The 66,155-nt window shown below is 55.2% G+C and overlaps 3 protein-coding genes across 4 annotated transcripts; 1 reads left to right on the top strand and 2 right to left on the bottom strand.

Annotated features, from left to right (window-relative positions):
• Window positions 1–723: 723 nt before the first annotated feature.
• CALML6 (calmodulin like 6) lies at window positions 724–1,914 on the top strand. Its single transcript, XM_088022866.1, has 5 exons — window positions 724–759; window positions 1,184–1,358; window positions 1,467–1,611; window positions 1,688–1,788; window positions 1,868–1,914. The coding sequence occupies exons 1-5, from the start codon at window positions 724–726 to the stop codon at window positions 1,912–1,914; spliced, it is 504 nt and encodes a 167-aa protein (XP_087878992.1).
• Window positions 1,915–2,297: 383 nt separating this feature from the next.
• On the bottom strand, window positions 2,298–4,159 carry TMEM52 (transmembrane protein 52). The gene is made up of 5 exons (XM_028108169.2): window positions 4,091–4,159; window positions 3,962–4,005; window positions 3,808–3,849; window positions 3,038–3,216; window positions 2,298–2,931 (listed from the first exon to the last, which is right to left on the bottom strand). The coding sequence occupies exons 1-5, from the start codon at window positions 4,154–4,156 to the stop codon at window positions 2,756–2,758; spliced, it is 507 nt and encodes a 168-aa protein (XP_027963970.1). The 5' UTR covers window positions 4,157–4,159; the 3' UTR covers window positions 2,298–2,755.
• A 3,036-nt stretch (window positions 4,160–7,195) lies between these two features.
• Window positions 7,196–63,947, bottom strand: CFAP74 (cilia and flagella associated protein 74). 2 transcript variants are annotated; one of them, XM_088022649.1, is made up of 38 exons: window positions 63,881–63,947; window positions 58,473–58,557; window positions 58,218–58,364; window positions 56,213–56,311; window positions 54,395–54,502; window positions 51,018–51,179; window positions 50,324–50,434; window positions 49,830–49,932; window positions 48,842–48,999; window positions 47,499–47,682; window positions 46,003–46,188; window positions 44,735–44,908; window positions 44,101–44,219; window positions 41,501–41,567; window positions 41,019–41,108; window positions 32,481–32,645; window positions 31,154–31,316; window positions 22,780–22,856; window positions 22,206–22,328; window positions 20,849–20,970; window positions 19,217–19,345; window positions 19,041–19,128; window positions 18,400–18,573; window positions 17,586–17,719; window positions 14,571–14,847; window positions 13,269–13,367; window positions 11,989–12,125; window positions 11,202–11,336; window positions 10,922–11,031; window positions 10,731–10,786; window positions 10,505–10,624; window positions 10,121–10,276; window positions 9,103–9,232; window positions 8,747–8,901; window positions 8,412–8,544; window positions 8,042–8,172; window positions 7,687–7,899; window positions 7,196–7,489 (listed from the first exon to the last, which is right to left on the bottom strand). In XM_088022649.1, exons 1-38 carry the CDS (start codon window positions 63,945–63,947, stop codon window positions 7,388–7,390), a joined length of 4,989 nt encoding a protein of 1,662 aa, XP_087878775.1. In that variant the 3' UTR covers window positions 7,196–7,387. The 2 variants fall into 2 exon arrangements, with proteins under 2 accessions (XP_087878775.1, XP_087878776.1); XM_088022650.1 differs by having other exon boundaries at window positions 7,687–7,821; window positions 22,780–22,850; window positions 46,003–46,161; window positions 47,478–47,682; window positions 54,395–54,499.
• Between the last annotated feature and the right edge of the window lie 2,208 nt (window positions 63,948–66,155).

Genomic DNA, 66,155 nt, shown 5'->3' with positions numbered 1-66,155 from the left:
AGGGCAGCCGCTGCCGAGAAGGGGATTGGAGGAGGCCGACCCGGTGAAGAGGAGGCAGCAAAGGGAGAAGGCGTGTCCGAGCACGCCGGGCCTCCCGGGCCACCCGGCAGCCCCTTTCCCACCCTTGGCCCTCAGCCCATGGTGTCTGTCTGTGCTCTGGCTCCGGAGGCCTGAGGCTGGGGTGGGGCCTTCGCCGGGACCTAGGCTCCGAAAGGGAGCTTCGGGGTGAGGGGATGCTCATGCCAAGGAGGGCCAGAAAGGGGCCGAGTGTGGGGAAGGGCCAAGCCTGTCCCGAAATAGGGCCGCAGGATCTCCTAGCCATACAAGGACCGTGGAATCTGGACTCTGGGGACCCCAGGCAGCTGGACCCAGCTAAAATGCGGCTGACACCCCTCTGCCCCTAGTCACCGGTGCCACTGTGCAGTGCTCTCCCAGCCGGCCGCAGACATGGTAAGCCTGCTCCCGGCACCCGGCACCGCCCCTGGTGGGCTGGCTGGGTGGTGGAGTGGGCGCTGGGAGCAGTGCCCGGGGGTGGGGGGGGGGACACAGAGAACGGGACAGGGCCTCCAAGCACAGGCACAGGCTGGGGCCTTACCCACGGGTGCGAGTGCCTCTCTGGGAACCGAGGGAGAAGTTCAGCAAGGCTGGAGGGAGAGGGCGGAGTGCGGTGGCCATGGCTGAGCCCTGCTGGCTGCTGATGCCACCCTCGCTCTGGTGGCCGGGATGGGGGAGCCCTTTCTGAAAGCTGCCATGGCAGTGGTAGGCCACCCCCAGAAACGCCAGAACAGGCTGGGGTCCTTCGCTCTCACCCGGGTCATGCTCCCCCATGGCGTCCTTCACCTGGTCTCACCTGGTGTCCACTGCCTCCGCCCCAGAGCCTGGGCCCACCTGACCCTCCCTCATGTGACTGGCCTGAGCCTTGGTGCCTCACACCTGGCCTCTGCCTCGTGTGTCCTTCCCCTGAAGCTGCCTGACAGAGTCCCACGCAGCCCTCGAGACCCATCCCTTGTGCCACCTTATCCGGAAGCTGCTCTGGGCTGGGGGCCTCCTTCTTTAACCACAGGCCCTGAAGGGTTGCCAAGTGGATGTACGGGGTGGGGTGTCGTGTGTGCTGGGGCCTCCACCCTCCCTCAGACTGAGGGGCAGAGGAGGCCCCGGTGAGGCTGGGCCGGCGTCCCTGCAGACGGAGCGCCTGACAGCCGAGCAGATCAAGGAGTACAAGGGGGTCTTTGAGATGTTCGACGAGGAGGGCAACGGGGAGGTGAAGACTGGAGAGCTGGAGCGGCTCATGAGCCTGCTGGGCATCAATCCCACCAAGAGTGAGCTGGCCTCCATGGCCAAGGACGTGGACAGAGACAGTGAGGCCGGGCGGGGGGGCAGTCCTGGGGGGGGGGTCACCTGTGTGAGCGGGGAGGGCCGCACCAGCTCACCCTCATGCGGCCCGCCCTGCTGCTTGCTCCCTGCAGACAAAGGATTCTTCAACTGTGACAGCTTCCTGGCCCTGATGGGGATTTACTGGGAGAAGGCCCAGAACCAGGAGGGCGAGCTGAGGGCGGCGTTCCGTGTCTTCGACAAGGAGGGCAAGGGTTACATCGACTGGGACGCGCTCAAGTAGGGCCTGGGGCCGCGGAGGGGTGGGCGAGGGCCAGAACCCTAGGCGCCGCCACTCAGCGCGGGGGCCCCGCAGGTACGTGCTCACGAACGCAGGTGAGCCCCTCAGTGAGGCCGAGGCCGAGCAGATGATGAAGGAGGCTGACAAGGACGGGGATGGGACCATTGACTACGAGGGTGAGTGAGGAGCGGGCCTGGGGGCGGGGGGGCGGGGGGCGGGGCCAGGCTGGTGGCTGACCTGTCCTCCGGCTCCTAGAGTTTGTGGCCATGATGACCGGAGAGTCCTTCAAGCTGGTCCAGTAGGAGCAGGTGCTGTGGCCATGGGAGGCCTGCCCGAAGAAGGCCACTGCTGGCTGCCGCCCACCCCATCCGGCCCCACCTCTGGCCAATAAACACTCCCGCCAGACTGCTGTGTGCTTCGCTGTTCCTACCTAGCCCAGAAAGGCTCGCAAGGATCTGGGACTGGAGAAAAGAGAGGGTTTTCCTAGGGCAGCCATGGCACATGGCCCGTCACTCCTGCTGTGACATCTGACACCACCCACTGCTCAGCTCTGGGCTCTGGACACCAACCTGAAAGCCAGATTGGGGGCAGGTCGAAGACTACCACTTGCCCTTCTGCCCGCACTGGGGGCGGGGTGGCTACCCACAGGCCCCTCCCAGAGCCTTTTCCTACAGATGGAGATCACTTAGGTACAAACTTTATTCTCTCTCCAAAAAGCTGGGGGTGTCACAGCCAGCCCCGAGCCCTGAGGCTTAGGCCTGTGGGGTCAGGGCTGAATGTAGCAGCCTATGTGTGCATGCTCTGGTGTGTGTGGGTGCATGTGTGTGGCCAACACAGGGCCAGCTGGCTGGGCTGCCTGGCGTTACAAAGCAACAAGGCCAGGGCTGCAGCAATGTGCTGGACGGGCTGGCCTTCCCTGGGGAAGGATGGCAGGGATGTGCTGGGGGGTCCCTGGCTGCAAGGGTCCTTGCACCGGTCCCCTCTGAGCATAGGGTAGCTGGCAGAATTGGGAGGTTCAAGAGAGTTTTCCTCTGCCTTTGAGGGGTACCAGGGCTATAGCCAGGGATGTTGGGCATTGGCGCCTGGCTCCTGAAGCCCTGCCGATGTCTCTAGGCCTCAGGCCCCAGGGAGAGGACTGGGTTACTAAGAGGGGGGTGGCTCTTCCTGGCTGGGTTTGGCCATCTTGACAGCCTCTTCATAGGAGGGTGGCAGCTCAGGGGCATACAGGCTGTAGGCAGGAGGGGTCATGGAGTCGAGGTCCAGCTCCCCAAAGGGAAGGGGCAGCCGCATGCCCAGTGGGTACTGCACAGAGCTGTAAGCTGCAGGGAACCAGAGTGGGTTTGTGGGGATGAGTCTGCTCTCACCTGCCCCCCACTCGCCCCCTGCAGGCAGGCAAGCCAACAGGTGAGGTCTGCAGGCACTCACAAGTCACCGTGCTGTGCACTGGGCTGTCACTATCCATAGGGCTGACCGTCAGGTCACAAGGCTGAGGTGTTGGTGGCAGGTGTGGCTGGCTGTGTACCCGTTTCCGGAGGCAGCAGAACCGGACACAGCTGGCTGTGACCCCACACAGCAGCAGCAGAAGGACAGCGAGTAAGATAAGCCTGTGCAGGGAGGAGCAAGACCCTACCACTGGACTGACCCTTGGCCACTGGGCACCACCCAAGACAGGACAATGGGCAGGATAAAAGAAAACCAGAGAATGTCTCTCCAGGCCGGAGACCTCCTTCCAGGCCAGAGCTGGGCCTGAGGAGCCCGCCGTCCTGGCATCCTGCTGCCGGGTCTGTCCTGGCTCTCTCCAGGGCTGGCCACAAGTGCCTTGGGCTCATTCCCAGGACACACCGTCCCAGGCCATCCACACAATCCTGTGCCCAGACCAATGACCATGTTCACAGGGGCCTCCTGCAGGGGTGAGGAAGGAGGGGGTGGGAAGTGGGAAAGCGGGCTATGAAGGGAAGTCCTGCCAAGGGCCTGCGTGCCCAGAGCAGTCCCGGGCTGGCGCAGGGCCCACAAGAGAGGCCGCCCTGGTGCTGAGGGCAGGAAGCAGGGGCCAGCCTGGGAGGCTGCTGAGGGCCCCAGCGCCTTCCTATCAGCGCCCGGAAGGGGACAGTGCTGGCGACTCCTCATCCGTGGAGCCAGGAGGGGTGGGGGTCTGGTGGGCCTGGCCGGGGGAGAACGCCGCGGCCTGCACTTACCCCACGTGCCACAGGCTGCTCCAGCGGGCCTGCGGCGGGCACCTGCGGGGACGGCGACACCTGGAGCAGGCGGGGCACCAGCCGGGCCGACGGCCCCGCCCGAGCCTCCCCCACAGGGCGGGGCCAGGCCCCGGCTCCCACCCCCCTGACTTACAAGTCCGAGGGGTCGCAGCTGCCGTCCGCGAAGCCCAGCGCCACCTGTGGGGACAGGGGTGAGCCCGGGCCGGGGCGCGCCGAGCGCAGACCCGCCCCGCGGTCCCCGAGCCGAGCGCCGGCCACCCACCTGCGGCAGCGGCAGGAGCGACGGCAGCAGTAGGAGCGCCCGGGAGGCCGGCGCCCCCACCACCATGCTCGGCGCCGACCCGGAGCGCGGGCCCGCCGGCCGCGCCGCTTTATGGAGGCCCCGCCCCGCGCAGGCCCCGCCCCCGAGACGCGTAGCCACGCCCCAGGGTCCCCGCCCGCCGGAGGCCTGTCCCGCGGCCACATCCCGGATCCCCTGGCCCCAAGCCCCGCCCGCCAGAGGCACCGCCTCTCGAAGCCACGCCCAATTCGGGCCCCGCCTCACGGCCCCGCCCGCCACGCTGGTCCCCGGCGCCTGCGAGCCTGGGGTGTCGGGGCGGAGGGAGGGGGGTCTTGCCCTCCGCCCGGGCGCAGAACTCCCATCCCGGCTGGGCCAGGCCTGTCCTGCAGTCAGGCTCGGTGCGGGCCGGGCGACCCCTTTTGTGGCCGCGGCTGCACAGGGTGTGGCCCCGGAGGGGGCGGCCAGGACAAATGTGACGACTTTCGCACACAGCGCGGCGCTCAAGGTAAAGGGTTGCAAGAGCCAAGATTCTGGGGCGTTCCCAGCGTGTTGTTCAAGGACGTTTATTTTGCTCGCACGCTGCGGGCGCTCACTGCCTGGGGCTGGCCGTCGGCAGGCCCACCGGGAGTCTGAGCGTCGCCCCAGGCCCCTGCGGCGTCCCGGGAGCTAACCACGTTTCCAGAGCACTTCGCCTTGAAAGACATGCCCAACCTAGGGCGTGTGGCCTCTGTGGTCTCCGGGGCTGGGGGTCACAGAATGCCTGCTGTGCGTTCTGCCAGGAAAGACTGGGGGCCATTTCTTCCATCTGGCTGCTCTTCTCACCAGGCTAGTGGTACTGTTAGGTTCCCTCCGGCCTCTACTCCACCATCTGGTGGTCAGGCTAAGGGAGGTGGTCCGCCCTGCAAGGGGCAGGGTGATCAGGCTTGTCTGGGGAGTGGGAGGAGCAGCTACCCTTGACCTGTCTTTTCTTTCTTTTTTTAAAGATTTATTCATGTATTTTAGAGAGAGAGAGAGTGAGCATGAGCAGGGGGTGGGCCAGAGGGAGAGGGAGAGAAACCGACTCCCTGTGAGCTTGGAGCCTGAGGCAGGGCTCAGTCCCACGACCCTGAGATCATGACCTGAGCAGAAATCAGAGTCAGTGTCTTAACCGACTGAGCTACCCAGGCTCCCCTGACCTGTCTTCCTTCCTCCCCCTTTCCTTCCACCCCCCCTTCCTTCCTTCCTCTCTTTCTCTCTCTCTTTTTAAGATTTTATTTATTTGAGAGAGAGAGGGCAGGAGCAAGAGAGCACATGCGGGGGGAAGAGGAGGGGCAGAGGGAGAGGGAGAAACAGACTCCCAGCTGAGCAGGGAGCCCAGCTTGGGACTTGATCCCAGGACCCTGGAATCATGACCTGAGCTGAAATCAGAGAGTCGGTCACTTAACCAACTGACCCACCCTAGGTGCCCTGACCTGTCTTTCTTAATTGCATTCAGGATATACTCTCCATGAGTCCCCCCCACTGGAAGGACCTCCTGGGCTTGGCTCTCCTGCCTGGATGGGCCAGGCACCTGCTTTTTGATCTCACTTGATCTTGTCCCGGGCTTTGCCCTGAAGCTGTTCTGCACCTCCAGGCTGTGCCATGGCACCCCAGGGCCCCTCCTGCCCACCTTGCTCCAGCCAGGCTGGCTGAGCTTGGCTGCTGGCCATCCTTCCTCCTCCTCCCTCCTGCCCTTCACTGGATGGGAGGGAGGGGGATGGACAGAAGTCCAGCCAGTGCACAGGAGTTCAGGCAGGGCCTTGGCCAGTGAGCACCAGGGCCTGTTAGCAGGAGATTGAGGCCAGGGTTTAGAAGAGTGGCCTGCCCCTCTTGCCCACCAGCCAGAAGAGGAGGCAGGGACCATGCCCTTCAGGGAGCACCTCCTCCTGGGGCCTGGGTTTGGCCTGGGCTGCTGGAGCCTGCCTTCTCCTCTCATCTGGTGAGAAAGTGGCTTGGGCTATGGCTGGTCAGCTCCAGGAGGGCACAGACAGAAGTCCTGCAAAACTCCACTGTAGAGTCACCGTCACTGGCCTCAGGTTAGGGAGATGACAGGCTTCCAGCCATGAAGGGCACCAAGGAACTGGGGTTAGGATAGGTGGTTCCAGGCTGGTGTCCTGAAGCCTGTGCCCAGGAAAGTCTCCAGATGCATCACACCCTCCATTCTTGCTAGGGAAAGTTGCATGTGCTCTCCTGTTGGCAGGCATGGGACTAGGGTTGGGGGGTTGGGTATGCTGTGTACAGAGGGGCCAGACTGGATGGGCTCTGTGGGGACAATGTCCAGCCAGCACTCTCCAGAAGGCAGGGGCTGGGGCAAGGGCACATTTTGAGCTCCAAGGAGTGTTGTATGGCCTGTGGGGGCTTCTACCTCGAAGGTAGAGCCGTTGGAGCCCAGAAGGCTGAGCCTGGACTCTGTCCAGAAAAATGGAAAACAAAACTTATGCTCTGGGCCTCACCCTGGACCCCCAGCTAGACACTGAGGGAGGCCCTAAGCATGAGTCCCCCACATTTGTTCCCTCCTTCCTTGGGGTCATCAGGGATCCTGAAACTTTGGAGGGGCAGAGAATCCTAAAGGGTCCCCCTGGCTTTGGAGCCTCCTGTACCCTTCTTCATCTTTGCAGGGCCTCACTGGGTCTGGGCCTGTCTCAACTTCAGCCTGTATTCCCAGCACCCTGCCTTGCTAGCGGTTACCCCAATGATCTAGGCACCCACCCTCCAGAGAGGCAGAGTTCATTGTTTATGGACTGACTTTTGTGTGTGGGTGTGGGGGGTTAGAAGGCAGGGTGATGTCTCCCCCCAGGGCTCTGTGTCCATCTCTGATTTGGGGCACATCCCACACTAAAGGCCTGTATGAAGAAGCCCAGAGGTTTATTGACAGACCTGTGGGGGCAGCTCTTCCCCCCACTAGGACTTATAAAGTCTGGGCAGGTGGGTACTGGTGGGGCTGGGGGTTCTGAGGCGCTCAGAGTAAGAGTAGGTTGTGGGTAGGACTAGCCTTATTGCTGGTTCTGAGTGGGGCCAGGGAGGGGGTGCTCTCGGGCCTCCGGACTCACTGGGTCCGGGGCAGCAGGAAGTGGCCATGCCTGTGGGGCTGGGGTGCCCTGGCCCTGGGGCAACACAGAGGTCTGCACATTTGAACCTGCCCAGCAGGGGATGCCCAGGTCCCAGGCCTGTGGGTGGTTTGGCCTGGTTTACAGACCAGGGGAGGGCTTCAAGGGTGAACAGGAGGGTTTGAGGGGGTTCTGTGGAGAGACTCCTGTGGCCTCAGGGGCCGGTCACCACCTGGGCCACAAAGAGGACCTTGTAAGTCTCCTTCACGTCCCCCTTGAGCTGCAGCAGGGCTGACACCATGAGTGGATGATCTGGCTGGAATGGGAGGGGGAGGAAAGAAGGAGACCCTCAGCCAACTGGCCTACCAGACACATGGGTTGTCTTCCGGCCCACTGCCTGCCTCACCTGCCCAGGGCCCACCCAGCAGCCCCTTCCCTGGGTGGGGCAGGGTTGTCATCCCGCCAAGCCTTTGGCTTTTGCAGGGCTTCCTGGCCAGAGTCTGTGGCACCTACATCAAAATCGGCAGGTGGCATCCAGGAGATGCTGATGGTCTTGGTCTGGCCACGCTCCACGGAGCCCCTGGAGGGCTCGATGGTGAAGCCCTTGTGCTGCAGAGCCGTGCTGCTGTCCAGGCTGAACTCGACAGTCTGCGGGACACTGGAGCTGCTGACCCTGGCGGGCCAGGCACAGCTCCCAGGAAGCAGTGGGACTGGGGTCAAGGGGGGCTGACTCCACCTGCCCTCTCAGCCCTGACCAGCAGGCTGCCCACCCCATATCAATCAAGGGGCAAGGCCGGGAGGGGCCCAGGCTGTCCAGGCAGGGGTTGCTGGAGAGGGGCTGGGTGGGCCTGGGCAGTGCTGTGGTCACCTTCTTTGGGGACAGCTGGGTGGTCCGGATGCAGCCCACCTGCAGCTCTCGGGTGGCAGGTGGGGCTGGCGTGTCTGTGTCTAACTGGATGTAATCCAGGGTCACCAGGATGGGCTTTAGCTCCTCTGCTTCTGAAGAGAGAGGACCTGGCTGGGGCCAATGGGGTGGGGTCGGGCTGCCACCCAGAGAGTGAGGGAGCTGCCTAGGGTCAGGTGGTGCTCAGGAAATCTCTCTTTAGCATGGCCCCACCCTTTGGGCCAGGAATGAGCACCCTACCCTTCCGGCTTCCTAGGGCTAAGGGTGCAGGTGGGCAGTAGGAGTGGTCCTCTTACTGCACCGAGCCCGCCCCCGCCCCCGCCCCAGGGCTCACCCTCTCTGCGCTCAGGGTCGTAGGTGGGGATCACAGTCAGGGACTCCACAGGCACGTCCAGGGGGTCTCCGCCCTCCACGAACATCATGTGCTCACGGGCCGCGCCCTTCAGAAGGATCTGGTGGGAGAGTTTCTGGGGACAAGGAGCATAGCAGCATTGTCCTGCGACCCGTGACCGGGGCCCCAGGAGGGTGCGGGCCCATGGGACCTGGGACGGTGGCCTCTCCACCTGACGACACCCCTGGCGCGGAGCCCCCAGTTGGGCGGGCCGGGAAGGCTGGGAGGGCCCCGGACACGAGGGAAGAGGGGTCGAGGCTGGGCTGGTGGAGCCACACCTTCTCGAAGAGCACGATCTGCAGCCTGTCGGAAAAGTACAGGCTCTCGTGGTCTGGGCTAAAGGTCACGGTGAAGTCCTGCGCCTTGCCCGGGTCCATGATGCCCTTGACCGGGATCACGCTGAACACGCTCTGGCCACTGTTGTTCTGAGTGCCTGTGGGCCGGGCGGCGTCCCTGCTCAGCTGGAGCTCCTGGACCCCCACCAATCCACTGCCGGCACCCCTGCCCCGGGCCCCACCCCTGCCCACCGCCCACGGCTCAGCTCCCCCCTCCCGCAGCTCAGCTCCCACGTCCCTCGGCCTTGCCCCAACGGCCCTCCCCAGCAGTGGTCCCCCGCCCCCGTGCGCCAGCTCACCCACTACTTCAGTCCTCTGGGCCCGAGAGGCCAGGAACTGCGGCAGCCGCTGCTGGTCTTCGCTCTTGGAGCGGGAGAGGCTGTCCAGCCGCAGGGAGAACTTGATGGGCAGCGTGGAGCAGTTCTGCAGCTGTGAGGACAGGCGACCCTCAGCAGGCTACCATCCCGCCACCCATGTGCAGGCTGCTGCAAAGGGGGTCTCAGCTCGCTCTCCCCCCGGGGGAGTCACGCCTCGCTGGGTGTCCAGTTGCTCTCCTGTTCACTCATTTTCACCTTGCGCTCACTGCACTTTATTGAGCTGTTGGTTCATCTCGTCCCTCCTCACGTTACCCCCCTTTCCAGGCTGGTATACCTAGCTGAATCCACTGTGCCTCAAGGTGGGGCAGCTCCCCGGTGCCCTCTGTCCTCCAGAGCTCCCTCTGTTGTCAGGCTCAGGCTAGCCTTCAGCTGAACCAGCATCTTTGCTCCAGGCTCTCCCCTGCCCTCACCCCCTTCTCCTGAGAGTGCCCCCTCCTCAGTGAGACACTTCAGGGAATCCCTGTTCTGGGTTAAGTGCCAGGTCCCGACCTAAGCCAGTGGACGAAGCAGGTGTCCTGTTGGTTGCTTGATCCCAAGGCTGGTGAGTCCCTTAGACATTGGAGAAGCATGGGGAGCTAGGCCTGCCCTCCGCAGGCAGTGAGAGGCCACAGGGCAGTGTGACCTTGCTGGACCCATCTGTGACCACGCCCCCACCCCCCACAGCAGTGCCTGAGCTGAGCTCCTCCTCATCCCAGATGGGATGGCTCCTGCAAAGGCCCTGAGCAGGAAGACAGGGAGCACTGAGCCAGAGCAGGCGAGGAGTGGAGGGAGGGGTGCTGGACAGGGCAGTGGAGATGGCAGCTGCTGGAGGGTGGGGTGGTTCAGGTGGGGGTGGCCTGCACCTCCCCTGGCTCCTCTACCAAGGCCTGGATCCTTACCCAGGTGGAGCCCCCTCCCAGGAGACCAGGGCAGGCACCAGGCCCCCCGTGATGTGCTTCACCTTGAAGCTTGAGGACACAGACTCTCTGGCAATCACATAACCCATGTCGAGAGTGTTCCCTTCAATGGAGCACGTGATCATGGATGCCACGCCGGTGCCCAGGAGGGTCAGGGAGAGTGTGCCTCTCTTGGTGATGATGTCCAGTGTCTCTTGGGCCTATGGACAGAGACCACGTCCATTAGCATGGGGCAGACGTCTGCCAGGGGCATGTGCTGGGGCTCTGCTGGGAGCAAGTGGGTCGGGGCAGGCTGGAGCCGACACTGCTCTGAGCTCCGTGGCCTCTTCCTGCCCGCCCACCAGAGGTGACGGCCTAGGGGGACTGGCCGCCCCCGGGGGCCCGAGCACACGGGCTGCAGCATGGCATAAAGTGGGCCTGGGACTCACCAGGACGCTCTCATGGGGAGAGAAGGACAGTGTCAGGACGTGGGTCTCGCCAGCAAGCAGCTTGCTGATGGCGTTCAGCAGGACGAAGGGGCCATTGGGGTTTAGCATGGAGAACTCCACCTGAGGGCCCAGTGTCAAGGAAAGGTGGCCAGGGCAGGACTGCAGCCCCCCACCAGCTCCTGTCCCGTCCATGTAGGCTGCCTGGGCTGGGTGCGGACAGGGATACAGCCAGATCCTCTGCGGAGATGTTCTGGATGGAGACTTTTTTTATGCCGTGGTGTCCTGAAATGGGAAGGTGGAATCAGGTTATAGCCCTAGGCCCAGGAGTGGGGTGTGGGAACCCAGGCGGTCACTGTGGGGGGGCTGGACCTCTGGGGTGGGGATGTGCGTGGGGGGCTGGGCCCAGTCAAGGCTCACCTACAGCGATGTCACCGAAGTTGGAGATGGTTTTGCCTCTGTTGGAGGTCACCACGATAGATGGTGCCACTGCCGGACACCACAGCTCCAGGTACAGGGTATTGTGAGGACTGGGAGGGGGGAGCGTGTGCTGATGGCGCTATGCCCCACCTCCCCGCCCTTGTCCTGCCCACTCCAGCCACTGTGCCCTTCCCTTCGGGGCCCCAGATCTGGGATGGTAGCACAGGAGGGACGGTGACTTTCTGGAAGACACCCCCTCCCTCCTGCCAGAGCACCGCACCTGAAGCTCAGGGGTTCTGTCCCCTTCCTGTCTTTGGTGTCACCACTGGCAACGACACAGGGAACCACAAACTTGTCAAACTTCCCCTGGAAAGATCTGGCCAGGGTGGCCTGGGCAGCCTGGTACTCGTCGGAACTGGAATGACGCAGCAGCATGCACTCACACTCCTGTGCCCATGCTGCGCGCGCCCCAGCAGATGGGAGGCCCGGCCATGCTCTCCTGGGGCAGTGGGGAGGGGGGCCCAAGGCCACACCTGCTCCCCAGGGCCCTGGACCAGAGTGGGAAGGGGCCCCAGGCTGTGGCTGTCCTACCCTTTCCTGGTTCCTGTGGGGCCTCCTCCTACCCCGGGGTCCTGGTCAGGCACCTAACAAGAGGGCTGTGTTCCTGGGGCCTCAGGCAAGGGTCTAGGACGGGCAAGTGACACAAGCCCCTCAGAGCTCTCCTGGCCTCCTTTTGTACCTGGGGAGGCTGGGGTTGCTGAGCTGGGAATACGGGAGTCAGGGGCAGCAGGGTCTCCCCAGTCCATGGTGTGAGGCTGTGCATAGGGACATGAGGCCCATGGGAATGGGGTGGGCAGATGCCCAGGAAGTCAGAGCTGAAGAGCCCTCAAGGCAGCTCCTGGATTCAACTGTGCCTGAAGCCAGCACAGCCCTGGACTTCCAGTCACATAGCTCAAAACAGCTCTGTCCCAGGCAGCCTGTGGGGGAAAGTCTCTGTGGGGGTCAGGACAGGGTCTCGTCACATGGGTGCAGAGGGAGGTGGCAGGGCGGTCTTCTCTTGGGCCTACCTGAACTTGAAGTCCTGCTCACACAGCTCTGCAATTGGGGTGGTCGAGGTCCGGTGCAGTCGGTCTTGGTTCTGCAGCCGCGGTGTGGAGGACTGTCTCCTTAGGTCCTTCCTCTGGGTGGCTGTGTCCTTGCGGAGCTGGGGTGCAGAGAGGCCAGCTCTGCTCAGCCCCGTGGGCACCGTGGCCGTCCCTCGCCGCCTGCTGTCCGCCAGCACAGGCCTGGGCAGGCTGCCCTGTGCAGGGGCCCCAGACGCGTGGGCTTGGAGCGGACGGGGACCCAAGCAGCAAGCGGCTTCCTCCAGAAGACTGACCGAAGGTGCAACAGGCAGCTAAGTGCCCAGAGACCCCCATGGGCCTGTGCACCGACCCCAGCGTTTGCCTTCACCAGTGGGGAAACAGGCAACAGAGGGGGGGATTCGCCCGGGACCAGGGTCCCCCTTCCTGATGCCCCCCCCACGCCTCACTGCAGGAGGACAAGGGCTTCCCTGTGTGGGCCAGACGCTGGACAAGTGTGCTTCGCGTCCCTCTGTGTCCCCAGGGCAGCAGTGGGCGGCTGTCACTCTAGGCCGTGGGGCTGCACAGCTCCGTGTGGGTCCGTGGGACTCCCTCTCCCTGCAGGAGCCCACGGGCGGCCGCCTCTGTGGCTGGCAGGGGCAGCGGGCCTGACGCTTGCTGGGCTTTATCCCTGGGCTGACGCTTCCCTTCTTTCTTTTTAAGAAATGTTTTTATTTTATTTATTTACTTATTTATTAAGATTTTATTTATTTGAGATAGAGCACACGAGAGAGAACGGGGGGTGGTTCAGAGGGAGAAGGAGAAGCAGACTCCACGCTAAGCAAGGAGCCCGATGCGGGACTTGATCCCAGGACCCTGGGATCAGGGCCTGAGCCGAAGGCAGACGCTCAACCATCTGAGCCACCCAGGCGCCCCTCCCTTCTTTCAAGTTTACATTTATGAGGCCTTTTTCACGGGCTTTACAGTTGTAAGAAGCCACACTTGCGGAGGGTCATGGTCCCCTTTGCCATTTTATCTGCTCTCCTTCCGCTAAAGCTCCACCTGCTTCTCAGGGGAACGCCCCCCGGGGACCTAGGCTGCCTGGTGATGCTGCCTGGAGGAGGAGACGCTCTGAAAGCTGACACACATCATGCTCCACAAAGTCCACCCAGCACTTCTGATGGCACTCGGCCTGGCCCCCTGGAGCCTGGGGCGGGGTGGGATGCAGGAAGCCACAGCGCTTGCTCTGTGCCCCCACGCCCCTCCTCTTGGGAGTCCCCATGCACCAATTTTACCTCCACTGGTTTGGTCAGGGCCTGGGAGGCTTCCTGGTGGATCAGCTTGCTGGGCAGCACGGGCCGGAACACCACCTGGATCAGGCACCTCTGCAAGGAGAGCAGCCCAGAGGGCAGAGCTGGCCCCTGCTGGTGCCTTGTCCTCCTCAGCACCCACTGAGGTCCCCCCGTCCACCCTCCCCTGCATGTCCCCAGGTCATGCTCTCTGACACTCCTGGCAGGACACCTCTGTCACTTCGTGAAGGCCCTTTCCAGGGAGATGCTCCCTGACCACTGCCCCTGCGGGCTAAGTAGGTTACCGTGCACAATTATCAAGTCCACTCTTACCATGTAGGGCAGGGGGCCTGTGACGGAGATCCTGATGAACCAGGACCCCACCCACAGCTCACATTAGGCATGCCATGCGTGGGAAAGGAAACTTTGCATTCGGCTGTCAAGATTTGGGGGTGAATTCTTCACCCCAACTTGTCCTGTGACTGGCACAGCCTGCAGGGAGGTTCTGGGCCCCACCGAGGGCTCACTCCCAAGTGTCCCCAGTGCTCAGGACAGCAGAGGTGCCCATATGATGGGGGGGCAGAGCAGATGGCATGGGGGGGGAATAAAGGAGAGGGAGGGAGCAGAGAGAGGGAGAGAACGCAGAAGCCAACCACAATACCCCCTTTGGGGACTGGTACTTACACAGTATTTGCTAAGTTGAATAAAATGCATTTTAAATGATCACACAAATTGAAATGCTGCCAGGGCCCAGGTGTGCCCAGCCCCTCACGTGCTCCTCCTCACTTTGTCCTGGCAGGAGCCGCCCGAGCTTTTGAAGGGAAAGATCTAAGCTCCAGGAGGCTGGGACGGCCCTGGCCCGGGCTGAGAGGAAGCCCTGTTACCAGGCCCGGTTCTTTCTGCTCAATCAGGCAGAGCAGGGGTGGGGAGCCCTTGCTTAGCTGAGTGGACACGCACCCTGCACTTCTGGTGACCAGACCCTCTGTGCCCATCTGCTGTGAGATCCAGGGCTCTGCACGTCCTCCCCTAGTCCACACTGCCAGAGCTCCCGGGCAGATGTTTGTGGGGTCAGCCACCTGTGGGTGCCCCTGCCTCTGGGGCTTGGGCTGGGCCGGGCCTCTTCCCCCCGCCCAAGCTCACGGGCCATGGAGGCCTCCTTGGCCCTGCCTGGGTCTGACGAGGGGCGGAGCTCACCCCGCCTCTGCTGTCTAGGCTGCATCGCTGTGGCGAAGGGTGGACAGAGCCAGGCACCCCCAGAGGAGCTCCGCCCCCCAGCCTACCTGCGGGGCCCACACTTGCCTTTCCTGGCAGCACGGTCCCCACCGAGGGCGAGATGGTAATGGGTGAGTCCGGGGGCGGCAGGAACTCAAACGATGTGGGCCCCACGGGAGAGGCGTCCTCCGAGCCGATGCGGGGCACGGAGTGGGTCAGTGAGTTCATGCTCACGTGAGAGTTGATGACGTACAGGGTGGCCACGGACATGTCATACAGGGAGGTGGCTGCAAACTTGACCTGGTAGTGGGACAGCTCCAGGGGCGGGTGGACGCCCACAGCCCGGCACGCCAGCTTGAAGCACCTGGAAGGGCCGGTGTGGGTGGTTCAGCACGGGCGCAGCCCATGGGGTCCCTCTGTGCTGTGGAAGGTGGCCCCTGAGGGAGACGGTGGCCTGTATGGGCACAGTGCCTGGGACCACGATGGCAGTTGTCACAGATTTTGCTCACTACCTCGTTAGTGAATTTTACTGTCTTTTGAAGATACTGCAGACTGCTGCGTGCATTTAAAGTGGATAGCTAAAAATTTCATCCTAAGTTGCTGAGGAGGTGATTTCTGGCTTATTTTGTTAAATATTCATCGACTTTTAAAAATAAAACCGATAAATTGCTCTTTAAATATGAGCACAGGAATCTATAAACCCTAGTGAGTTAATTTCTGCCATTATCCTTTAAAGAAAACGAAGAGATGTGGGAGGGCGGGCTTCCCCTCCTGCTGCGTCCGTCCCTGTCCTGGTGGAGGGTTCCCGGCGCTGCTGAGCCTCAGAGCCTCCTCCGCTGGTGCATCTTGGCCCCTGGCCAGGTGGTGCCGGTGCCTGTGACCCCTGCTGAGGCCCTACGGCTCTTCAGAGCTGGGACAAAGTAGTCAAGGTGCTCCGGCTGGCAGCTCCCAGCAGCTCACAGGAAAGGAAGCTCTGCCCATGGGTTTGGTGGCCACGGAGGTGTGGGCGTGGCTTTACGTCAGTGAGGCCACAGGCAAGCATGGCACCACGGGCTACGACGTTTGAAGATTAATCTTTAACTTTGGTTTATGTTTAGTGTGTTATTTGAGTGTTTTTGGACCATGTGTGATCAGCCTGGTATTTGAATTAAGATAATGTATCAAAAAAAAAAAAGAACAGATATTTGGTATTTTAACCACTGGAATATTTCCATTCCACATCTTCTTCGGACCCAGATTTCTACTGCTCTCTCTGTGCCGAATTTCATCCTAATTACATACATTTTAACACTTTGGTGTTGATTGGCTACGGTAACCCAGCTGTGATGTTGCTCATACATTGAAGTACTGAAATATATATTTTTATGTCTTGTGACCACAGGCTCTAAATGTGGAACAAAAATCCTTCTGTGTGGCGATATCATTGAGGTTATTGTTAGTATGCGATTAATTGAAAAACCATAAATGTATGAAATGGGATAATCATGACGTACAGAAAATGAGATTTCACTGGACGTGTTTTGGGATGGTGGATGGAGCTGCTGTTCCCCAGCTGGTTCCAGCATCAGGAGGGGCGAGACCGGGGGTGGGGGCGCCGCCTGGCTTCCCTGCAGGGCTCTGGGGATGGGCGTGGAGGGAGCTTTGCTCCCCAGCATCACTCAACCCTATGAGCCTCTCATTCCGCAACCACATCACAGCACCACATGTCTTCCCCGGTGTTACTTTGGATAGTTCCCCTCTGGCAACTCACTTAGGCCCTCCTTCATTTTGTTGCAAAGAAAGAACCAGAAACCCCCTACCTGTCAGGGGCAGCATCACCAAGGCTCAACTGAGACTTGCCAGATGCTGTTGTTCTGATGACTGGGAGGCAGTTGGCTTTACCCAAGAGCCTGATGGGGAATGTGGCCGGGGGGGGGGGTAGTCAGGGCTCTTGATTTTCCTTGTGGGTTCTAACTCTGCACTTCACTCCCTAAGCTATTACCACCCGTGGAGTTATTCCTGCTCACCCACAAGCCTGTCAGATCCCAGGCAACCAATGGTCCTGCCCATGGCTACATGCCTGGGGCCAGAAGAGGGACCCAGGTCTGCCCAGGTCCCCAGACAGGGCCAAACAGCAACACAGGCCGGAATGCAGGTAGGAACAGGAGAAGAAAGGAAGGGAAACAGGAGGGCAGGAGGTGGTCAGTAGGGCTCAGTGCCCAGCTGGACACCTGCACAGGATGCTCCGGAACATTCCTCACTAGGGCTGATAATCTTAGGCAGCAACAAGAACAGGCCCTTATCCCGGACCACCCCCTCTGCACCCTGTTTGATTTCTCTCTTCCTACCATCTCCTCCATCCCATCTGTCAGGGTGGAAATGGGAAGCTCAGGGAAGTCCAGGGACTATCCCCATGACACAGTGCATTAGAGCAAGTGGGGCTCATGTCCAGGTCCTCTTGGGTGTAGAGGGACACTCTGCATACCACACGCACACTCACACACAGACACATGCTCACACATGCATGTTCATATGTGCACAGACATGCACACCAACATGTCCACACATGCACATTCACATGCACACACATCCACCCATGCATGCTCACATACATTCATGCTCACCACACGCATGCTCACATGCATGTTTACATGCACACCCACAGTGCATGCTCACACACATTCATGCGCACCCCTCATGGTCACATGCACACATGTCCACACGTGCATGCTCACATGCACACACCACACATGTCCATCCGTGCATGCTCACACACATTCATGCACATCCCCCACGCTCACATGCACACATGCATCTACACACACATCCACAGGTACACGCTCACATGCATGCACACACTTATACTGCTCCTGTGCTCATGCTATCATACACATGTACACACACACACACACACACACACACACACAGGGGCGAGCTGGCCCAGCAAGCAAGGTCCCGGATCCCAGGAGCCTGTACCTGGGTCTGAGGTCCTGGCAAGTCAGTCGTGTCTCAGCCCAGCCCCATGTTCTACCCAGCCGCCAGTGCTTGAGGATGGGGCAGGGGCTGCCACCCCTGAGCCAGCTGCCCCCGGCCCTCCACGCGCTCCTTGTCTGCCAGGCTTACCGGTTGATCTCGGACTTGCAGACGAGCTCGAAGTTGTACTCCTTAGCCTTGGTGGGTTGGAAGATCACGTCAAGATGCAGCATTTCTAGCGGCAGGATTGTCCCAAACCCGTCATTGGGCTGAATGTCCACAAACTGGCAAATGGAAAACCACTGATGCCAAAGTGAAAACACAGTGGCGTTTGTGTATGAGCGAGTGTATGTGAGTATTTGGATGTGCGTGTGTTTGTATGTATGTGAGTGTCAGCATTTTTGTGAGAATGTCTGTCTGTGATCACATGTGCATACGTGAGTTGTCTATGTGTTGATGTGTTTGTATGTATACAATGTGTCTCTGTGTCTGCATGCATGTGAGCACATGCATGTATGTGCACAGTATGTCAGTGTGTTTACACACGTGTCTGCATATATATAGTGGATGGCAGGGTTGGCAGCAGAGCGCCCCAGAGAGAGTTGAGGGCAGCCTGGTCTGAGCCTCATCTTGGCTGCCCTGCAGGGCCAGGTAGGCAAGAGTTCTGGAAGGAAAGGAGGGAGAGGAGTCTGGAGTCCTGCCGGGGTGTGGGCCAAAGAGGGAGAGAAAGGCTGCGACAGAGAGCAGCAAGGCAAGGTGGGGACATGGGCAGTGGGGGTGAGGAGGGGGACAGGGAGGGAGAGAGCCCAGGCGGAGGGGCCTGGAGGTGGGTGTGGGGTCCGGAGAGGGGTGAGGCCACCTGGTGCTGGGCATCTGGACCCTGGGGCAGCACCACCTTGGCCCATCCCCAGAGCTTCCCGACTCTGCCCCCACGCCCGTGCCCCTCCCTGACTGAGCAAGGTACCTTGGGGAGCCCGACGAACCCAAACCCCTGGGGCAGGAGGGAGTGGTTGTAGAGGCTGACTTGTGTCCTGATGGCCTCGTAGATGGTGCAGTAGCCGAAGTCCACGGCTGAGGGGCTGAGCTCCAGGTCCGAGGTGGTGACCACAGCATGCACGGTAAACCCCACCGGCTTGATCTGAATCGTACGGGGTGAGTGCACCCTGGTTACTTGCAATGTCTCCACACATAAGAAAGGCAGAAGCATTGCTTCGACCTGGTGGCCAGACACAAGACTCTCTTTGAAAAAGCCGCTTCCCTGTAGTTCCTGACTTGGGAGGACAGGAAAGCAGGTGCCAGAGAAGAGGGGAGGAGCCTCGGGTGGACGTGGTGGTGGGGGGTGCGTGAGTGCACATGCGCATGCACACACATGCACACACTGTGAGTGTGCACGTGGGCACGTGTGGGTTCCGGTGCTGGGGGGGACACCCTGCCGGCCCTGCACAGCCCTCAGAGGTCTCTCCCCGATCCACAGACACCCTGTCTCATCGCACTGTGCAGGGACTGCTGGGGTGGGAGACAGATCTGCTGGTCAGGCCATGGGAACCCGCCAGGGCCCTGCCTCCCCACAGTGCCCGGCGTTCCCGGGGAGTGTCCCACGCAGACCTGGTCAGCCACCCGGATTGTCATTGGGGCCTCTAGGACTCTGCTTTCCTTGTCGAAATACTTCCCTGCATCTTCTGGGAGGGAGTGTCTGAAAGAGAGGATGCACTTAGCTTGGAAGAGGACCCTAAAACTGACCTGCAAGTGGGGCTACACAGCGTGCTCCCCAGGGCGCTCACCGTGGCAGGAACTTGAGCTGCACGGCGTAGGAGGACTGGGCCTGGATGTAGCCTGTCTCCGGCAGGAGCTCCATATGCTCCCTCAGCTCCTTGCATACTTCGAACTTCAGACGCAGGGCCACTTTCGACCTGCAGGACACCCAGGGATACCAGACAGCGACACTGTGCACCTGCGCCCACAGGACTGACACACTTCGCACAACCCAGGCCCCATGGGTGCTCCGCGTAGCGCGTGTTCAGGGAGCGTTCACAGCCTGGCTTGCTAAGGGGTGGCTTTCCTGAGGAGTTCCTACAAACAGAAACCCTGCCATGGAAATACGGCCCCAGTCAATTCTCAGAAACCTGAGTGTTTTCTGGGAAGACTTTTGTGGAGTCAGGCACCGCCCAGTGGGAGGACCTAGAGGGGTGTGGGCACGGGGCGGGGGGGGGGGGGGGCTCTGCCCTACTCCTGTCCAGGCCAAGGTCTGCCCCAACAGGCCTGGGGCCGCTTCGCTTCGTTTTGTCCCCTCCTCCAACTCTGGGGCAGCCTGAGGAGGCAGCGTAGGCCCCCCCACCAACCACGTGGGGCGCCTGCTTCTAGTTAGTGCCTCAGGCTCCCAGGCCCCCATCTGGGCTCACCTGGAACCTTCCCTTTTTCTACCACGAAGTTCCCCCACTCCCCTGCCTGCCTTTGAGTCTCCACCAAACCAAGTGTCCTGGCCGACTGTCACAAACACACGCCCTGAGTTTACCCCACAGGCCGAGTGCTGCCCCCCGCCCCCCCCCAGAAAGTGGCTGCCCCAGGCATCCTGGGATAAACTGGCAGAGGCCGGTAGCCCTAGTTTCCCAAACAAATCCACGGGAGCCCCTCCCGAGTCCCCTGACGTTTATGGTCCTGGAGCCGAGACAGGCAAGTCCCCCACAGATGCAGGGTCACAGGGGAAGTCTGCGGGACTTCCACACCTACCAGCTGGTTCTGACCTGGAGGAGGGCCCGTGAAACCCGGGGGCCTGGCATCAACAGGTGCTGGGACCAGGCCTGTTTGGGGAACGAGAGCCCCCTGCACGCTAACCGCGGCATTTGCCTATTTTTCTCCAGCTAAGTTGTAGTTCAGTAAAAAGCTTTTAGAAATTACTGCTCTGGTATCTGGGAGCCTTTGCAAAACCCTGTAGAGAGAAACTCGCTTCTTTCCTCCGGGCTCCATCCACTTTTCCTCTCATAGCTGTGCTCGGGTTTTCCTGTCTGTGTCCACGAGGTGCCAAGGACCTGGGCGCGGAGGGGGTAGTGTCGCCTTGTTGCTGGAGCTGCTCACCACAGACCCAGGGGTTGGAACAACACAGACTTATCCTCCTAGAGTTCTGGAGGTCAGAACCAGACACGGGTCCCACTGGCTAAGGTCCAGCTGTGCGCGGGGCTGCTTCCTTCTGAGGCTCCAGGGAGAATCCCTTTCCTGGCCCCTCCCCGGGTCTAGAGGCACTGCATCCCTGGCCGTGGCCCTGCCTCTGCCTTCCCATGCGATTCCCTCTGTGCCCGACTCTGGCCCTGCCACGCCTCCCATGACGATGACCATGAGGTTGACCCCCACGGGAGGTCCTCGGCTGACTTGCACACGTGGGTCCCCTGGGCCCGGGCTCCGCTGCCTGCCGGGCTCACCGTGTGTGCACAAGGACGGAGTCCTGGTACAGCCGGTCGTACATACACATCTTCAGATCTACGTTGGGCTTTGGCACCCAGACTGGCACATCGATAGCAACACCCACGACTCTGAAATACAACTGAGTTTGAAGGTGCAAAGTGAGCGACACACACTTCTGTCGGCAAAGCAGGGGATGCCAGTCAGTGCTAACACGGCCCAGCCATGGGGGTCTTGTAACTCTTAACAAGTATCCGAAGGTGAATCATTAAACCAGCCATGTTTTGGAGTTCTGTGGCAGTTTTCATGTCATATAATTTAAACAACCCTTTTTATTATCAAAATGTTTAAATATAAAAAGATACATTAGTATAATAGATTGTCATGTACCCATCCCATAGCCTCACGATGATCAACATTTTTAGCTGTTTAAAAAAACCCTTTCATTACAGAATAATGCATCTCACAGAGAGACGTACCCTTTATAAAAACTCTCCCAGCTAATACAGATGGGGGCTCAGAGGTCTCCAAGGGACCAGGGACAGAGGGAACCACTTTTTCCCCTCTGCAGCTGCTGGCTCCTCCCAGCCAAACCCTGAGTCCTAGCCCTCAGGAGGTTTGGGGGTCTGTGGGGGTCCTGCAGGGACAGCCTGTGCCCGCCCGGCAGCCCTCTCGGGCTGGGCAGGGGCCTGGCACGGGAGGCACTGTCCTGGGGTGAAGATGGTGAACCGAGGACTCCACACACCTTTGTCCAGGACCCCCAGCCTGGGAAGGGGGCCACCGGCCCACAGGACGGGACTCATGACACTTAGAACACCCCAGCCGGCAGACCCTAGGCCCCAGGGTCTCTGGGGCAGAGACAAGAAGATTGCAGGATAAAGACAGAACATGTCAGTGGTCTGAGTGCTGGGGAAGGCGCGGAGGGCATGAATAATGTGAACCACCCAGCCCAGGGATTTGCTTACAGCCTTATACACACGTGCACACGTCACGTCGATAAACTCAGTTTTGCCTTTGGTCACAACAAATATGTCAACAAATGAAAAAAACAGAGTTTGCAGATCATGTTCTCTGAGCAAAATTTGATAAACCTATAAGTAAATAAATTGATAACAAAAAGTAAAGAGTAAAAATGGCTACAACTTGGAAATGAGGAGAGGCATTTCTAGTGATTGAGAGCAGGGGCTGCGTGTGTGTGTGCACGGACGTGTGTGCACGGACGTGTGTGTTGGCTATGGAGGCTACCATCTGTGTGCCAACTGGCTGCCAGGCGTGGGCAGCGCGGGCAGCTTCCTCACAGGGTTGTGGTGGGGCGAGCGCAGAGCGGTGGGTACCCCAGGGCCCAGGGCCCAGCCCATGCCATGGGGCGGTACTCACTGTCGGGCACTGCTGATTCTTGAACACAACCTTGAACTTGGTTTGGACCTCTCCTGGGACGATCGGCGTGAAGATGACCGGCACTTTGATGGAGCTGAAGGGGCCAATCTCACCCTCTGTCACCTGCGTGGGAAGAGAAATGCCACATGTCAGTCAGGCTTCACGTTTCTATCAAGGCACTTCCCCCGTCCTCACCGCGGGCCACGTCACCACCACCCCTCGGAGGACTTACTGCCCAGCATCACAGCGGAACCCCAGCTGTGTGTGTACTTGCTCTCTTGATGACCCGGGGCCCCTGCACATGCACGCGCACACACACACATCCCCCATGCTCCAGGGGGGAAGGCCCCATCCGTGTCTCCTCGGAGTGGACCCAGGGCCACTCTGCTGTTCCAGTCCTGCTGGCTTGGGATGGGGGTGGCCGCAGGCTGTCTGGCAGTGCAAGCTGCCCAGAGGCTGTGAGTCCAGACAAGCCTCGTCTGGCCCAAGTGGAAGGGCCACTCTGGGGGGGGGCAGCAGGTCAGGAGGGCACGGCAGGAGGGAGGTGGCCGGTGAGGCAGCGGGCCTTGCTAACCTCTCCCAGCGAGATCTCTGTCTGTTCCTCTTTGGGAGGTATGGTCACGACAGTGGTCACGGTCACTCCCTCTGATTCTGGAAGAGAAGGAGGTCCAGATGAGAGGGCTGGCTGGGGTCCCAGGGGGATCTGGCCCCTCCTGCGCCGGGACCACCAGCTCCCAGCCAGCTCCCTCCCTCTGGCCCTGCTCTGCAAAGAGGAACGATCCAGTGGCACAGGAGGGGCAGAGTGGGGAGGGGCTTCTCAGGTGGACACGGACAGTGGCACCACGGCCTCAGGAGCTAGAGACTGGGGGCGGGAGAGGGGATCAGAGTTGCCGAGGCCCCAGCTAGGGGAGGTGAGGTCGGTGAGGGGAGCTGGCTGTGTGTGGCCAGGGGGTGCAGTGGCCTGAGGGCCAGAGCCAGAGAAGATGGAATGACCCAGCCCTTTGGGGGCCAGGGGACTGGAGAGTGGGCTCAGAGGGGTTTTCTATTCAGAGGAGGAAGCCAGCAGAGAGGAGGGCTGATGCAGAAGGAGGGGAGAGGTGCCAGGGGATGGCCTGGGGGTGGGAGGCGTTCCTTGTGGCCAGTGGAGCAGAGCGACCAAGGACTGAAAGTTTACAGCAATATCGCCTTCCAAATGTCAGGTCCCCGTTACTTAGTGTGGCCTGTGTGTGTGCCACTGGCGTGTTCCCTGCTTGGTGGGCTGTGCATGCTGACCCACCCCGTGGCTACCTGTCGGGAAGGCCCCTGAAAGCAGATGCTGATTCCTCTTGTCTGAGAAGGTCTTTCCGTGGGCTTTGCTCGTGAAGACACAGTTTGACCAGAGAGGTGAAGGTCAGTGCCCTTCCGAGTCCCACGCCTGGGCTGCCTGGCCCGGCCAGCACGGAGATGCCAGGTGCCCTCCGGTGGCCTGCCCCAGGCCCGCCCCTGACACCAAGTGTGCCGGGCATGGCTGAACGATTCCCCTACAGGGTAGTGTGCACCGTTTCTGGGGCCTGGGGTTGGTCTGGGCCCCTCCAACTTGGCAGACCTGTCACCCCCCTCAGCAGCCACAACTGTCACCTGGGTGGGGGAGGGGCCAGTCGGCTGCCACCACCTTGACGTTTAAGTCCTTGTCTGCTTCAGGAGTAAGCACTATGACAGCCCGGGCCTGAGCCAGGGCAGACGCTGGGGTCACTGTTTCTTTCTGCGTGGTTGGTGGCTGGGGTCTCCTGGTGTCCCAGTGTGGAACTGTGCTGATCTGTTCGCTAAGATCATGGCGAACTTTCATCAGTTCTAGAATCGGGCTCGTTAATGATTGCGAAAGCTTCCTTTAATCACGTGTCCAGTGTTGTTCCCGGCGATCAGTCACGGGATATTTACTCACTTCCGGGATACGAGTTTAGATGTGTTTCAACATTTTAGAAAGTTCTCAGCAAGTATGTCATTAAATACGACCGTTTTCTGACTCGAGGAGACAGATGAGACTTCCTCCCTCTGTCCTCCATGGCTTGTACCATGCTTTCATGTCTCCACGAAATTAGTCTGTCTGCAATTAGAAAGTTCCCTGGGTCTCTCCTTAGCAATGTCGCTCTACAGTTTATCCCATCGATTGGGGTTCCCCTTTCAACGATCACATTCTTACTTCTAGAAATTTTATTGGGTTCATTTTCCAACGTGCTTCATCTCCTTCTTCGTGATGGTTTTCCATGTATTTAGTGAGCACGCTTACTTAATGTTCAATGTCTGACAATATCAGTATCCGAGACCTGCAAGATCACAACTCTCTGCTGTTCACATGAGTTGAATGATTTTTCACCTCTTTTTATGAAGGAATCATTTACATGCAGTAAAATCCACCCATTTCAGTGTAACCTTCTGCAAGTTTTGACAAATGCATACAGTGTGCACCCACCACCACAGTCGAGACACGGAACAGGTCCATCACCCCCACGCCCCTGTGCGCCCCTTTGTCGCCAACCCCTCCCCCATCCCTGGGAGCCACTCATTTGTATAGTCTCGCCTTTCCCAGAATGCCATGCAAATGGACTCACGATTTGCGGTTTTTGAGCCTGATCTTTCGCTGACCATGGATGCTTCTGAGATTTGCGCATGTGGTGTGCATCACTAGCTCAGTCCCTGGCGGCAGGGGTGCGCCAGAGTGCTCACCTGTCAGCAGACATTGGGGGGGCTGGTTTGTGGCAGTTACAAATAAACCCTCTGGAAACGTTCACATACAGTTTTCCCTTCGAATACACGTTTTCCTTTCTCTTGGTCAATACCTGGCGGTGGGGCGTCTGGGTTGTATGATGTTTGCTCAACTTGGTAAGAAAGTGTTAAACTCTTCCGAGTGGCCACACACCAGCAGCTCGGATGGGGTCACAGCTGCTCCTCACCAGCACTTGGTGTTGCCAGCTTTTTGCCTTGTTTTTGGTTTGGATCTAGCCGTCCTAACAGGTGTGTAGTGGAATTCCACTGTGGTTTTAATTTGTGGTTCTTTCACGGCTAATGATGCTGTGCTGAAATGGTGTCCACAAATCTTCTTTGGTAAGATGTCTAAGTTTTTTGCTCATTTTTAAAAAAAGCTTTTATTTTTATTTATTTATTTGAGAGAGAGAGCAGGGGAGGGGCAAAGGGAGAGGGAGAAAGAGAGAATGCCAAGCAAACTCCCTGCTGAACACAGAGCCCAATGTGGGGCTCGATCCCATGACCCTGAGATCATGACCTGAGCCAAAACCAAGAGTACGCCTAACTGGCTGAGCCACCCATGCACCCTTTCTGCCCATTTTTAAACTGGGTTGTTTGTTTTCTAATTGAGTTTTGAAAGTTCTTTACATATTTTGGGCATGTTCTTTATCAGACATGTAATTTGCTAATATTTTCTACCAATCTGTGGCTTACCTTTTCATTCTCTTAGCATTATCTTTAGAAGAGCAGATGTTTTTAGTTTTGATGAAGTCCAGGTTATAACTTTCATTTTTATTTTATTATTTATTTAATTTTTTTCATCATAAGAAGTGGATTCCTTCAGCCCCACCCCCTACTTCCCCCATCCCCTCACCTCCCCCTCTCTGGTGACCGTCAGTGTGTTCTCTGTAATTAAGAGTCTGTTTGTTGGTTTGCCTCTCTATTTTTCCCTTTGCTCATTTTTTTCTTAAATTTCACATGAGTGAGATTGTATGGTATTTGTCTTTCTTCGACTTATTTTGCTTAGCATAATACTCTCTAGATCCATCCATGTTGTTGCTAATGGCAAGATTTCATTCTATTTTATAACTGAGTGATATTCCATTATATATATATACACCCCATTTCTTTATCTATCTATTGGTGGGCACTTTGGCTGCTTCCATAGTTCGGCTATTGGAGACGAGGCTGCTATAAACATAGGGCTGCATGTATCCTTTTGAATGACTATTTTTGTATTCTTTGATAAATACCTAGTACTAAAATTGCTGAATCGTAGGGTAGCTCTATTTTCAACTTTTTGAGGAACCTCCATACTGTTTTCCAGAGTGGTTGCACCAGCTTGCATTCCCACCAACAGTGTAGGAGGGTTCCCCTTTCCCTGCATCCTCGCCAACATCTGTCATTTCTTGACTTGTTAATTTTAGCCATTCTGACTGGTGTGAAGTGGGATCTCATTGTGGTTTTGATTTGTATTTCCCTGATGATGAGTGATGTTGAGCATCTTTTCATGTGTCTGTTGGCCATTTGTATGTCTTTTTTGGAGAAATTTCTGTTTGTGTCTTCTGCCCATTTTTTGAATTAGATTATTTGTCTTTTGGGTGTTGAGTGGTATCAGTTTCTTAATATATTTTAGATACTAACCCTTTATCAGATATGTCATTTGCAAATATCTTCTCCCATTTGGTAGACTATCTTTTAGTTTTACAGTTGTTTCTTTTGCTGTGCAGAAACTTTTTATTTTTGTGTAGTCCCAAAAGTTTATTTTTACTTTTGTTTCCCTTGCCTCAGGAGACAATATGTAGAAAAATGTTGCTACGGTGGATGTCAAAGAGGTTACTGCCTGTGCTCTCTTCTAGGATTTTGATGGTTCCACGTCTCACATTTAGGTCCTTAATCCATTTTGCGTTTATTTTTATGGTGTAAGAAAGTGGTCCAGTTTCCTTCTTCTGCATGTGGCTGTCCCATTTTCCCAGCACCATTTGTTGAAGAGACTGTCTTTTCCCCATTGGGTATTCTTTCTGCCTTTGTTGAAGATTGACCATATAATTGTGGGTTCATTTTTGGACTTTCTATCCTGTTCTACTGATCTATGTGTCTATTTTTGTGCCAATACCATACTGTTTTGATCACTATACCTTTGTAATATAACTTGAAATCTGGAAGTACGATACCTTCAGTTTTGTTTTTCTTTTTCAAGATTGCTTTGGCTATTCAGGGTCTTTTGTGGTTCCACACAAATTTTAGGATTATTTGTTCTAGCTCTGTGAAAAATGCTGATGGTATTTTGATAGGGATTACATTAAATATGTAGATTGTGGGATACCTGGGTGGCTCAGCCGGTTAAGGGGCTGCCTTCAGCCCAGGTCATGATCCCAGGGTCCTGGGATTGAGCCCCACATCGGGCTCCCTGCTCAGTGGGAAGTCTGCTTCCTCCTCTCCCTCTGCTTCTCCCCCTGCTTGTGCTCTCTCGTTCGTGTGTGCTCTCTCTCAAATAAATAATAAATAAATAAATAAATAAATAATAAATAAAATCTTTTAAAAAAAAGTACAAAAAAATCTGTAGATTGCTTTGGGTAGTGTAGACATTTTAACAATATTTGTTCTTCCAATCCATGAACATGGAATGTCTTTCCATTTCTTTTTGTCATCTTGAATTTCTTTCATCAGTGTTTTATAGTTTTCAGAGTACAGGTCTTTCCACCTCTTAGGTTAAATTTATTCCTAGACATTTTATTGGTTTTGGTGCAATTATATGTGGGATTGTTTTCTTAATTTCTCTTTCTACTACTTCATTATTAGTGTATAGGAATGCACCAGATTTCTGTACAATGAGTTTGTAACCTGCAAACTTACTGAATCCCTTTGGCAGTTCTAGTAGTTTTTTGGTGGAGTCTTTAGGGTTTTCTATATATAGTAGTATCATGCCATCTGCAAATAGGAAAGTTTTACTTTTTTGTTACCAGTTTGGGTGCTTTTTCTTTTTTTCTTGTTTGATTGCTGTGGCTAGGACTTCCAGTGCTAAGTTGAAGAAAAGTGGTGAGAGTGGACATCCTTGTCCTGTTCCTTATCTTAGGGAAAAAGCTCTCAGTTTTCTACCATTGAATATGATGTTGGCTGTGGATTTTTCAAATAAAGCCTTTATCATGTTGAGGTATATTCCCTCTAACCCTCCTTTGCAGAGGGTTTTTATCATGAATGGATGTTCTACTTTGTCAAATGCTTTTTCTGCATCTATTGAAATGAACATATGGTTATTAGCCTTTCTCTTATTGATGTGACATATTATATTGATTGTTTTGTGAATACCAAACCACACTTGCATCCCTGGAATAAATCCTACTTGATTATGGTGAATGATTCTTTTAATGCATTGTTGGATTCGGTTTGCTAATATTTTGTTGAGGATTTTTGCATCTATGTTCATCAGGGATATTGGCCTGTTGTAGTTCTTTTTCTTTCTGGTGTCTTTATCTGGTTTTAGTATCAGGGTAATCCTGGCCTCATAGAATGGATTAGGGAGTTTTCCTTCCTTTTCTATTTTTTGGAATAGTTTAAGAAGAATAGGTATTAACTCTTCTTTTTTTTTTTTAAGATTTTGTTTATTTATTTGACAGAGAGAGACACAGCGAGAGAGGGAACACAAGCAGGGGGAGTGGGAGAGGGAGAAGCAGGCTTCCCACTGAGCAGGGAGCCCGATGTGGGGCTCGATCCCAGGACCCTGGGATCATGACCTGAGCCGAAGGCAGACACTTAATGATGGAGCCACCCAGGTGCCCTGATATTAACTCTTCTTTTAATGTTTGGTAGAAATCCACCTGTGAAGGGGCACTTGGGTGGCTCAGTCGGTTAAATGTCTGCCTTCAGCTCGGGCCATGATCTCAGGGTCCTAGGATCAAGCCCCTTGTTGGGCTCTCTGCTCAGTGGAGAGCCTGCTTCTCCTTCTCCCTCTACTCCTTCCCTCCTGCTTGTGCTCATTCTCTCAAATAAAAAAATATGAAAAAAATAAAGGAATCACCTGTGAAGCCATCTGGTCCTGGACTTTTGTTTGTTGGGAGATTTTTGACCACAGATTCAATTTCATTGCTGGTAATTTGTTCAAATTTTCTATTTTTTCCTGCTTTAGTTTTGGAAGGTATGTGTTTCTAGGAATTTATCCATTTCCCCAGGTTGTCCAATCTATTGGCATATAGGTTTTCTTTTTCTTTTCTTTTCTTTTCTTTTTAAATTTTATTTATTAATTTATTTGAGAGAGAGAGAGAACACAGTAAAGAAGAGGGGCAGAGGGAGAGGGAGAAGCAGACTCCCCACCGAGCGGGGAGACTGATGTGGGGCTTGATCCCAGGACCCTGAGACTATGACCTGAGCTGAAGGCAGATGCTTAACTGACTGAGCCCCCCAGATGCCCCAGCATTTGGTTTTCATAATATTCTGTGAAATTGTTTGAATTTCTGTGGTGTTGGCTGTTATTTCTCCTATTTCATTAGTGATTTTATTTATTTCTCTCTCTGGTCTCTTGTCTGGCTAGAGTTTTTCTCAGTTTTGTTGATCTTTTCAAAGAGCAAACTCCTGGTTTCATTGATCTGTTCTACTGTTGTTTTTTTTTTTTTAAGTTTCTATATCATTTATTTCTGTTTTAATCTTTATTATTTTCTTCCTTTTCCTGGGTTTGGGCTTCATTTGTTCTTCTTTTTCTAGCTCCTTTAGGTGTAAGTTTAGGTTGTTTGGGACTTTTCTTGCTTCTGGAGGTAGGCCTATAGTGCTCTAAACTTCCTTCTTAGAAATTCTCTTGCTGCATCCCAAAACAGGTGATAATTTTTTTAAAAAATGGATCACACTTTTAATGTCATATCTAAAAAATCTTTGCCCAACATGATTACACAGATTTTCTCCTATGTTTTGTTTTAGAAGTTTTATGTTTTACATTTAGGTCTATGATTTATTTTGAGTAGTTTTTGTTTGCAGCGTGAGGAATGGATGGAGGTTCATTCTTTGGGGGCATATGTTTATCTAATTAAGGTCCCATTTGTTGAAAAGACTGTGTTTTTTTTTCTCCAAGGAGTTAGCTTTGCATCTCTAGTGAAGATGGATTGGCCATATTTGTGCAGGCCTATTTTTGGACTCTGTTCTGTCCCATTGCGTCTGTGTCTCCTTATGCCACCACCACACTCTTGTCACTGTGGCTTTAGAGCAAGTCCTGAAATCAGGTAGTCCGAGTCTTCCAACTTTGTTCTTCTTTTTCACAATTGTTTTGGATATTTTAGGTCCTTTGGGTATCCATATGAATTTTAGAATCAGCTGTCGATTTCCGCAGATGTGGCTGGTGGCAGCTGTGTGGGGTAGCTCGGTCCCAGGCTGCTGGCCGGAGTCTGAATTGGCACCAATGTGCTGAAAAAGAACTTAACATGAGCGAACGAGAGAGGCAGCAAGAATGCAGCGGGTGGGCCCTGCAGACAGACACTCAGGCCGGAAGGGTTGTGCGGGGGGCATGCTGGCACACACCCCGGAACCCCTACTTGTGACTGGGGGGCAGCAGGTCTGTGACTCCAGGTGTGTGCATGAAAGCGGACGCCACACAGCGGCGGAAACAGGAAGAACAGCTCACACAGCGGCGCAAGCAACAGGACTCCTAGGAGAAATCTGCTCCTTCTGGATGTGAGTGGAAGGGATTCTGTCTAGGGAGGCAGGGAGGTGATGGGAACGGTGCCAACAGGCGAGGCTGGGCCACGGGGAATGCTCTTCCTTCTCCCGCCGGGGGCTTGGGGATGCTGGGGGGGAGCCGCCTGTTTCTTGCCTCTTCTGTAAACTGTCCTCACATGTTACATGCTGCTCTGTACTGGGGGTGGCCCTAGACGGCCCAGTGCCCCATGACCCTGTCAGCGGAGCTTCTGGGTCTCCCTCCCTCCTCTCCCCCTCCCTCCATCCAGCTGCTGCACCCCTGGGGCAGGGCTCCTCAACTGTCCCAACAAGGACCCCCAAGCCTCCGGCGGCCAGCCTGGTGGTCCAGAGCTGGGAGTCCCTTTAAATATTCTGCTAGCTTAACTGTGACTGCAAATTTCAGTTCACTCCACAGCCAGTATTTATTTGAATGTATATATTTCCTTATTTACTGTCACTTAACATCAAAGTCCTAGAAAAACCCGGTGTAGTCCAGCCCTCTGGCACCACACGGCTGGTCAGAGCCTCCCGGGAGGCAGCAGGTGTCTGCCCCCCAGTGCCCAGCTCACCTGTGGGGCGCCCCTCTTCCTGTTCCTTGCTGTCCCGCTTCCCAGACTCCTTCTGGCTTGGCATGTCTGTGGGAAAGGACTCGTTGCCCTCGATCTGTTGCTCAGAAATGCTGGTGATGATTCTATCGTACAGGCTTTTATCTTCATCTGTGAACACACTGCTCTAAAAGGGAACATGATACTCTTCCCGGCAGCTTTCCATTTGCCTTTCCCACTCAGCTACCCAGACCCCTGTTGCCAGGAGGGCCACGTGGAGAACCTGGCCATGGCCCTCCTGCCTGGCTCCCTCTCTGCCCTGAGCCAAGCATGCAGATCACAGCAGCGGCTGGCCCAGGGGCTCAGGGCCCCACCGCCTGTCTCTAGCTCAGGCTGGCTCCTTGCTTCTCCACGGCACTGATGCTGGGTCTTGGGCCCGGCTGTGTGCTGGGCTCCAGCATGCAGCCCATTCTGCGGTCTCCCTCCATGCTGACGCGCTGTCCTCCTTTCCTGGGACACCTGGCTCCTCTCCCCATGTGGGGTCGGTGCCCCAGGTTCCGGCTCCCCACTCTCCTGAGTGCAGCTCAGCTCAGATGCCTGCAGGCCCGAGAGCTGACCCAGCCTGTGCCCCGCTCCTCACCCACCATTCTCCTGGCCCTGCTCTGGGTTCACTCCCCAGCCCCCACCCCATTGGTCCCATCCCTCCCTGGGGGAGACACTTCCAGGGCCTTTGCTGAGACCCCTTCACGACTGGACTGAAACCGTAAAGTAGCTCAGAGCTTCTTGCAGGAAGACCCTCTCATGCCCATCTCTATCCCCGACAGACCTCCCAGGCCCGCGGGCGGGACGGAAGTTGTCTGCACAGATGGGCTCCGACCTGTGTCACTCTGAGTTGTTCCCCTTGACTTAGCAGTACGTCCTCACAGCCTTCCCATGAAAAGACCTCTGGAAAAGGCGCAGGAATGCACAGGGTTTGCCTGTGGCTTTCGGGCCCTGTCCTCTCAGCTGGCCTGCCCCAAGCGGGGGCTTCACAGGTGCATCAGGAGAAAGATGGGTCCCCCGCAGCTCTCAGGCCTGGAGCTCTTGGCCACCGCCCCGTCAGTTGCTACCCACTTGAAAGGGGTCGGGGTCCTGTTGCCACTGCTCCTGCCCGGTGGCCCCAGGTGACCCCTTATGGAGCCTAATCTCTCCCACTTTGCCTGACGATGACACCCAGCCCTGTGTTGACAGACTCTTTCCTGTCACTGCTGGTTTTATACTCATAGAACTATCTTGGGTCAGAGTGGGGCATCACACCCCACCCCTGGCTGAGAAGCCACGGCTAACGATTGGGAGCAGGCAACACACTCACTATTTTCATGACCGACTGGGAGATGTCCATCTCATAGGACTCTGAGGCTGGAAGAAACTTGAACTTGGTGCCCAAGCCCCCGATGTTGGTCAGCGTGATGGTCCGGGACGTGGTCTCCCCCACCACATAGCTGCCAAAGTCGATGAGCTCCTTGTCAAGGGACAGCTGTCGGAAGACCCAGGAATGAGCCAGGGTGACTGCTAGGCAAGCTCTCCTCTCCCACCCGCTGCCCTGCAGCCCTGAGGGGACCCAGGAGCTCTGGTCCCTTCCTCTTGCGCGAGGCTGAGTCCTGTATCTGGTTCCAGTGGGGCTTTTGCACACCTCAGGGACACAGTCCACATCCTAGAAGTCACTGGTTTGTGGATTGATCGTGACAATTTGGGAGCTCCTGGGTTCCAATCTAAGAAGTCAAGTTAGCTAAAAAGAAATGAGTGATCAAGCCATGAAAAGATGGAGAAATCTCAAGTGTACATTACTAAGGGAAAGAACCTGAAAAGGGTACATGCGGTGATTCCGACTGTATGGCATTCTGGAAAAGGCAAAATTAAGGGGACAGTAAAGAGACCAGTGGTTGCCAGCAGTTTGTGGGGAGGGAGGAAGGGTCAGGCGGAGCGCCGGGGCTTTGGGGCAGGGAAACTACTGGCAGTGACTGCAGTGGTGAGGACGGGTCGTTAGAACTTTGTCCAAACCACAGAATGCACGGCCGCGCGCGACCCTCTTGTAGACGAGGCAGCCCGCGACACCGCGACTTGTCCGCACCGCGTGTTGGACGTCACAAATGGCCCCTGGGGGCAGGGGCACGTGGGAAATCTCTGCAGCTGCCCCTCAGGTCTGATGTGAACCCAAAGCTGCTCTAAATAATAAAGTCTATTGAAAAATATGTCATTTGGGAGTTTGAGGAAATCTCGGGATAGAATGTGGGATGTCACCAAACAATCTCGCTTGGTCACAGTTTGAAGAAACAACCCGACTAGAAAGTAGGGAGAAGGTGCTGAGCTGAGTGGCTCCAGGAAGGTGTGGAGTCTGGGGGCTGAAGGCCCCAGCACGGGGTGTGGAGCTCGGGGCCCAGCGTGGGGCTCTGCTGCTTCCACAGGGCAGGCTTTGCCGGTCCACACTGCAGGGCGCTGGGCTGAATGACCAGGGCATGGGGGGTGGGGGTGGGGAGCCACGCTCTTGCTGTTGGACCGGAATTGGTGGGTGAGCAAGGGGAAGAGGCTGGATGGTCCACACGGTCCCGCACTGGAGGTGGAGGTGCCGGTACCAAGGTCTGGGAGCGCCGACACGCCAGCACAACAGCCGCACCTTCTGTGCAGATACCACTTCCTTTCTTTTCTCTTTTAAAGACTGGTTTCTTTATTTGAGAGAGAGACAGCGCGTGCATGCACATGAGCGGGGGGGCGGGGGGCGGTGAGGGGCAGAGGGAGAGAGAGAGTCTTAAGCAGATTCTGAGCTGAGCATGGAGTCAGATGCGGGGCTCAATCTCACGACCCTGGGATCACAACCTGAGCCAAAATCAAGAGTCGGAAGCTTAACCAGCTGCGCCCCAGGCGCCCCCCAGTTACCGGTTACTGACGGCACTCTCCAGCCCGAGGAACCGGGCTATCTGGAGAAAGGACTCACTCTAGGCGGGGGCAGGAGGTGTGCAGATGAGCCTGGCGCCTTTTCTGGTATTAGAAAGAAAGGAGCTCTGCGACAGAAGTTCCGGCACAGTCATAACCGTATGGCAGAGGGAATGGGAGCCGGCTGAATTGCTCCCAGGAAGAATGTGAGCAGCAACAGAAGAAGGTTGTGTTTGACTCTAATTCAAAGAGTGAAATAAAGAAATGATTTTATAAATTAATGAATGTGGAAGAGATAAATCTCCCTTACAGAAGCATTCCAAATAATTCACGCGTCTGGCTATTCAATCCTCAGTGAGCCGGAGCATGCCTCCTGCCCCTCGAGTACTCCCCCAGACCTCAGTACGGCAGGAGGGTGGCAGAGGGGAAACCTCACAGTGAGGAAACCTGGCGGCCACACCGAGTCAGGTGATGAAGGTCACATCGCACCGTGAGGCACCACGGTGGCGTGTGCCCTCGACGTGATGCGGCCAGAACCCTGCAGTCCTCCTCCCGAAACCGACCACCTCAGTCCATTCATGAGATAAACTTCAGACAAATCCCAGCGGAGGAACATTCTACACAAAACTGATTGGCACTCCTCCAAAAGGTCAAGGCCATCAAAAAAGAGGAAGTCTCAGAAACTGTCACAGCCGGAGAAAGGGGACTCCCCTACACTATTGTTGGGAGTGCAAGCTGGTGCAGCCACTCTGGAAAACAGTATGGAGCCTCCTCAAAAAGTTGAACATAGAGCTACCCTATGACCCAGCAATTGCACTACTGGGTATTTACCCCAAAGATACAAACATAGTGATTTGAAGGGGCACCTGCACCCCAGTGTTTATAGCAACAATGTCCACAACAGCCAAACTATGGAAAGAGCCCAGATGTCCCCCGACAGATGAATGGATAAACAAAATGTGGTCTATATATATACATATAGACATATAAACACATATACACACACACACAATGGAATATTATGCAGCCATCAGAAAATGAAATCTTGCCATTTGCAACAACGTGGATGGAACCTGAGGGTGTTATGCTGAGCGAAATAAGTCAATCAGAGAAAGACATGTATTGCATGACCTCAGTGATATGAGGAATTTGAGAAACAAGGCAGAGGATCACAGGGGAAGGGAGGAAAAAATGAAACAAGAGGAAACCAGAGAGGGAAACAAATGATAAGAAACTCTTAATCTCAGGAAACAAACTGAGGGTTGTTGTGGGGGGGTGGTGGGTGATGGACACTAGGGAGGGTATGTGCTGTGGTGAGCGCTGTGAATTGCGTAAGACTGCTGAATCACAGACCTGTACCCCTGAAACAAATAATACATTATATGTTAATTAAAAAAAAAAACAAAACTGTCACAGCCATGAGGACCCACGCAAAACAACCACCATAAGGAACGTGTTACATGGGGTATGATGCTAGCCCAGAAACTGGACATTAGGTAAAATCTACAGAAATTTGAATAATGTGTCTTCTTCAGCTAATAATAATCATGATATGTTAATATTGGTTAATAATTTTAATAGTTGTGATGCACTAACGTAAGATGTTTATAGGGGAACCTGGCTGTGGGGTTAGCTAGGATTGCATTTTTTCTGTAATGCTAAAACTATTCTAAAAAACACAGTCATTTAAGAAAAAGCTGAGCTAGCGTCCCCCTTGCTGGGGAGTCACGAAGCTCGAGAGGGCATGCTCACGCTCAGAGCGTCTGGCAAGGCGGCTGCCGGCCCGGAGACATCGGGGGCTGTACGCGCTTCCTTCCGGGGGGCGGTGTGTCCTCCAGCGCATGCCTCCCCTCGCCCTCATGGCCCACTGGCAACGGGCCATCTGGGCGCAGGCTAAGAATGTCGTGTGCAGGCCTTTCTGGGCCCCAAGTTTGGAAGCCCAGGGGCCCCTCTCTCCTCTGTGCCCCTGCGCGACAGAAGCTGCTGAGGGGGACCAGACAGAACAGCCTGTGTGTGTATGTGGGTGTGCAGGTGTGTGTGTGTATTCGGGGGTGTGTGAATACCAATGTGTGTGTATTCATGTGTGGCTGCAACCGTGGGGCGTGTGGAATGTGTGGGTGTGCATGTGTGTATGGAGTAGGGGGCAGGTGACCTGTCTCTGGGTTATAGGTCACCAGACTTCCAGAGGCCACACGTGGACAGGATGCAGGGGGCCCTCCCCACGCATGCTGAGCTGGAGGCAGGGCCTGGGTGGGCCTGGGTTGCTGCCCGGGCAGGGCTGTGTGTTCTGAGTGTGGGGGTGATAGGTCACACGTGAAACCGGGTGGCTGGAGGGCTGCTCTGCGGGGCCCCCTGTGTGCCCCTCTAGCCGTTCTCCCTTCTTCCTGTTCATGACAGAGCCCCTGAGCTTCAGCGGGACACGGAGCTGCCCGGTAAAGACTCTACTGCCCCGTCTACCCTGCAGCCAGGGGCCACCATGCGACCATCACCTCCGGCTCACGCGGGCGACCTCGCCTTCCCCCTTCCCTCTGACTGGGAAGGGACAAAGCCTTGGAAGCCATCTTTGAGGGTTCACCTCTGGGGCAGAAACAAGCCCCTGCTCAGCGAGGCCACAGTGTTGGGTACCTTCGTCACAGCAGCGCCCCCTGATGATTCCCTGACCAAAGTGCCGAAGAGCCCAGAGGACACAGGGACCCTGTGCTGGTCATATCTGCCTGGGGGATGCTGGCCTTCTATGTACTTGGCGACGGGCTGGGCCAGCAGGTGACAGGCTTCCTGCTGCCCAGCCTTCTCCCAAGTCTGGGGTCTGAAGCTCGGCTTCACCACGTGTCGCTCTTTCTGAGGGCCCGTTCCCAGCAGATAGTGTGCCCCGTGCCGTGGGCCACTCTGAGGAGAAGGCGGTGTCCACACAGCGTGGGGGGTGGCTTGCAAGCCCGGGGGCGGTGGTTGTCCTGGAGGCAGGAGGCGCCGGCAAACGTGGGCTCTCCACAGCCTCCGCGAGGCTCGGCAGCCACCGGCAGAGCCGCCACGGCCCAGGGACACAGCCCATAGGCTGTGTGTGAACCCAAGCAGGCGCCCAGCGCTGCCACGGCCACGGCGGGGTAATGTGTGCGCCAAGAATGGAGACTAAACAATCAAAACATGGAATACGCAAAACCCATGCATCCACGAGGAAACGGGAAGAGAAGCTAATTGCCACGATCGCAAGTGATAATTGTCCCAACTCCTCCTTACACTAAAGACTAGAAAACAAGTGAAAACTCAGAGAAAGCAACAACTTAGTGCAGAAAACTATCGGCCTTCCCAGTGGGACGGGGGCCCAGGGGGTGACACCCTGGAAGCCCGGCTGCCCCAGGAGACTCGTCTGGCCTAAGGAAGGGGCTGCTTCAGGCAGGAAGTATGGGCATTGCTAAAACCATGAGGTGATGGCCACGCTCGCTGGGGAGGTGGCGGTTGGTGCCATGCTGGGGTTCCAGACATGGTGTGGGCTGTCGCCACATTACCGGGAGACTGGTCTTGGTGTCAGCCCCAGTGGCAGGCTGGAGAAAGACTCAGGGGACTCGGAGACATGACAACGGGGTGTCAAGTCTGAAGGAAAGCAAGCAGAGCCTAGGGGACCACGGACGGGCCACCACCAGTGGACCAGCATCTGCATCACGGAGTCCCAGCTGTGGGAGATGAGGAATATGGCCCGAGAATCCCAAGTTGGATAAAGGCATGAATATAAACGTCAAAGCAGCTCTCCGAACTCTAAGATGAACCCAAAGAGACCCACGCAGGGACACATTTTAATCAGACCTTTGAGACAGAGGGGGAGAGAGGTGACCCGGTGCACACGAGGCCACAGCAAGATCGTCAGCAGATTTCAGAGACTCCGGAGGCCAGAGGGCAGTGGGCCAACATGTACAAAAGGCCAAAAGGGAAAAACCGTCGACCAAAAGCCCTTCTCCAGCAAAACTGTCTTTCCAAAGTGAGAGAAACCAGGACGTTCCCAGATGAACAAAAGCCAAGGGCCTTGCAAGAAATGTGCCCAGAGCCCAGAGGCCAAACGGAGACACGGGGCCTGTCGCTGGAAGCCACCAGGAGAAATACAGCCTCAGTAAAGGTGAGTGCACGGGCAACATAAAACCTAGTGTTCTTGTCAAGGTGCTTTAACTGTGGGTTTTGTTCTCTACACGATTTAAGAGACTAATGCTTTTTTTTTTTAAGCAGGTATTAGTCTAAGAGCTAATGTTATTGTCACTTTGGTTTGTAATCCACGTTTTGTTTTCTACATAAATTAAGAGACTAATGCATTTCAACCATTATGAGTTTGTGGTTCTGGACACACAGTCACAGAGAAGTAATTCTGTGACATTAACACCTGAAAGGGGTGGGGGCCACGCTATAAGGAGCAGATCGTCTACACACTGCCGAACTGAAGCGGCTATAAATCCAAATCGGAGTGCTTTAACTTCAGGATGTTGAATGTGAGCCCTTGGTAACCAGGCAGGAAATAGCTACAGAATGTACGCAAAAGGAAATGGGAAGGAGTTTAAACATTTCACTATAAAAGAGATCAACGTAACACAAAAGAAGACAGTGACGCCGGAAAGTGAGGGGCGGCAGGACAGAAGCAGGGCCTCTGCACCAGTCGGCCCTGACAGGGACGCACACTCTGACACATGCAGCAATGTGGCAGACCCCCGAGGACAGTCACAAAAGACAATACCACGGGATTCCACTTCCATAAGGCACTGAGAGCGTTCAAATCCCGAGACAGAAGGTGGCAAGGAGTTGTCCTGGCCGGGTGGGGGCGGTGGAGAGCGTTGCCCGGGGACAGAGCTTCTCCCGGAAAGTGGGAGAGTTCTGGAAAGCATGGCGGAGGTGCCTGCCTGTTATGACTATATGTAATCTACTGAGGTGTGGACTTAGATACGGCTGAGATCGTGACCTCTGTGCGGGGTGTCCTAGCTGAAGAACAGCGGCGACGGGGGCTGGTGTGGGGCCGCTGGTGCATGTGAGTGTGGACCGGGCGCTGCCTTGGGGAGGGGGCTTCTCTCTCTGCCCCAATGATGGAGGACGCTGCACGCGACTCGCTTTAGTCAACGTAGTTAGGACATGAGATGGGGGTGCTCTGAAATGTGCTCGTGTGGCTGGCCCTCGTTCCGGGGCTACAATCATTGCCCACGAGAAGCTCCTGCCAGGGAGGCTGCTGCCCGTTCACCTGCAGCCTGGACGGAGCTGCCCGGCTGAGCCCAGCCTGCACATCTGTGACTGTGAGACATCATGCTTGCTGCTGTGACCAGCTGCTGAATTTAGGAGTGCAGTAAGTGCTGACTTGCTCACTCAGGAGGGGCCGTGACATGGTGGTTTCTGCAGGAGAATCTCCTTCTTTATCTCAGAGGCCGGTGGAAGTTTTCTGGGGGGGGGGGTGTTGAGTGTTATGATGTTGCTGGATTATTGGAAGTGGATCAGCAGAACAGACAGACGGACAGACCAAGCAAATGTGGCAAACGTTGACAGGGATGGGAGCCAGGCAGCGCACAGATGTTCAGTGCTATTTTACCTGCTTTTCCTTACGTTTGAAATTTTTCTTAATTAAAAAAAGTATCAGCGGTGACTACACATATCACGATGAGCACTGAATAAGTGCTCGAATCAGTGCCGAATCAGTGTTGTACACCTGAAACTAACAGAACATTGTATGTCAACTATACTTCACTAATAAATATTAAAAAATAAATTAAAAGGTTTTAAAAAGAATCAGTTCCACACGGCAAAGGCAGGCAAAATGAAAAGGCAACCTACAGAATGGGAAAAAATATTTGCCATCCAAAATATATAAAGAACTCACACAACTCAATAGCGAGAAAACAAACAGTTCAATTAAAACTGGAAAGGGGACCTGAACAGACATTTTTCTTTTTTTTAATAGAGAATAAAATTAAGGTAGTTCTTACTGACGGGGCGGGGCGATCAGGTGGGCAGTCCCTGGGGGTACTACACAGCTCTTCTCCACGCCCCTAAACACACGCTCTTCTAAAGGAGACAAGCGGACGGCCAACAGACACATGGAAATCACTCAACGTCACTCATCATCAGGGAAACGCAAGTCAACCCACAATGAGGTGTCACTTCACAGCTGTCAGAAAAGCTAGAATCAGAAACACTAGAAGCAACAGGTGTCGGCGAGGACGTGGAGAAAGGAGAACCAAGCTGGTGCAGCCAGGCTGGAGAACAGTGTGGCGTTTCCTCAAAAAGTTAAAAATAGACCTACCCTGTGATCGGCAATTTCACTTCCGGCAATACACCCAAGGAAATGAAACGACTAACTCAAAAAGACATCTGCACCACCATGTTCACAGCAATATTATTTACAATAACCAACCAGTGGGTTCAGCCTAAGTGTCTGTCAACGGATGATCAGATAAAGAAAATGGGGCATACATACAGTGGAATAAAAAAGAAGGAAATCTTGCCATTTGGAACAGCATGGAAGGGCCTTGAGGGCACTGTGTTAAGTGAGATAAGCCTGCCAGAGAAGGACAAATACTGTGTGACCTCACTTACGTGTGGATTCTAAAAAACCCAGGCTCATAGACATGGACAGCAGCGTGGTGGTTGTGGGAGGCGGGGGCGGGCAAAAAGGTGCAAATTTCAGCTGTCAGGCCTAGGGATGTGACACCCAGCACGGTGACTATCGTTTAAAAGGGAAATCAAGGGGACATCACAGAGCTGCTGAGGGGACCCGCGTCTCCTGAGATGAGCCCAAAGGTCTCCCGCAGTCTGGGCTCTGCGTGGTGCAGGACTTGGCCCTGGCTTCCCAGCGTCAATGTGAGTGCTCCCCTTCCCAGCACAGTCTACGAGCTCTCACCTGCCCAGGGCTCGGCCCCAGCCTCACCTGAGCTGCATGGGACTGAGGCCGGACCCAGGATGCACTGCATAGGCACCACCAGGACCTCCCTAGAGGTGCCGGCTCGGGCATCTCTGGACTTACTGCACATTTCTTCGGGGAGCACTTCAGCGGAACAGAAAATCCACCCGTCTGAGCCATAAATGAGACGTTTCCTTCCAGATCTTTGTTTATCTAAAAAACAAAACACCCCAACCACCATAACGTTTGTAACTTTACCACGGGCTGGACCTGGGCATGGCAGCCGCTGAGAGGAGTCTCGCACTGGCCAGGGCCCATTAGAACATTCTAACATGCCCCGTTTAGACCCAAGAACACCACCAGGTCACACCAGCTGGCTGGCAAACCATCAGGACAGCCTTGTAGTTCTTCCCGGCATCAGGAACATGCAGAATATGTTTGGAAACAGAACAGGGGCCTGGGACCCCTACTGAGGCCCGTGTGTCCCTCCTCCATCAGCACATTAGTGTCCGCAACACCCGAGGAGGAGACCCGGTTCCACCCACCACCCACTCACGATGGAGGGAAGTCCCTTTACATCATCTGGTTTCGGAACAGACACTCACCATGGGCTTGAAGGTGACAAGTACTTCGCAGGACATCCCGGCTGACATGGGACCAGGGGGATCAAATCTGCAGGCACAACCATCCATGGGGTACGTGATCAGATCGACAGGGAAGGCGCCGTGGGGCTGTAATCAACTGTGTGGCTGCCATGGCCCGGAGCAGGCACTGAGCGGGCCTTCTGGACCCCGTCCTGACTGTTCTGGGTGCCGTGCCCCAGGTCCCAGGTGCCCCAGGTCCCAGGTCCCAGGAAACATTCAGGTAACATCTGAATGTGTACAGAGTGAGTGAGGGGCCAGGTGCCATGGGGTGAGCAGTGACCAGGGTTCCTGGAGGACATGCATGTGCCTGCCTGGACCAAGGGCAGGGTTTCAACACCAGTGTGAGGGGCTGTGAGCCAGGGAGGGGGCCCTAACCCTGCACACAGCTGGGACCCTCTGAACCCCACTTTCAGGGAAAGATCCGGGGAAAGATCCCCAGCTTCACAGGGAGATTCAAGGGCATTTGGCTTGTTTTGGTCTGGATCCTGAGTGAGGAAAATACGCTCCCAGAGAATCTCTAATGTGGGGTGTGTTTTCACAAGGTTCGATTTTACCTAAGGTGCTTGGATTAGAAGGATACAAGTTAAAAATTTAATAGAATTGTTTTCCCCTTGGCTGGCAATGACCTCATGGCACCAGGCAGAAGCAAATCCAAAACTTCTCTGGTTGTGAGGGAAGGTTCTTGATGCCGCATCACAGAGACCCCGGGGGGCAGAGTCCCACTGGTGAGAAGATAGGATTCCCTTGTTGGACAGGAAGCGTGGACGCCAGCAACACACGTGCAGACAGAAGGCCAAACTCCAAGAGCCTTGGATGAGAGAACGACTGATGGCGACTTTGAGAGATGTAATGTTAAAAATGATCAAGGACAGAAATAGAGACTCACAGACATGAGAAAGGAACCAGTCACCATTGCAAAGTGGTTGCTGGCCTGAGGCAGGATGCGGGGCTTCTGGAAATGAGAAGTATGGCCCCTGAAACAAGAGACTCGGGGACAGTTTCAACAGTCAGTCAGACACAGAGAGGAGGATGGACTGAGGGTCGGACTCGAGAACACACCTGGACACTCGGCTGTTCAGACGTCTGGGTCCTCAGTGAGCTCTAACGCGTCTAAGAAAATCAGCCCACAGCCGATACACTGTGGAGGAGCTGCAGGACCCTGGAGACAGGGAAGTGTCAAGGCGACCAGAGGGAAGCCAGACAACCCACCAAGGGCTGTACCTTTGGGCTGAAAGGCAACTTGGCAGCAGGAGACGGCGGGGGGGGGGGGGGGGGATAACCTCAGAGTGGGGATCCCAGCTCCAGCCCCGGCAGGGACTTCTTCAGGTGCCAAGGGAACAGACACCCCGAGTCTGGGCCCCTGAGGCCCCCCAGAGACCCGCAGACCAGCAGGAAGAACAAGTAGACCACAGGAAAATCCTGCGCCTCCAGCATGACTGCAGGACAGAGTAAAGGTGCTAAGCAGCAATTTCCGGCGGTGCTCTGCCCACGCAAGGCTTTGCAGATGGTGGAAGGGTCCAGAACGCTGCAGACATGGGAACGCAGGTCCCATGTCTAACCTACAGCAGCCCCCGGAAGAGAACAGCGTGTCCTGCGTGGGAGAAGCCGACCAGAGTCCAGGTCAGCGATCACAGATCCCAGAGACAGGTCGTGGGGATGGGCCGCGGGACCTGTGCTCCAGCCAGGAGTCCTAGAGCCGTCTGGGGCCATCGCGGGCCCCCAAACGCATCGACTAAAAACTGGCAGAAACCAGGAGAAGCTTTTTTAAAACCAAGGGCAAAATGCTAAGAAGAAGAAGAAGCAGAGAGACATTGCAGCAGACACAAGCAGGTCAGCACGAGAAAATGAGGGAAAAAAATAAAGCAGGGAAGAAGCAAGCGTTAAAGAGCACCAGACAGGGGCGCCTGGGTGGCTCAGTCGTTGAGCGTCTGCCTTCGGCTCAGGTCATGGTCCCAGGGTCCTGGGATCAAGCCCTACATCGGGCTCCCTGCTCGGCGGGAAGCCTGCTTCTCCCTCTCCCTCACTTGTGTTCCCTCTCTTGCTGTGTCTCTCTCTGTCAAATAAATAAAAATCTTAAAAAAAAAAAACAAGGAGCACCAGATAGATGTGAAAGAAGATCCAACTCGCGTGCCGGTGGGGTTGTAGAAGGAGGACATGGAAGCATGGTACCAGAGAGGACACGCAGACAGCTGGACGGACAGTCCTGGGACCTTAACCTTCACACAGAAAAGGCCCAACAACTGCTGGGGACATCTTCCCCAGAGAGGGCAGCACCAGGACATGGACAGGGACAAAAATGATCACGCAGACCAGGGCTGGCCTCAGACAACGTCACCCAAGCAGGCAGACAGAGCCGCCTCCCAGCAGAAGGCTTTTCACTGGGACCACGTGCTGTGTGGGCGTGAGGGCTGTGGACCGCGGTCTGACACCCAGGGGCCTGTGCCCCCGGCCCCCGCACCCCCAACCCGTGCCCCCCGGCCCCCATGCCCCCCAACCCATGCCCCCTGGCCCCCACACCCCCGACCTGTGCCCCCCGGCCCCCGCGCCCCGCGGCCTCTCACTCGATGTGGATGAAGTCCTGGAGATGATCCTCCACGCCCACCAGCTTGCAATAGTTAATGGTGTAGGTGGCGTTTATCAATGTGATCTTTTTCTTATACACTTTGCCAATATCAAAATCCTGGAAAAATCAGAGAAGTTATTCTGAGCCTGTCGGAGGGAAGCCGCCTGCGAGCATGCAACAGGCAGGCTCTCCTCATGTGCCCCCGATGCCCAGCATGCTGATGACATGACCAAGGTCTCAGAGACAAGCACCAGGAGCGTTGGGAGACCAGGAGCAATTCCCAAGGTTTCCCAACTTAGGAAGGGCCCCTCTGGGGACTCACGAAGAGCCGAGAGAGCGGGAGCAGGAAACAGCTTCCTGGGGACCTCAGCCAGTGTGGGGCCCAGGGCTGGCGCCCGACCCTGTCTGACGGACTCAGACGTGCAGTCCTCTCCTCTCCTGCAGAGTCTGGTGACTGTGACGACACATGAGCACTGACCTCCTCACTGTCCCTTCCCAGGGAGGCTGTCCCCTGGGACGAGGGCCCTCCTGGGGCTGGTGTCTGACCCCCCCCGCAACACCCTCAGCACCAGGGGAGGCCAGTAGGGCTGTGTCCCTCCTTCTGTGTGCCTGGGTGGGCTCTCGGGGCTCACCTTGAAGTGGATGAGCTTGGGCTTGCTATTGAAGGGGCGACCTTTGAACTCGCACCTGGACACCACCCGCTTGTGGGTCACTCTGCAGCGCACCTGCTCCGTGGTGCGGGCGAGGGTGTCCTTGTCCATCTTCGTCCCACCCACAGTCTTCCGGGCCACCTCCTCTTTGGGCACCTGAGGTTCCAGAGACACAGCGGCCGACACTCAAGGGCGAGCCCTGGCCCAGCGAGATGCTCTGCTCCCTGTGGCCGAGGGCAGCTCGGGGGCCCCAGGAGTTAGTGGCCCAGAGCCAGGGCCCAGAGCAGCCAGGGCAGGGGACAGCCCACACCGTCTGGCAGGCCACTTAGAGAGAGCCCCGGTGGCAGCGAGGCGGGTGGTCCTTACTTCAGAGAGAAAGGAAAAAAGAGAAGAGCAGACACATCCAGGGTCCCGGCAGATTTCTGGGAAGTAATGGCAGGGCAGGTTTCCTAGATTTTTGAATCGTTCACTTTATCTGTTTTTATTTATTTTATTTATTTATTTTTATTTTTTTGGCAGGGGAGGGGCAGAGGGAGAGAGATAATCTTTTTATTTTTTTTAAGATCTTATTTATTTGAGACGGAGAGAGAGAGGGAGCACAAGCAGGGGGAGTGGGAGAGGGAGAAGCCGGCTTCCTGCTGAGCAGGGAGCCCGATGCGGGGCTCGACCCCGGGACCCCGGGATCATGACCTGAGCTGAAGGCAGACGCTTAAGGACTGAGCCCCCCAGGCGCCCCGGGAGAGAGAGAATCTTAAGCAGGCTCTGCGCTGGGCGTGGGGCACCTCAGTGCTCAGTTGGTTGAGCGTCTGACTCTTGATTTTGGCTCAGGTCATGATCTTGGGGTTAAGAGATCAAGGCTCACGTCGGGCTCTGTGCTCAGCGGGGAGTCTGCTTGTCCCTCTGCCCCTCCCCCTGTACTCCCTCTTTCTCTCTCTCAAATAAATAAATAAATCTTAAAAAAATAAAATAAAGAGCTAAAGTCTCAGTAGCAACAAAGCAAAATAAAAAGAGTCGGATGCTTAACTGACTGAGCCACTAAGATGCCCCAGTTCCCTAGATTTTTAAATCAGGCCAAGAGGAAGGTTTTGAAACGTGCAACAGGAAGCAATGTTTCCTCAAACGGCACAAATAACGGTGCCTCCCCGAGTGACACTGAGTAACCAGGCACTGGGGCTCTCTCCGCGGCCTTGGCTCTGGGCCAGCAGAGTGGGCGTTTTGACCTCGTGGACCTGGAAGCAGGAATCGCTCACCTGGTACGGCTTATAGTCTTCCTTCCAGAGCCCGGGGACCTCAGGCTCAGCCAGCGTGTCATCTTCCCAGCTGGTGTTCCCGGGGTCCCCCTGGACAGACTCACTGGAAATGGCTTCCAGTAACTGAGGGGCTTTGGGGTGTGCGGCCCCGTCGCTGTCCTGCCGTTGAGGAAAGGAATTCTGTAGCTAATTACAGAAAACAGGGACTCTACAGATCAGCAAGAGGAAAATAACCCTCATTGTGAGCCACTTGGGCACATCTTTTTCTCTTTACCTGAGGACCAGAGCACAGTCTCTTTTGTAACTTTTCCCATTTAAAATATAAGTATCTTTACACAGCATTAAATTTTTCTCCAACACCCACAAAAGAATCCACAAGATACTGATTTATGGACCTACTGGGACCCTTTCCACCGACCCTTAGTTTTGCATTATTTCTAATTTTTGTCTGATTTTTGCCTCTAATTTTTGTCCTTCGTGGTTACCACCCAGAGGATGCCTGGTCCTGGAACTGGGCTTCAGTGGGGCCAGGGTGCAGCCTCCCTCCAGGGCACCTAGTGTGGAGGGGCAGGGAAGGCTCCTGGGGCAGCTGGCTGGAGACTCAGCCCAGGGGGCCAGGGAGGAAGGCGGGGGTGAAGGCCTGGAGATATGAGCCAGCTCAGTGTGGGGGTAGGGCTGGGAAGCAGGAAAAGACTGAAAACCACCTCAGGACAGAGTGAAGTCCCCACAGAGGCTGGAGGCCGAGGGCAGAGGCCTGAGGCGCTTTTGTGGGCCGCGCATTTGTTGGAGCCAGTGACCTGGACCTTCAGGTTTTGGGGTGCACAAGGGCAGAAGTGCTGCGCTGGGCTCAGGAGGGGGTCCTGATGTCCCTACCCCACACCCCCTGAGACAGGTAAACAGGTCACCTGACTGGGTGGCGGGCACGGAGTTGGCCCTTGGAAGGGATGAAGACGTGAATGGATGAGGGAATGCACAAGAAGGAAGATGCTGGTGTCTGGGGGCATAGATAGCCCTTGGCCCGGGACTGGCCTTTGGTCATTGGCCTGTCTCGGTTATGTGGGGACAGGTCAGGCGGCCTGAGCCAACCCTGTCGCTGGTGACACATGGCCACGGGCTTCTCCACCTGCAGTGGTATCCCCAGGGGGTGGCTCCCATGATGGTTGAGGCACCAGAGACCTGGGTCTGTCCTTGTACCTGTGCCGTCACCCGGGAAAGGACAGCTCTCTGGTGGCCTGCCACCCCACCCGCTGCGGAGAGGACATGACCGCCCAGCGTTGGGGCCTCCCAGCAAGGGCGGCCCAGGAAGAACATGCGGAGGAGAGGAAAAGCAGACATCCTGGTGCAGGACACGCAGTTTCTTCTGTTGGATCTTAGCTGGAGGGGTTTATACAATGACTCAAGGTCCCGGGCCCTCGGATCATCCGTCTGCTTCCCTGGAGGTACGCGCATTTGACGGGCAAGGGCACCCAGCTCACCAGCAGGTGACGGGAAAGCACTGCTGTGTCCCTCCCTTCACAGACGTCTGTGACACATCTCCACGTCTTATCCCTCAGAGTCAGCCGGTCTGTGGCTTTGGCAGGGGAAGACTGTTTCTTCTTCCTATTCTCTTCCTCAGCCGCCTCTTTCAAAATGCGACTTACGATCTCCTGCTTTCTGAGCTTCTGCTCCTCCTCGAAGGTGCTGTGGGAAAATGCCATGTGGGCCCAGAGGAGGCAAGATGCGAGCGGCCTCTGGCGGCCCAGGCAGCCCGGGCTCAGCTCAGCGGCCCTCATGAGCCCCTTCCGCAGCAGCGCAGGTCCAGCACCCCCAGGCACAGGGTTGCAAGGAGCTGGTCCTGGCACAAGCCCCCTGGCTCCTGAGGGAGCAGATGAGGTCAGGGTGGCCACCAGGCCGGAGACCCAGGACTCGGCCCTGCCTGGCCCAGACCCAGGCCCCACAATAAACCTTGACCCCACAGGAGCTGCCCCTTCCTCCTGGCTTCCAGGCTGGCAGCTGGGGCACTCCCTCTGAGGCACGAACCAACACCACACTCACTCATCCCAGCTGCTTCCTCCTGGCTCTTCCTGTGTGCCAGGACTGTGCCAGACTAGGGGGCTCGGGGGAGCTGATGCTGGGAGACCCTAGCAGGGTAGGGAGATGGCAAAGCTCCTGTGGTGACACTCAGGGCACAGTGACTCCCAGACGAGAGATGCCGTCCCCAGTGAGGCGACCGGGAGGCCACCCCTGGGTAGACCCTAACAGTGACCGTGGTTGGGGGCGGGGGTCGGGGGAGCCGGGAGTGCACGAGGCGGGCAGGGGCAGAACACTGACCTTGGGATCTTGGGAAGCCCACTCCTGCAGGGGGCTTGGGGGCGGGAGGCAGGGCGGGGTACAGCCTGGGGGGCGAGGCACCAGGGCCCTGCTGGGCTGAGGGGGGTCTCAGGGTGAAGGGCGGGGATGCTGGACACACTGAGGAGGCAGCACGGAGCGCCCGTTTGGAGGAGATCAGAAGTGGAGCCCCCAAGGGTGAGCTGCCGACAGCCCCCCAGAGGAGGGTCCCGGAACGCCCAGAGACAGAGTGAGCGAGACATGTTGTGGCCTCGGCGCAGCTCTTGAGAAACCAGGCAACCAGGCCAGGAGCCCGAGTGGGGCCGCGCTAGGGGTGATAGGGCTGGAAGGGTCTGTGCTCTGAGGCCGAGGGGAGGCCCCACTTGCTGGGGTCTGGATAGCAGCATGTGGAGAGAGGGCTGGAGCCCCCATCTGAGGGGAAGCCCAGGGAGGAAAGCAGCTTGGCTAACTGTGATGGACACGCCTCCCACGGCCCAGGGGCACCTGCCCTGGAGCGCCACCTCACACTCACCGTTTCTGGGCGTCCAGCTCCTGGCACCGGCGTTGATGGAAAAGGTGCTTGAAGGCGTCCCCACCTTGGCCCAGAATCATCTCCTTCTCGGCTTGGGCCTTCTGCTCAGCCAGCTCTGCCTTGGCCTGGCCCCATGCTTGAAATTTCCGGAGCGTTTCCTTGGGAACAGAGAGCAGGGAGGTTTATAGCACTGACACACGCATGTGCACACACACACACACCGGAACTTTCTATTGCACGGATGACGTTAAGTTAGCTCTGAGATGCCTGAATAGATGTCTGCAGAGCCCTACTCCCTCACCTGGCCCGCCCACCTACTGACCAACCCTCCTCAAGATCCTCAGGTGCTTCCCGAAAACTGAGTGCACTGTCTTCTGCTGTTCCACAGGACTGGCCCCTGGCCTCTGCCCCCGGCTGTTTCTTGGCCACGCTGGGCTTCCCTCCAAGAGGCCTGCTCTCTCTTGCCTCTGAGCCTTTGCAAATGCTGATCCCTTTCTTCCCTCTCCACTTTCGAGGCCTAACTGCCACACCCCAGGCCCCAGGGGGGTGTCACTTCCTCCAGCAAGATCCTGGGCCCCTGCACACGGCCTCACCAAGCCCTGGTCCTCCTGGAGCCTTGTCATCGCGCCTCCCACGGACCAGGCCCCATGAGGACAGGTCTGTGTACTTTCTTCCTGCCCAGCTAGTCACCTGGCTAGGGCCAGCACAGACCCGGGGGCAACAGATCCTGGGGGCAGTGACTGAGTGGTGAGTTGGAGGACACAAGACTCCCATCCGGAGGAGCAGGGATTCAGGAGGACAGGGCAGGGCAGGCCAAGCAGTGTACAGGTGTGGACCCCTGAGTGGAAGGACACATGCCTGCCTGGACAGGCTCATGGAGGATTGCGCGGGGCCCTGAGGGTGTCGGGAGGCTCTCACGCTGTCCCTCCCGGATTGCAGTGCATCCCGCGGGCCAGGGCCCATGACAGCTGAGAGCCAGGGCGCCTACCCTGTTGGCGGTGATGCTGTTCTTCAGAGCCAGCACCGCGTCCATGCGCCTCTTCATGTGCGCCCGGGACTTCCTCTCCTCCTTTCTCTCCTGTTCTCGAATTCTGCAGGAAGGTGCATTTTTCACCAGAACTGCCAAGGTCATATTGATGCACAAGTACAGAACCAGAAGGAGCCTGGGGGGTTGGTCATGTCCGCCAAGGAAATAACGGAATGTGGTGACATGAAAGGTACACACAAATTGCTGTTTGAACATCTGTTACGAGGAAACGCTGAAACACGTTTCCCTGGACTGGAGGCTCCTGCCATCTTACGGTAGGTCCTCATCTGAAAATAAGCAGGCAATCAGCTCAAAACTAAAAATAGTTTTATTATTTTTTCACAGTAAGGTGATGATTTAATAATAAAATTGGGGAATTTTAAAACAAAAACAAAGGATCAATTCTTACATTTCTTCTCTGGGGAATCAATGGGAAGAGAGTCTGAGAACGCTACCTTCTCAGGGAGGCCTTCAGGAACCTCACTGCGATCTTGTGATTCTTCTGGGCGTCTTCCACCAGCTTCTGGTGCCTGAGCCCGTGCTCCCTCTGGAGGTATATGGACTTCCTGCAGTGGCACAGGGCAGTGGAAACAGAAGGGCCTGAGCATCTGCTCTGGGGGGCCACGCCCACCTGGGGAACAGGTGTCCCTAAGAACCAGGCTGGCGGCAACTGTGTGCTTGTGCCGAGGGCGAGGGCCGGGAGGGGGACACGGGGCGGAGCGGGCACCACAGGCAGGCCGAGGACCACGCTGGTGGGGAGGGGCAGGTGAGGACCCCAGGAGTGGCCAGGGACTTGGCTCCCACGGAAAGAGCAGAGAAACCTGGCAATGGATTGTCTGGGGTGGGGAGAGGAAGAGTCGCGAGGACCTCGGGTAAAGACTGAGAGCTAAGGAGATGGGGAGTGGGAGTGGGGTGCTCTGGAGCCTGGCCCAACAGGAGGCCCCTGGACGGGGGCCGCACTCGGGGAAGGGCGAGGACTGAGCCCCTGGGAACGGCCAGAGCAGGAATGGGAAGGAAAAGTGACGTAAGGTCAGCGGGGTGGGGGGAGCTTGGGGCAGGGGTGGGGCTCAGGCAGGACCGCAGCTGAGCGGGCTCTGGAGAAGCTCTGGAGAGCCCCCCTCCCCGCTGCAGCAGGGCCTCACCACCTACCTGGCCCTCAGCAGCCGGTTCCGCTCAGCCTTCTCCAAGGCCGCCTCCTCCTTGGCCGCCTGCTCCTGGAGGCGCTTCCTGCCAGCCACCTCCTCCTCCTGGGCAGACTTGGGGCCGTCCTTGAGCGGTCGCTCCTGGATTGCAATGTGCCACATGCTGCTCCTTCAAACAAGAGGCCCTTCTGTTTCTGTCAGTGAAGGTGTTGGAGACCTGGGGCCGTACCCAGGCATAGTGTCCATGCCAGGGGTCTGGGAGTGCCTGGGTATCCAGTTTTGACAAACACCACGGAAGGTCATCTCTTCCTCCCGGGAGCCCTCTGGGCCTGCCGCTGCTGGAGAGGGAGGCTCCCCCTTCACCTCAGCACCAGCGGCCCCTGCCCTGCTTGAACCTGGATCTCCACTTCCTGAGTATCCTTGGGCACTCACCTGCACCTGCCCCCTCCAGGCCTGAGGACAGGCCAGGGACACGGGTGGGAGATGCTGCCTTTGAAGGGGGCTCCCTGTGGCTCTGGGACAGAGACAGGGCCGGGGCAGCACGGGGCATGGAGGGGACGAGGGCTGGTGCCATAATGGGCAGAGGGTCAGGGTTCTGGGTATGGATGGGTGGCAGGGATGTTTGGCTGATTGATTATAGGGTCCCTAGGCCTGAAAAAAGATGGTGTGTTTTTTTTTTTACTAAGGTCTCACTTTCTCTGAATAACCAGTGTGGTCAGTCAGAGAGAGGTGACCATGGAAGGAAGGTCAGAGGGCCAGAGAGGCTGCTGGAGGATGGGGAGGCACAGAGACTCGCCCCTTCCAGGGCTGAGCGGGCCTCAACTCCCGCTGAGTGGCCAGTCCACCCTTGGCTGAGAGCAGGCTAGGCCCCACTCTGGTACACGCCCTTCAGGACCCAGATGGTCTTGCACCAGGCTGGGCACGGCGATTTGTGCTCTCAGGAACGGTCACTTCCTCTGGACACAGGGCTTCCTTCTTCACCTGTGTCCTTGTTACTGCTGTGATTCTCTGAGGAGGCACAGTCGCTCAGCTCACTGTGCATCACCGTGACTTCCATACAATGATGTCATTTTAGAGACCAAAGTGCCGTGGTGGGGTGAAGGCTCAATTCACCGCGTGCCAGGCGCCTCACGGGCACAGCAGCTGGTTTTGCTGGGGAACGTCAACTTGAGACTCAGTATGAGGTGGCCAGTTCCCAAGATGACAGCCCGTGACCCTGCCTCTTGTGTGTACACCCTGAGCAGCTTGCACCCGCCTGGTCTCACGATGGATCCAAATGTGGCGGAAGTGGGTACATCACTTCCGAGATGATGCTGGGGTTTTTGCTTGGCTACTTCCCCTCTACCTCCACATTGCCCACCCTGGGGGCTCAGTGCCCTGTTGTGAGCAGCCTTAGGGGGAGGCTCATGTTGGGGAGAACTGAGTGATTGGAAGCTGATCCTCCATCCAGCCCAGTGAACCTTCAGATGATGCCACCTTGGCTGACATCCTCATGGAAGACCTTGAGTCAGAAACCCTCAGCTACACTGCTCCTGGGTGCCTGACCATCTAGGAAGGCTGAGGTAATGCTTGTCATGTTCAACTGCAGATGCACTGGACTCTGCTACACACAAGAACATGGATGCACCAGACCCCCGCTACACACAAGAACACGGATGCACCCGGACCCCTGCCACACACAAGAACACGGATGCACCCGGACCCCCGCTACACACAAGAACACGGATGCACCCGGACCCCTGCTACACACAAGAACACGGATGCACCCGGACCCCCGCTACACACAAGAACACGGATGCACCCGGACCCCCGCTACACACAAGAACACAGATGCACTGTATTCCTGCTACACACAAGAACACTGATGCACCTGGACCCCCGCTACACACAAGAACACGATGCACCGGACCCCCGCTACACACAAGAACACGATGCACCGGACCCCCGCTACACACAAGAACACGATGCACCCGGACCCCTGCTACACACAAGAACACGGATGCACTGTATTCCCGCTACACACAAGAACACGGATGCACCCGGACCCCCGCTACACACAAGAACACGGATGCACCTGGACCCCTGCTACATACAAGAACATGGATGCACCTGGGAACCTGACAAGGCAAGACCGCCAGCGTTTTTGTGGCTCTTGTAAAGACAACTGCGCAGCTGGGTGCTGGTTGATGAGCCCGAGCCTTGCGGCCAACTGTCAAGCAAGGGCCATGTAAATGCCCATCATCCTTCTGGCTTGCTCACAGATGGATCTACCATCCTGGCCACCTTTCTTTCCTCCCCTCTTCTCACTAGATTATGGAGAGGGTGTTGTGCTTTATCCCACAGGAGCCAGGGGCTCAGACTGGACTGTGCCTGCCTTACAGGGGGGATGGGTTACAGACTGATTCCCGGCAAGACTTGCTGTGGGGAGTGGGCAGCTGTGGTTCTTCCGGCAGAGGGGTGGCGTGTGGCCGACGCCCTGTCCCAGTCCTCTCTGGGCCCTCCTGCATGTCTCCCAGAGGCCACCTGGCCAGCACCTGGGGGAGGGGCCACTGTACAGGGGTGGGGGTGGGGAGCAGGACACGAGCCCCTCCTAAATCCCTTGCTTGCTTCTACAAGCTAGAGGTAATGCTGATGTTTACAACCTGGTCTGCAAAATACTGGAGACAATGCAACAGTCTCTTTTTCTGGGGGATGATTTTACAAAGGTTGTGAAACACTTAAAAAAATTTTTTTGAGGGGCACCTGGGTGGCTCAGATGGTTAAGCATCTACCTTCGGCTTAGGTCATGATCTCAGGGTCCTGGGATCGAGCCCCGCACCAGGCTCCCTGCTTGGCAGGGAGCCTGCTTCTCCCTCTCCCTCTACTGTTCCCCCTGCTTATGCTCTCTTGCTCTCTCTGTCAAATAAATAAATAAAATCTAAAAAAAAAATTTTTTTTTTGAGAGAGAGAGAGAGAGTGCGAGCAGGAATGGGTGGAGGGAGAGGGAGAATCTCAAGCCGACTTCCCACTGAGTGCAGAGCCTGAGATGGGGCTCCATCTCGACCCTAGGATCACGACCTGAGCCAAAATCAAGAGTTGGACGTTTAGCTGACTGAGCCACCCAGGCACCCCCAAACACTTTTTTAAAAAATGGTGTTGGCAGTTCTATGGAAGCACAAAGCTGGAAAGGGGAAAAAGGAAAAGAAGCAGGTTTCATAGTTCTTAAAAATGTAAACAAACATGGAGAAAGTGGGAAACATTTACGTGAAGTCTTATCCTGTCAGTGATTTCATTTAACGGGCTCCCTTCCAATTTCTGGGCAGCTGGAAGGTCAAGCACACAGCAACTGAAGGGCGGTGTCCTGCCACCCGGCTGGAAGGGCCCGTCCGCTCCCGCCTGACTCACTCGCTCTTCTGCAGCAGCGCCTTGATTTTCGACTGCAGGTCTCTCTCGTTGTTCAGCTCCGTGCAGAGGCGTCTGGACACCGCCTGGAGGCGGCCCACGGCTGCGCTGCTGAGGCACAGGGCAGGTGAGCAAGGGAGGTGGGGGGTGGCATCAGCCTGGCCCCGGGAGAGCCCCCTACAGCCGCCACCCAACAGAGGCCTTCCCAGGGCCACCTTCACCTGGCCTTTTCATCTTCCTGGGAGAAATCTGTCTAAACCAGCCAGCGGGGACGGCGATGGGTGTGAGGTCCTATGCCCGCTGCTGGCTGCTTGGCCGGGCACAGAACTTGCTAGACAACCCGCCCTGGTCATGCCACTGCCCACTTTCCTCCAGGGTCGGGGAGCCGGTTCCCCTTGTTCCAGCCTGTCGGAGCTGCAGGCCCGTTCAGATCCAGGAAGGCTCCAGCACACTCACCCCAAGACCATAAGCAGCCAGGCGGCCGAGAAGCCAGTGGAAGACTCTCTAGGTTCCGAGCCCACTCTGTAACCTCTCATTAGGTTCCTTCCCCTCTGGCTTTCCGGACTCGGGGCTGGCCAGTGCACTACCTGGTCATCCGAGCGCCCAGGTGTGTTCTGAGATAATGATGGGGGTGCTGGGCCGAGCGGGGTGGCCGGTGGGGCTGCCCTGTGGGAACAGCCTCGGCTGACACTGACCACAGGACCCGGCTGTGTGGATATCATGGGGCAGGACCCCAGGCATGTGCAGCTGGAGAGTGGGTTTCGAGCTGGTCAGTCAGGCCCTCATTTCCAGACACTGGCCTGCTGTGTCCCATAGAATCAGGTGGATTTCAAAACCCTACAAAAGAGCCTGTTTCTCCTGGCGGGGGCCGGGGCTGCAGGCCTCACGAAGCTGTTGCTCCATGCACTAGCTGGCTCCTCGTCCTGGGGCCCCCAGGACCCCTGCCTCCAGCAGCCAGGAGCCCCTCTGCCCTCCTGGGGCCAGTGGGGCCAGGTGTTCGCCTCTGTGGCTGGCGCTCTTCCCTCTCCCGGCAGCAAGTGGGGCAACTCTCAGACTCCAGCTCAGACCGCCAAAGTCCCGCTGCATCCCTTCTCAGCAGGGTGACCTTGGGCAGGTCACTTAGTGTCCCTAAGTCCCTTCAAGGGCTGCTGTAAAATTACAGGGTTGAAGCACATGGACGCCATCTGGCTCCCAGGGGGACCTCAGGGCGCATCTGTGGACGCCAGCCCCAGGTGCACGCAGAGCTCCCAGAGCTCCCAGCTGGCATGTCCGTGCAGTAGCCATGCAGGTATCGGACACCCTTGCCTGCCCTGCCCTGCCCCCTAGTTTTGGTAGTGGTACCACCTAGCTGGCTGTTCAAGGCAAAGCCAGTCCTGATGTTTCTTCCCCTTAGCCCACTGGTATCCCTACATTGTCCCCACAGAGTGGCCCCTCTGTTTGGGCGCTCCTGGGGCTTTGCACATCCTCACCCCCCAGAATGTTCTTTCCCGGTCATTGCAGGCAAGTTGTTTTTGTCACTCAGGTCCTAGCCTGGAGGTAACTTCTCAGGAGGCTTCCCTGGATACCTGCCTCAAAGGGATCACCCCTCCTGACCTCATGGCCATCAGCTTTCTTGTCTTGTGATGACAGGTTTCTTTGTTTCCAATTTGGGTTGTGTCCGTTTCCCACACTGAAGGGCAGCTAGTCTGCTTCCTCATGTACCTAAAGGCTGCAGGTGTTAGTATAGATCAAGGTTTGGGGGAGACTAGATGCCCCTCTGTGGCACTGCACTGGTGATCCCCAACCTCCTGCCCCCCTCGGCGCCCAGTGCGCATGACCTACGTGTTGTTGGCCTCTTTTTCCGCAGCCACCTCAGCCGACACGCTCGCCTGCTGTTTGGTGATGAGATCCATCCTCTGGCGGCAAGCATGCAGCTCTCCTCTGAAAGTAAGCCAGAATCTAGATGAATGCTTCCCTGGAATCCAGTCTCGCTGCATGCTCACCCAGGTGCCTGCGACTGTTACCCATCTTCAGAAAAGGACAGTGGGGCTCAGGGCAGTGAGGGGACTAGGCCCTCACAGACCATGTTGACATTTCCCTCCAGCTCCTCTCGCCAAGGCTAGGGGCCATGGTCATCTGTCCCCCTCACCCAGGCCAGGGGCTGAGGTCACGTCTTCTTTCCAAGGATTCCTCTCACATAATCAAGTTGCATGATCAGGGTCCTGGACATCTGTTTTCTTGAAAGTCACCTGTGTGACCTCAGCCCAAATGAGAATTAACATGAATCAACACAAATGAATGAGCTCAGGCATGTCAAGGGCACGGGGGAGAGGCCTGGGAGGGCTGTGCGCAGGGCACACAGCTGTAGCCCCTCCTCAGTGTTCTAGAACTCACAACCGATGTGTGGGTCTAGACTGAAGTCCGATTCAAAACTCTAGCTCCTGTGATTAAAACAGCAGAACCAAAGTAGTTCTAAATGACTTCCGGAGGACACGCAGGGAACTGCCATACGGACGGGTATGCGGTGGCAAGGAGATGTCCGTTTCCTTAGGGGAAGTAACCAAGCCAAGGTTCTGCACAAAGATGTTTTTGTATTTTTACTATTTAGGAGTAAAGTATGGTGATCTCTGCAATTTGCTTTCAAACAACTTAGCAAAAAGAAATCACATAAATGTACACATACACAGAGAAAGAAATGACAGGAAAAGGTTAACAGTGGTGTAACCGTGATAGGTATTAACATTTCCAAAAGTTTCCAACTTTTCTGTATGATTCAGCTTTTCTTCACAGACTTTCGGGGAGCACGCTGAATCAGTGTTAGTGCTGATGGAGCTCGAGGGGCCCGTAAGGGCAGAGGACCGGACCATCTGAGGGCAAGTCCCACCCAGACAGGTCACCAGCCAGGCCCAGGCCCAGCAGGAACAAAGCGGGCACCCTCTGCACACTTTACGTGACAGCCCAGAAGGCAGGAGGAAGTCTGTCCATCAAGGACGGCCAAGGTCCCTCCTGCGGGGCCTGTGGGGTCAGCAGGGTCAGAGGGCTGGCCAGGGCAATGCCTCCTCGGAAAAGGGTAGCCCCGCCCACTGCCGCTCACCCCGCCCACCGCCCTACCTTTTCCCTGCTCGCCACGCCCACCGTAGCTCCCTCCCCGCAGCCTATCATCGCTTGCCACGCCCACCGCTCGCTGCGCCCACCACCTCTCATGTCCACCCCCCCGCTCTCTCCGCCCACCACCCGTCGCTCCACCCACCACCAGCCCTGTGCCACCTTGCCCCGCCCACCACAGCTCACTCCCCCTGCAGCTCATCCCACCTGCCGCCTTCACCATTGACCACGTTCACCCCGCCCACTGTGGCTTGCCCCACCCACCGCCCCACCCCACCCAGCGCCCCACCCCACCCACCCACCCAGCGCCCCACCCCACCCACCCACCCACCGCCCCACCCCACCCACCCACCCACCCACCGCTCACCCCCGCCCATCACAGCTCTCTCTATGGCCCCGCCCATCACCACTCGCCACGCCCACCACTTACCACGCCTGCCGCCGCGTGTGGCGTTCACCATTGCCCCCCCGCACCCCCCCCCGCCCACCACCCACTCCGCTCACCACTAACTTGGTTTTCTTTTCTTTTTAAATTTATTTGAGAGGGAGAGAATAAGGGGGATGGGTGGGGAGGAGGGTCAGAGGGAGAGGGAGAAGCAGATTCCCACTGAGCACCGAGCACCAAGCAGGTGGCCAGGAAGCAGGTGGCGGGTGGGTCCCAGTGTGGTACTTGATCCCAGGACCCCGGGATCATGACCTCAGCCCGTCAGACACTTAACTGAGCCACCTGGGCGCCCCTCACCTGGTTTTCTGAATGAAAAGCTCTTTCTCTTCACGCAACTTCTCTAGGTGGCTCAAGGTCTTTCGCAGGTGGCGTGCCTGGAGTCCATCTGGGATGGCTGTTTTCTTCTTACTTATATCAGCATCAGCGTTGTGCTGTTTCTCTGGGCTTAATGCAGAAAGGACACCAACTGCCCTCGCAGCCCAGCTCCACCTTTCTGCAGAGGATGCCCAGGCTGGGGTGGGAGGAAGCGAGCTGCCCACCCAGATTGATTACCAGAGGCATCCTGAGTCAGCACTGTTCCCAGCTTCTCCAGGAAGAAATTCAGCCTCAAACTCTCGATCCTCTAGTTCATCTCTTTCTAGAAATTGAGGCAAGAGAAAAAAACAAAAAGCAGATACAGACATTCAAGTCTGAAGCACTGGTATAAATCTAGACAAGCTCACACTGATAGGCAATGATGCTGGTGGTGTCTTAGAGCAATGGTTCTAAAAGTGTGGCCCAGGGAACCCTGGTGGGACGGCCTAAAATCCTTTCAGAATGTCTGCAAAACCAAAAACTATTTTCCTAACAATACTAAAACATCATTTGTCTTTTTTATTCTCATTTCATAAGTGTACAGTGGAGTTTTCCAAAAGGCCGCATGATACATAATATCACAACAGACTAACACAGATGGAGATATGGAATCCAATTGTCTTCTGATAAACCAGATTTTTTCTGTTCATATAATAAATTTAGTTTTGCTAGTTTAAGTGAATAAATATAAAAAATTTTCAGCTATAATATTTAATACAGTAAATGTTATATGATATAATCAACATAAAAGCTCTTTGGGTCTTCAAGAATCTTTAAGAATGTAAAGGGGTCCTCTGACAGAAAACTTTGAGAAATATTGTCTTAGAGAATCTCTGTAGACTTCCAGCAAAACATGGCCAATGGAAATATCCAATAGCATATATTGCCACTCCTTCACTAAGTCTCAGTGAAAATGACTGGAAAGGAATTTAAAAAGGCATCAACGCAAATCACAAGGAATATGGGAAAGAAAGTGGACAAGAAAATCCTATACAATTTTAGAAGATGGAAAGGTGGGCACTGCTTTACCTCACGACACTCCACCATACCTCACCTCACAACTCCTCACCTCACCATACCTCATCTCACCTCAACTAACCTTACAATACCATACCTGACATCACCACACCTCACCATACCCCACCTAATCTCACCTCAGCTCACCTCACCAAATCTCACTCACCTCACTACACCACACCACACCACACTTCACCTCATCTCACCACACCTCACATCTCACCTCACCTCACCATATACCTCTCCTTACCTCATATCCCACACCTCATCTCACCATACCTCACCTTAACTCACCTCACTTTGTCTCACCCCACCTCAGCTTACCTAATCTCATCTCAACTTGCCTCACCTCATCTCACCCCACCTCACTACACCACACCTCACCTCACTACACCACACCTCACCTCACCTCACCATACCTCACCTCACCTCAACTCACCTTACCTCACCTCATCTCACCTCACCTCACCATACCTTACCTCATATCACCACACCTTACCTCACCTCACTTTACCTCACTTCACCTCACCTCACCATACCTTACCTAATCTCACCTCAACTCAACTCACTGCATCTCATCTCACCTCACCTCACCATGCCTCATACCATCTCACCATACCTCATCTCACCTCACATCACCATGCCTCACCTCAACGCATCTCACCTCATCTCATATCACCTCACCGCACCTTACTATACAACTCACCTCATCTCACTACACCTCACCTCAACTCACTTTACCTTACCTCAATAATCTCAACTCAACTCACCTCACTTCATACCACCACACCTCACCATACCTCCCCTAATCTCACCTCACCTCAATTCATCTCACATCATCTCCTTACCTCACCTCATCTCACCTCACTGTACCTCACCTTACTTCACTTCACCATACCTCACCCAATCTCACCTCACCTCATCTCACCACACCTCACCTCAGATTGCCACACCACACCTAATCTAAATTCACCTCACTTGGGCGCCTGGGTGGCTCAGTTGGTTAAGCGACTGCCTCCGGCTCAGGTCATGATCCTGGAGTCCCGGGATCGAGTCCCGCATTGGGCTCCCTGCTCGGCAGGGAGTCTGCTTCTTCCTCTGACCCTCCCCCCTCTCATGTGCTCTCTCTCATTCTCTCTTTCAAATAAATAAATAAAATCTTTAAAAATAAATAAATAAATTCACCTCACCTAATCTCACCTCAACTCACCTCACTTCATTTAACCATACCTCACCTCAATCACCACACCTTACCTCACCTCACTTCACCATATCACAACTCATTTCATCTCACCACACTTCACCTCACCTCATCATACCCCACCTTACCACACCTCACCTCACTAAACCCTACCAAACCACAAACCACACCACACTACACCATGTCTATCCTCACCTCAATCACCATACCACATCACTCCACACCTCACCTGACCTCACCAAACCTCACACCACCACACCTCACTTTATCTCACCTCACCCCACCTCACCATACAACTCACCTCATCTCACCTCACCACACCTCATCTGACCAAACCTCACAACACTACAAACCATGCCACACCACACCATGCCTCATCTCACCTCATATCACCATACCAAACCACTCCACACCTCACCTCACTTCACCTCACCACATCTCATTTTACCTCACCACACCACACCTCTCCTCACCTTGCCTCACCACTCCTCACCCCACCACACCGTGCCTTATCATACCTCACCCCACCACATTGCACCTCACCTTGCCTCACCTCACCTTACCACACCTCAGCATACTTCACCACACTTCACTCGACCTCACCACACCTGACCTCACCAAACCTCACAACACACAAATCACACACCACACCATGCCTCATCTCACCTAATATCACCATACCACACTCCACATGTCACCTCATCTTGCCTCACCACACCTCACCTTGCCTCACCTCACACCACACCTCACCTCACCTCACCACACCTCACCACACCACCTCACATCAACATGCCTCACCTCACCTCAGCTCACCTTACCACACCTCACCTCTCCTCACCTCACCACACTTCACCTGACCTCACCTCACTACACCTCACCTCACCAAACCTCACAACACTACAAACCACACCACACAACACCATGCCTCATCTTATCTAACATCACCATACCACACTCCACATGTCGGCTCAACTCACCTCACCAAACCTCACATCACCACACCTCACCACACCTCACCTCACCTCACCACACCTCACTTCACTTCATCTCATCTCACCTCTTCTCACCATACCTCACCTCATCTTACCTCAACTCACCTCACCTCACCACACCTCACCTCGTCTCACCACAGCTGATCTCACCACACCTTACCTTACCTCACCACACCTTGCCTCATCTCACCTCACCACATCACAACTCACTTCATTTCACCACACCTCACCTCACCATACCTCACCTCATCTCACCTCAACTCACCTTACCTCATCTCACCATGCCTTACCTCACCATACCTCACATCAGTTCACTTCACCCTCCCACATCTCACCACACCTCACCATACCACACCTCACCTCACCTCACCTGACCACATATCACCTCACCATAACTCACCTTACCTCACCTCATCTCACTACACCTCACCACACCTCCCTTCCCCTCATTTCATTTCACTTCACCCATCTCACCATGCCTTACCTCACCTCACCACACCTCACCTCACCATACCTCACTTCACCTCAACACACCACATGATACCACACCTCACCTCACCTCACCTGACCACATATCACCTCACCATAACTCACCTTACCTCACCTAATCTCACCTCACCTCACCATGCCTCACTTCACCTTGCCTCACCATGCCTCACCTCACCACAACTCACCTTATCACACCTCACATCAGTTTACCACACCACACCTTGCCTCTGCTCACCACACTTCAGTTACCTCCTTCACCACACCTCACTTACCAAACCTCAAAATACCACACCTCATCTTACCTCACCTCACCACATCTCACCTCGCCTCACCACACCACACCTCACCTCATTTCACTACACCTCACCACACCTCCCTTCCCCTCATTTCATTTCACTTCACCCATCTCACCATGCCTTACCTCACCTCACCACACCTCACCTCACCATACCTCACTTCACCTCAACACACCACATGATACCTCACCTCACCTCAACATACCTCACAACACCACAAACTGCACCACACCATACCTCACCTCACCATACTTCACAACACCACAAACCACACCACACCATACCTTACCTAATCACACCCCGCCTCACCACATCTCGCCTCACCAAACCTCACTTCACATCACCACACCACACCTCACCACACCTCACACCACCACAAACCACACACCACACACCTCACCTCACCTCACCACAACTCACTATACCTCACTTCACCTCACCATACCTCACCTTACCTCACCACACACCTCAACCTCCCCTCACACCACACCTCAACTCACCACATATGAACTCACCTCACCTCACCATACCCCACTTCATCTTACCACACCTCACCTCACCAAACCGCACTTCACCACACCTCACCATACCTCACCTCACCACACCTCACTACACCTCACAACACTGTGAACCACACCACACTACACTCACCTTACCACATCTCACCTCACCAAACCTCACCTCACATCATCATACCACACTCTACACCTCACCTCACCTCACCAAACCTTACCTCACCAAACCTCACCTCACCACACCTCACTTCACCTCACCAAACATCACCAACCCTCACAATACCACAAACCATACTTCACCTCATGTCACCTCAGGTCACCTCACTTCAACCCTGTTCACCTCACCACACCATATCTCACCTCAGCTCACATCACCATACTATGCCATACCACACCTCATCATCTCACCTCACCTCACTAACCTCACCACACCTCACATCAGCTCTCCTTATCACTTCTTACTTCATCACACCTCACAATGCCATAACTCGTCTCGCCTCATCTCGCTATACCTCACCACACCTCACCTCATCTCACCACATCACGCTTCAACACGTCTCACTTGATCACCTCACCTCACCTCACCATACCTCATATCACCTCACCTTGCCTCACCTCACATCACCATGCCTCATTAAACCTCACTTCCGTACTGAGAAAGGAGCCATCCTGGGGTTAAACGGAGGACCAAGGAAATTAGTCCAGGATTGTCCTGCCTGATGCCCAGCACTAGCCCAAATCAAAGCATATCTTAGAAAAATTTGAGATTATCAGTGATTTTTTTTAATCTAACAGCTTTCAGGGAAAGAAAACAAAAATAGGTCATATTCAAAGGATTGGGATAAAAATGGCATCATATTTCTCAATAAAGATGTTAGAACTAGAAAACTGTGTTCTGCCACTTTCAAGATTCTCAGCCATAATTTATCTTTCTTTCAACTAAAGACAGAAAAATATAAGCTCCCTCTTTGAGAAAAAAATATAAACTTAAAATATGTAGTCTTTCTGAAGAAAAGGAATTAACGGAAACTAGGAAGCACATCATTTATCTTCATTGTTGCTGAAACACCTGTTATTTGTGAAAAGACCTTATTACCATCTTCCACAAGTGGGACATTGTCCAAAAGCTCCTTCTTAGGAAATAGGCTAGCATCTTCTTCCATCTTGGGAAGCAGAAATTATCTACAAAAAAATTATTACAGATATAGATGAATAAGGTCATAGTTTAAAAAAAACCATAAGTATTGGATTTCATAAGAATTAATAATTTCTCTTATAAAAAGACATTAAGAAAATGGATAAGCCACAGCTTAGGAAAAAGCATTTGTAGCACATAAACCTGACAACAGTCTTATATCCAGAATGTATAAAGAGCCCCTAAATAGCAACAATATAAAGTCCAAACTCCAACTGAAAAGGCACAGAAATTTTAGGACAGACATGGTAAGGGAAGATACACAAATGGCCAATAAACTTGGGAAACTGCGTGTAGCAGCATTAGTCACTGGGGAAATGTGAAGTAAAACCACAATGAGACACTGCTGCACACCTATGAGAATGCCTAAAATAAAAAATACAAATATTAAGTCATAACACTAAATGTTATTGACATAGACTTACCGTGGGACCCAGAAATCCTACTTGAGGTATGTGCCCAAGAGAAACAAAAATATGTCCTTAAAAAAAATCTTGTACATGAATGTTTACAGCAACCTTACTCACAGAGCCGCCAAGTGGGAACAACCTAAGTGTCCATCAGTGTGAGAATGGAACACTGCTCAGTAACAAGACAGAATGAAGCTGATCCATACAAACATGTGGATGGATCTCAGAAACATTATGTCAGGTGCAGGAAGCCAGACACAAAAGAGAACTAGGAAACCCAAATGCAGGTAAAACTAATCGTCAGTGATAGTGGTTTCTGGGTTAAAAGCAAGGAATGGGGTGTGGGAGCATGAGGAACATGGTGGGTGGGGGATGTTCTAGATCTTGTTTGGAGAGGTGGTCACATAGGTGTATATAATTCCCAAACTCATCCAAGTGAATATTTAAGATGTGTGCGTGATATAGAATGTGATGCATGTTACAGTACAGTTCAAAGGCAATTCTTTTTTTTTTAAAGATTTTATTTATTTATTTGAGAGACAGAGAGCACGAGCAGGGGGAGGGGCAGAGCGAGAGAGAGAAGCGGACTCCCTGCTTAGCAGGGAGCCCGATGTGGGACTCGATCCCGGGGCTCTGGGATCATGACCTGAGCTGAAGGCAGACGCTTAACCGACTGAGCCACCCAGGCGCCCCTTAAAAGTGATTCTTAAGAAATTTCAGAATATTCATTACACTTCAGTTATCATTTTGGGAATGTTAGGAGCTTTTCTGTGTAGAACTTAGTATGGAATGTTGGTATTATGTAGGAGATGCTATAATTGTAGATGAATTTGTTTTTCATTGCTTGATTTAACAATTACTTCAGAATAACTCCCTGAAAAATATTTTCAAAGCCTAATAATGTTTCCTGGATAAATCATTAATAAGTCAATGCTAATAATTCTTTTAAAATGCTACAAAGAAACAATCATGCGTTACAATTCTGAGAGGCAGAATTTTAAGGCATCTTGTAAAATGCCAACAATGTTCCTCCTACTTGAAAAAGTCTATTAACTTGCTGGTCGGTGAATGGCAGAGCTTTCAGAAGATATTCATAAAGTGGTCAAATCTGTTCTGCTTCGTGCCCATGAACTCCATGTGCTCATGATAATGTAGTTTAATTGACCCCCCAATGAATGAATGACTGATAAGAGGTGGAACATCACAGTTTCATTTAAAACAACTACATTAAACCACATATACTTTTTTTAAAGATTTTATTTTTAAGTAATCTCTACACCCAACATGGGTCTTGAATTCACAACCCAGAGGTCAAGAGTCATGGGGCACCTGAGTGGTGCAGTTAGTTGGTTAAGCCTCGGGTTCTTCATTTTGGCTCAGGTCATGATCTCATAGTTGTGAGATCAAGCCCCATGTCTGGCTCTGAGCTGGGCATGGAGTCAGCTTAAGATTTTCTCTCTCTCTGCCCCTCCCCACCCCCTCTCTCTCCTTCTCTCTAAAAAAGAAAGAAAGAAAGAAAAAAGAGTCACCACTCCACTGACTGAGCCAGCCAGGTGCCCCTAAACCACACACACTTTCAATGTCCAGTTAAAAACGGTAGTTCCAGCAGGTGGCCTCTGATCCCTCTTAAATGCTCACTAAAACAACAGCAGAAGGATTCAGTTCTTCCAACACATGAATCTGTAAGGACAAGGCAAACAGGAGAAGACATAGTTCGAACAAAACAGAAGCTGGGAAGCGTGAGATGATATCGCCCCGGCAGGTGG

This window comes from Eumetopias jubatus, unplaced genomic scaffold (genome assembly GCF_037043125.1).
Source record: "Eumetopias jubatus isolate StellerSeaLion01/CBP00866 unplaced genomic scaffold, mEumJub1_p1.0 scaffold_4, whole genome shotgun sequence".
Classification (NCBI taxonomy): domain Eukaryota; kingdom Metazoa; phylum Chordata; class Mammalia; order Carnivora; family Otariidae; genus Eumetopias; species Eumetopias jubatus.
Note: the sequence above shows the minus strand (reverse complement) of the source record. Positions and strands in the feature narration are given on the sequence as shown.

What these genes read in the sequence shown, in the direction of transcription:
- CFAP74 (XM_088022649.1), bottom strand. Translation starts at nt 63,947, where the DNA reads ATGGAAGAAGATGCTAGCCTATTTCCTAAGAAGGAGCTTTTGGACAAT. An exon ending in CCAGAGGACTGAAGTAGTGG is followed by an intron (nt 8,902 to 9,102) that starts GTGAGCTGGCGC and finishes CCCGGCCCACAG; the next exon opens with GCACTCAGAACAACAGTGGC. An exon ending in AGATCGTGCTCTTCGAGAAG is followed by an intron (nt 8,545 to 8,746) that starts GTGTGGCTCCAC and finishes CCTTGTCCCCAG; the next exon opens with AAACTCTCCCACCAGATCCT.
- CALML6 (XM_088022866.1), top strand. Translation starts at nt 724, where the DNA reads ATGGGGGAGCCCTTTCTGAAAGCTGCCATGGCAGTG. An exon ending in CAAGGACGTGGACAGAGACA is followed by an intron (nt 1,359 to 1,466) that starts GTGAGGCCGGGC and finishes TGCTCCCTGCAG; the next exon opens with ACAAAGGATTCTTCAACTGT. An exon ending in TGGGACCATTGACTACGAGG is followed by an intron (nt 1,789 to 1,867) that starts GTGAGTGAGGAG and finishes TCCGGCTCCTAG; the next exon opens with AGTTTGTGGCCATGATGACC.
- TMEM52 (XM_028108169.2), bottom strand. Translation starts at nt 4,156, where the DNA reads ATGGTGGTGGGGGCGCCGGCCTCCCGGGCGCTCCTACTGCTGCCGTCG. An exon ending in CGCTCCTGCCGCTGCCGCAG is followed by an intron (nt 4,006 to 4,090) that starts GTGGGTGGCCGG and finishes CTGTCCCCACAG; the next exon opens with GTGGCGCTGGGCTTCGCGGA. An exon ending in AGCAGCCTGTGGCACGTGGG is followed by an intron (nt 3,217 to 3,807) that starts GTAAGTGCAGGC and finishes CTCCCTGCACAG; the next exon opens with GCTTATCTTACTCGCTGTCC.